At 44.9% G+C, this 72,089-nt stretch overlaps 1 protein-coding gene across 1 annotated transcript; it reads right to left on the reverse strand.

Annotated features, from left to right (window-relative positions):
• Positions 1 to 33,409: 33,409 nt before the first annotated feature.
• GNG4 (G protein subunit gamma 4) lies at positions 33,410 to 55,150 on the reverse strand. Its single transcript, XM_028104650.1, has 2 exons — positions 55,052 to 55,150; positions 33,410 to 33,538 (listed from the first exon to the last, which is right to left on the reverse strand). The coding sequence occupies exons 1-2, from the start codon at positions 55,148 to 55,150 to the stop codon at positions 33,410 to 33,412; spliced, it is 228 nt and encodes a 75-aa protein (XP_027960451.1).
• Between the last annotated feature and the right edge of the window lie 16,939 nt (positions 55,151 to 72,089).

The raw sequence follows: 72,089 nt of genomic DNA on the forward strand, positions 1-72,089 counted from the left end.
CCCGGGAGTGGGCTCTCACTAGAACCCAACCGTGCTGGCCCCCGATCTCTGATTTCCAGCCTCCAGAACTGTAAGAAATACATTTCTGCTGTTTCCCAGCCACCCTGTGTCTGGTACTGTGTTATAGCAGTGCAAGCTGATCAAGACAAAGACATAAAATTGTCTCCTGGTTTGGTGGTTGGAAGATAACTAGTAGTTCCAAGGAGTAGTTAGGGCAGGAGGGAGGGTACCGTGAGGTGAGGAAAGAATTGGGCACAATGAAGCGGAAATGATGTATGGATCACTTTTTCCAAGAAGCTTGGTTGTAAAGATAGGAAAGGGAAAAAATTAGAGCTGGAAGGAGGGTCAGACTGAAGAAGTGAGGTGGGAGAGATGAGACTAACCTGGGTATTGTAAAAGAGGCATGGAAAGAACCAGTAGTAACCGTATAATTAATCATCCAAATCAGAGTTTTGAGAGAAAAAGGGTACAGGACAAATGCTACACTGGATGGGTGATGCCAGGACAACAGGGACTGTCCACAGACCAGGACATACGGTCAACCTATCCAAAGCTCAGGTTCTCTATGCAAGTCATTCCTCTGTGCACTTAGCAAGCTATTACATTTTCTAACTGTAGGTGGCAGCAAAAAGCTCTTTTTGAATTTTTTTTTTTTTTTGGAGGGGTTGGGGGGGTGGAACTACATATTGGTAAAAGTTGGCCAGTTGTATGTTCGAAACAGCAGATTTCAGTTTAGATTGGACTTTGGGAAAATTCATTTTGTACCTTTTTATGAAAAGCAGCATCTCTATTGGCTCTCAAAGAGGAAACAATATTTGAGCCATTATAAAATAATGTTAGTTGTGGAGTCATTTTATCATTTTACCTTTCCTTTTTTTGCCATTTTATCCCTTTTTCCAGTATTATTGGGAAAAAACTGACATATATCACTGTATAAGCTTAGGGCACTCAGCATGATGACTTGTTTACATATATTTTGAAATGATTATTGCACTAAGTTAACATCCATCATCTCATATAGATACAATAAAAAGAAAAAAAATGTTTCTTGTTGTGATGAGAACTCTTAGAATTTACTCTCTTAAAAACCTTCCCATATATCACACAGTGGGGCTAGCTATAGTCACCATGTTGTAGAGTCCATCCCTGGTATTCATCTTATAACTTGGCCACCTATATCCAATACCCCCGGCCCCACCCTCTGGCTCTGGTAACCACGTCTGATCTCTTTTTCTATGAGTTCGGTTGGTATCTTTTAGATCCCACATATAAGTGAGATAATTTGTCTTTCTCTGTCTTACTTATTTCGCTTAGCATAATGTCTTCAAGGTCCATCCATGTCATCGCAAACAGATTTCCTCATTTTTTATGGCTGAATAACATTCCATTGTGTGTGTATTTATATACAACGGCATATATTATACACATATGTAATATGTATACAATATATTGTATATAGTGTGTATATACACACACACACATATTGTGTATGTATGTACCACAACTTCTTTATCCATCCATCCACTGATGGACACTTGGGTTATTTCCATGTCTTGGCTATGGTAAATAATGCTGCTGTGAATATGGGGGTGTAGATACCTTTTTGACTTAGCGTTTTTGGTTCCTTTGGATGCAGTCATGGAAGTGGAATTGTTGGATCATAGTAGTTCCTGGTAGTTCTATTTTGAATTTCTTGAGGATCCTCCACAGTTTTCCCTAGCTGCTGTACCAGTTCATAATCCTACCAACGGTGTGCAAGAGTTCCCTTTTCTCTCCATCCTCACCAGAATGTGTTACCTCTTGTCTTTTTTTTTTTTTTTTTTCCTGAGAGTGTGCACATGAGAGCAGGGGAGGGGTATAGAGTGAGAGGAAGAGAGAGATTCTTAAGCAGATTCCACGCTGAGCAGAGAGCCGGACACAGGGCTCAATCACACGACCCTGAGATCATGACCTGAGCTGAAATCAAGAGTCAGAGGCTTAACCGACTAAGCCACCCAGGTGCCCCTACCTCTTTTCTTTTTGATGACAGCCATTCTAACCAGTGGGAGGTGATACCTTACTGTGGTTTTGATTTGCATTTCCCTGATGATGAGGCATGTTGAGCCCCTTTTCATGTGCCTTTGGAAAAATGTCTATTCGGGTCCTTTGCCCGTTTTTTAAATTGAGTTATTATTAATTATTATTTGTTATTGAGTTGTAGGAGTTCTTTATACATTTTGGATATTAACCCCTTATCAGATATATGCTTTGCAAATATATTTTTTCCGATTCCATAGGTTGTTTTTTTTCACTTTGTTGATGGTTTCTTTTGTTGCACAGAAGCTTTTTAGTTTGATGTGGTCCCACTTATTTTTATTTTGTTGCTTGTGCTTTAGGTTCATATCCAAAAAATCATTACCAAGGCCCACGTGAAGGAGCATTATTCCTATGTTTCCTTCTAGGAGTTTTGTGGTTTCACATTTTACATTTAAGTCTTTAATCCATTTTGAGGTAATTTTTGTGAATGGTGTAAGATATGGGTTTGGTTTCATTGCTTTACATGGGAAGATGCAGTTATCCCAGCTCCATTTATCGAAGACCATCTTTCCTCCATTGAGTACTACTCCTGGCTCCCTTGTCAAATATTAGTTAACCATATATGCTTGTTTTTTTTTTCCCCCGGGCTTTTAGTTTTGTTCCATTGGGCTATTTATCTGTTTTTATGCTAGTATTATACTGTTTTGATTACTATAGCTTTATAGGATAGCTTGAAATCAGGGAGTGTGATGCCTCCTGCTTTGTTCTTCTTTCTCAGGATTTCTTTGGCTATTTAGGGTCTTCTGCAGTTCTATATAAATTTTAGGATTTTTTTTTCTGCTTCTGCAAAAATGCCACTGGGATCTTGATAGGACTGCATTGAATCTATGGCTTGAACTCAACATGGGGCTTGAACTCACGGCCCCAAGATTAAGACCTTAGCTGAGATCAAGAGTCAAATGTTTAACCACCTGACCTACCTAGGCACCCCTGGGTAGTACTGACATTTTATTTTATTTTGTTTTATTTTATTTTAGATTTTTATTTTTTTGAAGGACTGAGCAAGAGAGAGAGAGAGCACGAGCAGGGAGGAGGGGCAGAGGGAGAGGGAGAGGCAGACTCCCCGCTGAGCAGGGAGCCCAACATTGGACTTGATCCCAGGACCCTGGGATCGTGACCTGAGCCAAAGGCAGACACTTAACTGACTGAGCCACCCAGGCACCCCAATATTGACATTTTAACAATATTAATTCTTCCAATTAATGAACCAAGGATACCTTTCCATTTATTTGTGTCTTCTTTGATTTCTTTCATCAATGGTTTTTAGAGTAGAGATCTTTCACCTCCTTGGTTATATTTATCCCTATTTTATTTTTTTTTTTAAGATTTTTATTTATTTATTTGAGAGAGAGAGAATGAGAGATAGAGAGCACGAGAGGGAAGAGGGTCAGAGGGAGAAGCAGACTCCCTGCTGAGCAGGGAGCCCGATGTGGGACTCGATCCCGGGACTCCAGGATCATGACCTGAGCCGAAGGCAGTCGCTTAACCAACTGAGCCACCCAGGCGCCCCTATCCCTAAGTATTTTATTGTTTTTGATGCAACTATAAAAGGGATCGATTTCTTTCTTTTTCAAGAAAATTGTTAGAATTTTCTAACTAACGTTAGAAACGTTAATGACTTTTATATGTAAATGTTGTATCCTGCAACTTTACTGAATTTATTGATGAAATCTAAGAGTTTTTTGATTGAGTCTCTAGGATTTCCTATATATTAAATGATGTCTTCTGCAAATAGAGACAATTTTACTTCTTCATTCCAGTTCTGATACCTTTTATTTCTTCTTTTTGCCTGATCTAGCTAGGATTTCAGTACTCTGTTGAACAGGAGTAGTGAGAGTGGGCCTCCTTGTCTTGTTCCTGATCTTGGGAGGAAAAGCTTTCAACCTTTCTCCATTATGATGTTAGCTGTGGGCCTGTCATATGTGGTCTTTATTTTGTTATGTTCCTTCTATGACTAATTTGTTAAGAGGTTTTATCATGAATGGATGTTGAATTTTGTCAAATGCTTTTTCTGCTCTCTTGAGATGATCATATGATTCTTTTCTTTCATTCCATTAATGTGGTGTATCACATTGATTGATTTTCATATGTTGAACCATCCTTGCATCCCAGGGATAAATCCCACTTGATCATGGTGAATGATCCTTTAAGATGTTGCTGAATTCAGTTTGCTAGTATTTTATTGAGAATGTTTGCATCTGTATTCATGAGGAGGCGTGGCTCTAGTTTTCTAATAATGTAATTTTCTTGTTTTAGTTTCAGGATGTTGTTGGCCTCATAAAATGAATTGGGGAATGTTTCCTCCTCTTCATTTTTTTGGGGGGAGAGTTTGAGAAGGACTGGAGTAAATTTTTTAAATGTTTGGTAAAATTCACCAATTTTACCAATCTGGGCTTTTCTTTATTGGGAGATTTTTGATTAGTGATTAGTCTCCTTATTAATAATTGGTCTATTCAGACTATTTCTTCCTGAGTCAGTTTTGGTCAGTTGTATGTTTCTAAGAATGTTTCCATTTCTTCTGGGTTATTTAGTTTGTTGGTGTACAACTGTTCACAGTACCCTCTATGATCCTTTGTATTTCTGTGGTATCAGGCGTAATGTCTCCTTCTTCATTTGTAATTTTGACCTGGGTCTTCTCCCTTTTTTCCTGGTCTAGCTAATTGGTTAGTTTGTCAGCTTTGTTTATCTTTCCAGAGAACCAATCCATAGTTCGGTTAATCTTTTCTATTGTATTTCTGCTCTAATCTTTATTATTTTCTGTCTTCTTCTAACTTTGGGTCAGAAGGAACTTCTTCTTTTTCTAGTTCCCTAATGTATAGAGTCAGGTTGTTTATTTGGGCTCTTTCTTTCTCTCCTTCTTTTTCTTTCTTTCTTATTTATTTAAGTAATCTCTACACCCAACATGGGGCTCAAACTCACAACCTTGATATCAAGAGTCACATGCTCTTCTGACTGAAGCAGCCAGGCACCCTTAGGCTCCTTCTTGCTTCTTAATGTAGGTATTTATTGCTATCAACTTCCCTCAGAACTGCTTCCACGGCATCCCACAAGTTATGGTATGTGTGTTTTTATTTTCATTTGTCTCAATAAACTTTTTAATTTCCCCTTTGATCCACTGGTTGTTCAGAATATTGCTTAATTTCCATGTGTTTGTGACTTTTCCAGTTTTCCTCGTTATTGATTTCTAGTTTGATGCTGTGGTAGTCAGAGAAGATAGTTGGTATGATTTCAGTCTTCTTGAATTTGCTGAGACTTGTTTTATGACCCAACATATGGTCTATCTTAGAACATATTTTATGCATGCTTGAGAAGAATATGTATTCTGCTGCTGTTGGATAGAATGTTCTGTATATGGCTGTTAGGTCCATTTGGCCCACAGTATTGTTCAAACCTGCTATTTCTCTACCAAATCCCTGTTTGGATGATCTATCCATTGTTGAGAGTGGGGTATTAAAGTCCCCCCAACTTGTATTACTATTTATTTCTCCTTTTGGCTTGGTTAGTTCTTGCTTTATATATTTAGGTGCTCTGATGTTGGATGCATAAATATTTACAATTGTTCTATCTTCCTGATGGGTTGAGAACTTTATCATTATGTGATGACCTTCTTTGTCTCTTTTTTTACCATTTCTAGTTTAAAGTCTATTCTGTCTGATGTAAGTATAAGTACCCCTGCTTTTATGTTGTTGTTGTTGTTACATTTCCTTGAAATGACTTTTTACATCTCTTTACTCTCAGTCTATGTGTGTCTTTAAGGCTAAAGTGAGTCTCTCATGGGCAGCATGTCATTAGATCTCCATTCAGCCATTCTAGGTCTTTTGGTTAGAGAATTTGATCATTTTATGTTTAAAGTCATTACCAATAGGTAAGGGCTTATTTTTCCATTTTGTTCATCATTTTCTGGTTGCTTTGTAGGTCCACTGTCCCTTATTTCTTAACCTGCTATCTTTTTGTGTGTGTTTTGATGTCTTTTGGTGTCAGTATGCTTTGCCTTCTTCATCATGTTTTTTTGTATGATTGCTGCAGGCTTTCCCTTGTGGTTACCATGAGGCTCACATAAAAATATCTTAAAACTATAACCCCATAGTTTAAGTGGACAACAACTTAACTTCAGTAGACGTCCTAAACTTTATACTTGTACTTCTCCTCCTTCTCACATTTTAGATTACTGTTGTTACAATTTATACATTTTTTATATTGCATAACTAATAACAGATGTGGTGCTGTGCTGGCCTGGGGGAGGGGCAACGTGGTCAACGTGGAGCCACGTCTTTACCCTTATCATGCAGTCTATCTTGGTCTCTGAAGTGCAGGGGAGTGCTTCAGCCTCACCTCTATGTTCTAGGATTCTTTGCCGTGTCTTGTTGAATAGTTATGGGTTGTTCTTATGACGGGGAGCCAAGTCAAGAACAACCTATGTCGGGGCGCCTGGGTGGCTCAGTCGTTAAGCGTCTGCCTTCAGCTTGGGTCATGGTCCCAGGGTCCTGGGATCGAGCCCTGCATCGGGCTCCCTGCTCGGCGGGAAGCCTGCTTCTCCCTCTCCTTCTCCCACTCCCCCTGCTTGTGTTCCCTCTCTCACTGTGTCTCTGTCAAATAAATAAAAAAATTAAAAAAAAAAGAACAACCTATGTCACCATCTTGGTGATGTCACCTTTCGTTTTGCCACTAAAAGATGAAATTCTGGGGACACCTGGGTGGCTCAGTCGATTAAATGTCCGACTCTTGATCTCAGCTCAGGTCTTAATCTCAGGGTCATGAGTTCAAGCCCTGCGTTGGGCTCCACACTGGGCATGGAGGAGGCTACTTAAAAAAAAAATTTCTATTTTACCACTTCGGTCATCAGCACATGCACTGCCATATGCACACATGTCTTGTTTGTATATATAAACTTTTAGTCAAGTCCAATTTTGATAGATCTTGGGGAATCTTGCTATTGAATGTTACAAATATTTAAAAACTATTACAACTGATGCCAAATTTTTTGTTATCAAAGATAAGACCAGAGAAATCCAAAGATAAAAAAAATTTTAGAAGTTCAGGGGCGCATAGGTGGCTCAGTCGGTTTAAGCGTCTGCCCTCAGCTAAGGTCATGATCTCAGGGTCTTGGGATTGAGTTCTACATCAGGCTCCCTGCTCAGCGGGGTATCTGCTTCTCCCTCTGCCCCTCCCCTTGTGCGCGCTCTCTCTCTCTCTCTCTCTCTCAAATAAATAAATCTTGAAACAATTTTTAGAAGTTTAGAATGGAAAAGTGAAAGTGCACACATTATTCAGGCAATCTTGATGGAATCTAATGTCATAAAATTTAAAATTAGAAAACTTTGTAAGAGAAAAAATAGAATTAGAATATTCTCCCCAGGTCCATCAGACAAATCTGAATTCAAAAGCCAGATTTGCCTTGATTAGTTACATGATCTTGAGCAAGGAAAGTACTTAACATCTTTAGATCTCAGATTCCTAATCTATGAAATGAGACTCACAGGGCATACTTCAGTGAGTTGTTTTGCATATTAAATGAGAAAACAAATGGGCAAAGTCTACACATGTTCATTTCCTGTTCTCTAAAGATGAACATGAAGGCGTCTAAACTAAAATTGGCCAAATGCAAACTTAACCCTTAATACATCACAAGGATTAAGAAAATGGAATTAATTCTACCAATAGCTTTCAAACAAACACTCACCAACAAAAGGCTAGGACATACCTTCGTTTGGTAGCTTTCAACTTTACATCTCAGGTTCCAACTGTCCAGGCACATCTTAACGCACGGAGAAGTTTCACTACAAGAAAATTTGGGGATGAAAGTTTGCACTGTTTGGATTAGGGCCAGAATTCAAACTCCTTCTGCCGAGTCTTCTGCCTTTTTTCATTTAACGAACTTTATTACTGTGTTACTTCCTCCATTCCCTTTTAGCTTAATGGAAATGCTAAAAGCAATCCGCAATATCAACCATATCAAATCTCATGGATCATAGTCTCAGTCCTGGAGGAGTCTACCTACCCCATATGGGTGCCTTGCTACATAACAGAGGTCATGCCGGCTGAGACGCACCCTTTGGCCAGTCTGGAATTGGCAAAGCTAGAGTCACTAATGGCTTTGACAGCAAACAAGAAGTGTCCACTGCCTCTGTAAGACTCCCTAAAATGCCAGTAACACTAGGAAGTTATGGCTTTCTGCTGATATCATAGACTAAATGGGGGGGTTGGCTTTTTAAGTTTTTATTTTAATTGCAGCTAGTTAACATCCATTGAAATATTAGTTTCAGGTGTACAATATAGTGACTTAACACTTCCCTATAACACCTGGTGCTCATCACGACAGGTGCACTCCTTAATCCCCATCACCTATTTCACCCATCCGCCCACCCACTGCCCCTCCGATAACCATATGTTTGTTCTCTATAATTAAGAGTCTGTTTCTTGATTTGTCTCTTTTTTCCTCCTATTGTTCATTTGTTTTCTTAAATTCCACGACTGAAATCATATGGTACTTGTCCTTCTCTGACTTATTTCGCTTAGCATTATACTCTCTAGCTCCATCCATGTTGTTGCAAATGGCAAGATTTCATTCTTTTTTGTGGCTGAATAATATTTCAATGTGTATAGAGACCACAGCTTCTTTATCCATTCATCAATTGATGGACACTTAGGCTGCTTCCATATCTTGGCTATTATAAATAATGCTGCTATAGACATAGGGATGCATGTATCCCTTTGAGTTAGTGTTTTTGTATTATTTGGGTAAATACCCAATAGTGTGATTGATGGATTGTAGGGCAGTTCCATTTTTAGCTTTTTGCGGGAACTTCCATACTGTTTTCCACAGTGGCTGCATCGGTTTGCATTCCCACCAACAGTGTGGGAATGTTTTGTCTCTGCCTCCTCACCAACACCTGTTGTGTCTTGTGTTGTTGATTTTAGCCATTCTGACAGGTGTGAGGTGATCGCTCATCGTAGTTTTGATTTGTGTTTCCCCGATGATAAGTGATAATGAACATCTTCTCATGTGTCTGTTGGCCATCTGTATGTCTTCTTTGGAGAAATGTCTGTTCATGGCTTCTGTCCATTTTTAAATTGGATTATTTGGTTTCTGGGTGTTGGGTATGATAAGTTCTTTACGTATTTTAGATACTAACCCTTTAACAGATGTGTCACTTGCAGATATCTTCTCCCATTGCATAGGTTGCCTTTTAGTTTTGTTGACTGTTTCCTTCACTGTGCAGAAGCTTTTTTTGTAGACCCAATAGTTTATTTTTGCTTTTGTTTCCCTTGCCTCAGGAGACATATCTAGTAAGAAGTTGCTATGTCCAATGTCGAAGAGGTTACTGCCTGTGTTCTCCTCTAGAATTTTGATGGTTTCCTGTCTCACATTCAGGTCTTTAATCCATTTTGAGTTTATTTTTGTGTATGGCGTAAGAAAGTGGTACAGTTTCATTCTTTTGCACGTTGCTGTCCACTTTTCCCAACACCATTTGTTGAAGAGACTGTCTTTCCTGTTGGATAGTCTTCCTGCTTTGTCGAAGATTAATTGACCATATAGTTGTGGGTTCATCTTTGGATTTTCTGTTCTGTTCCATCAGTCTATGTGTCTGGTTTTGTGCCAGCCCCATACTGTTTTGATCACTACAGCTTTGTGATAAAACTCAAAGTCTGGAATTGTGATGCCTCTAGTTTGGTTTTTTCAAGGCTGCTTTGGCTATTCAGGGTCTTTTGTGGTTCCACACACATTTTAGAATTGTTCGTTCTAGTTCTGTGAAAAATGCTGTTGGCATTTTGGTAGGGAGTGTATTCAATGTGTCGATCGCTTTGGGTAGTATGGACATTTTAACAATATTTGTTCTTCCGATCCCTGAGTGTGGAATGTCATAGACTAATCTGTTGATCGGCTGGGGTGGACTCTTCAGTCCTTGCACATTCAGTGGTTAGCGTTTGTATTGAGTTTGACGAATATGATAAAGAAAGGAGTGTGGGGAAGAAGGCTGGTGGGAAGTGAGTGCTGGAAATGACTAAGACCACTGGACATGTAAGAACCACGGGCTGCCCCCGCACCGTGGCAGCAAAGCTCACCTGTCAGACACATCTGCCTTTCTTCCTCTCTCCCTCCCTCCTTTGTTTCTCTCCTTCAACAAATATTTATTATGGGTTATGTATGCCCAGCACAACTAAAGTTACAAATGAGAACAAAACAAACTGGTTCTTGTCTTCATGGACCTTCCACTCTAGGGAGGGAGACACACAAAGAAAAGCAAACACAATCCATTCAGGAAAAGGCTGTGAATTTTCTCTAGACTTGATCAAACTCAGGCTATGCTGTTGCAGCCGTGTCGACAGTTACCCTTTCACGGCTTCCTGGCTTTTTGGTGGTCTGCACACCTAGGTTTCCCACGGAAATGGATAACTGGCAGCACTGCCACCTCAATAAACCTCTATAATTATAGCAAACACAATATTAATAACGAGCTAGCTTCTCACTGTTGCTCAGCAGCCCTCATACCTGCTGCTAAATCAACAACTGCTATCACTTCCTTATCATCGACTTGTACTGCCTATGGTATCTTTTTTTCCTTTAAGATTTTTTATTCTTTTGAGAGAGAGAGAGAGAGCGCGCGCGCATGAGTGGGGGGAGGGGCAGAGGGAGAAGCAGGCTCCCCGCTGAGCAGGACCCTGGGATCATGACCTGAGCTGAAGGTAGACGCTTCACTGACTGAGCCACCCAGGTGCCCCTTGCAGAAAGCAAAAAAAAAAAAAAAAACAAAAAAAAAAACCTTTAACAAAATGAAATAGATTGTCCTAATGAGCAAGTTAAAAAAAAAAATCTAAGTAAAATTTGGTCTCTTTCTCATTAGTGTTCAATTGTCCTCAATCCACACAATCCGACTTTAAATACATACTCAATCCCTCTTAACAAAAAAAATCCAGGCCTTTCCACTTTTGCTGATCTGAAAGCTTATATTAAGGTCTGTTCTTAATATTCCTTTTAACTAACATATATGTATATATTCCTTTTAACTATGTTATATAAAACATGATGAATTTTTCTTAATCATTGCTCACAACTACACATTTCCCAAGTTGCAAAATTCCATAAATTAACACTCTTTGAGTGATCTGGGTTTATGCGCACAGGAGAGGATTCATTTGTACCCTTGTTGCCACTGATTTTTCAACTTGTTCCTCCTTGCTCATTCTGTGAGGAATCTTGCTTTTTGGAGATCAAAGAAAAAGAAAAAAAAAGTATCCCCTATACTTCTGTCCTTTGTTTAGGTTACACAATCAACATTGTGTTTTATATTTGCCCAAGATACACTATTAAAATTACTTCAAAGCCTTTTAACCAGAATGTGTACAGAGAAGCCCTGTGGCAAACTGCAGGACTATTTTATAAGAAATTAATTTGAAATGCTAGCAGAGCCCATGGCATTTGGTTTCCAAAGTGACATTACATTAATTCAGCAAGAATATCTTAGAGCCATTCTGAGTCAGAGAACAGGATGGTATTTTGATCTTAAAAGATAAGACGGTAATTCCAAATAGGTAATTATGCATAGGGTTCATTATCCTTAGCGGTAGAAGCATTAGGGTGAGTTTCCTCCGTGAGTCAGCGCCAGCTTCCTATCCCACTCTTACACACTATTAAACAGTTTTTCCTTCTGGTGTATACACGAGGTGAATATCTCTTTCCCCTGCTGAACCAGTGTTGGTTACGAAACCTGTAATTACCTTCCATGGAGATGGCAGTCAGATACTCCAGCACCCTCATCTGATCTCTATAAAGTATTCAGCAGTGGAAGTCATGTTCCTCATAAAGTCAGAGGACCGGGTTTGGAATCCTAACTCTGTCACTTACTAAAATTATAGCTTTGGATAAGCTACTTAATTTCTCTGCACCTCAGTTTCCCTGTCTTGTAGAATGTGAAAAATAAGGACCGCCTCATTGAATAGAATTCAGTAGGTGCAAGTACTTGGCACTAGCAGGTGCTCAGAGAATGTTAGTTTCCTTTCTTCTACAACCTAGAGGGACGAAGAGGTAGGGGCTGTAGCTGTCAGCTGCTGCTGCATAATAAACCACACCAAAACAGGGTTCATTGTGGCACAAGCCTCCGCAAGTTGGCCAGGGGCACCGCTGTAGACTGTGAGTTGCCAGGGCAGCTCTACCTCGGTTGTCTTGTTCTGGGGCCCATGATGATGGGGCAGTCACCACCTGTTCCCATCAGCAGAGGCAGAAATGCAGGAGGGCCGACCAGAAACACATGAGGCCTCTTCTAGTTGAGGGTCAGAACTGGTGGCCGAGCCCGATGTCCACGGTGCGGTGAAACATATACACGTCCAGGGGAAGGAACTGCAAAGCCACGTGCAGAGGGCATGGACACAGGATGGGTAAGAATTAGGAAAAACACGCAATCTCTCAGAGAAGCAAGAACAGCCCCGAGACCTCATGACACGCGGACTGGACAAAGTCAGGCTAATAAAATGTCCTCCGGCCTATGAGCGGAGGAAGCAGGAAGGAGGCTTGTGTGGTCCAAAGGGACAGGCTGGTGTTAAAATGTTAGCCCTTTCACATTTACAGAGTCGAGAACAGAATGAACTGGGACAGTGAGGTTGACACAGTATAGGATCCCCTGCAAAGTCAGATGAGCTCCTTGGGTCTAAAAATACACACACCAACGAGGATGATGAAAATAACATCTGTGCTACCACACCCATTTATCAAATGACATTTACAAAGAGACTGGCGGTGAGTATCTGTTTCCTGTGAACTCCAAATTAATGGACACACACAGATTCTGCCTCTGCTCATTCTGTCATCCACGAATGATGACCGGAACATCCGCTGTGTAGCAGGCACTGTGTGGAAGAATCGGCGAGCAAGGCGAAGACTAGTGGAGAGATGAGCTAATGAACCATCACGAAACAACGTGATCAGCACTACGGGAAAAGCATACCACGTGCGGCTGGAACTCACAGGAGGGGTGCCTCCTGAAGCCTTGGGAAGGGGATGGAAGGCTTCAGGGAGGAGGTGCCACCCCTAAAGTAGGTATGAAAGTTCAATAAGAGTTCTAGGTCGTAAGAGAAAAAGGTGAAATGTTTGATGATGGTTTCAGCATCACTCATGCACACAGGAAATGAGAAAGTGATCCGGACACAAGCTCTGACAGGCAAAAAAAAGAAGAGGGACACACTTGTAATATTCCCCGTTTAAATGCCTCTCGGGAAGGCGACTCCGCAGTGGTCGACAACGACGGGAAAGGGACTCTGTTTCCTGGCCACTTCTCACAAATTTAGCTCCTTTTAGTCACTGGACAAGTACTATGCGCCTGGATCCAGCACTGCATTAGGACAGACGTGGCTCCTGCCCTTGTGGAGCTCCGTCCTTATCAGAAAGGATGCTGTGCCACCAGAGAGGAGGGACAGGTGTTTGCGAGCCTCTTGCAAGGGGATGTGACCCCGTCAGGAGCATGAGGGAAGACTGGCGGAGGAAGCAGGCACTGGGCAGGGGGGGCGGGGGCAGAACATCCCACGCAGATGGGCACAGTGTCACGTAAGGAAATGCAATTCTCCCATACAGAAAACAAGAAAAACAAAGGGGATAGTAAGCGCTTAGCTTGTGAGGCAGAGGTGGAAATGGTAAGCTGTCTCAAGTAAATTACCCATGAGACATGTTAAACAGGATGAATGAAGCACGTGTGTGCTAAACATAGATAAGAAGCACAGAGCAAAGGAGAGTGTTAGTTACACACAGAAAGGGATGGAAGCACCAAGACTGACCTCCTTGATGGCAACGCCATGCCTACACTGGCCATAGCTGGTGTCACCTGCTCTGCCCCATGTAGGCTCCGTGCTCCAACTGCAGGTGAAAGGCCTGGTGGCTGGGCAGGTCATCGGTGAGCTACACCAGTTGGGCGTGCTGCCCCGTGAGTCTCTCTGAATAGGAAGTGTGTTGGATCCAGGCACTTTTCTTCTGCTGACCCCCCATCCAACCCCAACCCTGCTCCTTGTAACCACATCGTCAGAAAGAAGGCTGGTGGGAAAACAACAGAAAACCAGACAACCAGACACTGTCCAAGGCAGGGGCCGCCTGTGTCCCCTTCGTAGTACCCTTATGCCTTCCCCCTGCTTCTTCTAGTGTCTTTTCAATTGCTCAGATAACCCACGTAATCCAAGCGTCTTCAGGTGGTCTGTGAGACCTTCTGTTCTGTGACCTCCGGGATAGTCGGCCTGGTGCTGAGCTCGAGGCTACCCCTGCATCCGAGGTCGAGCTTCACGAGTGTCTTCTGCAGAGCTTAGAAGCCTCGGGGTGAAGGGTGCCCAAAAGAGGGACAGTTGGGTTTATCTGGGCTGGGGGTTCTGCCAGTGGGCTCAAAGAAAGTTGGGCAGGGGATCTAGGAAGTTGGCAAGAGGGAGGCTGACGTGATGGATATGGATGGCCCTTAACTCGATTAGGGAGTGAACTGGGGGAAAGAAAGGAAGTAAGGGATGTGGGCAGGGCATGGGGGGCACACAGGAGGACAAGGAAGAGGGGCGAGTCCGGCTGGTGTGAGCCACAAGCTAGAAGGACGGGAGGCTGTGGCGGGAGGGAGATATTTGAAGGTGTGACTTCAGAAGGGATCCAGGTCACCTCTGCCTCAAGTTTGTCATATGACCTTGAAGTGACTGTGCCTCTGGGTTCAGAATTGACTTAATTGCACCTGCCTTGTCTTGTCCTTCGGTACTCGGCACTCATTCCCCGTCTCTGTAACGGCTGCAAATCTGCGATGCTAAGACACCCTTCCATTTCCCCCACCCCGTGGTGACTAGCCCAACACACACAGCTAACCCGTAGCTTTTCCCACAAACTTGTGCCAGTTGGCAGATCGTTCTGCTCCATTACAAGACTATAAATGTCTTGACATTCAAACTGCTTAAACATTTTACTAAAACGATCCTGTTCTTAAAGTTAATTCAACAAGTGATCATTAAGGACCTGCTCAAGGCCACGCACAGGGGCAGGTCCTGGGCAGCAGTTTGGGGAGTGGGGACAACAGGTATGGGCGGAGCCACTCCTCCAAGGTAGCTGGGCAGGCACAAGCCTGAAAACCTCTCCTCCAGGGGATGCCAACTTTGTGCCAGATACAGGTGAAGTCTTCTTGCTCCCGTGCCCGTTCTCCTCTCCCATCCTCAGAGTTACCCAACACGGTGACTCGGGGAGTCTCCTCTGTCCCCTGCTTGTGTCCGTATGTCCATCGAAACATGGAGTATTGTCTTGCTTTTTCAATGTACGTAAGTAGTATATTTTATAGACTGTTCTACAACCCGTCCCTCCCACTCAACATCTTTTTAGTATGAGACTGCACCACTGGATGACTGTGCAATTCCCCACTGACATGACATGTAGATACTATTTCTTATCAGCCTGGCACAGTTCTATGTGTCCTCCAGATTCTCATTCACGTATCCTCAAAACAGGCAGTATTACGCCAGCCTGATTTTATACATGAGGAAACAGACACAGAGAGGCTAAGTAACCCATTCAAGGTCACACAGCTTCCACTAAGTGGTGGAACAAGGATTGAAACTCATACTATCTGTCACATCAGGTCTTCATCCATGACCCCTGTGCTACGGTGTCTCCGTCTTTCCCTATTACAGTCTTGCAACACTTATTCTCATGCCTACTACTGGATGCACATGAGTGGTTTCTTTCTGGTTTTTACTGGGAACTGGGATTGCTGGGTCCAGATGGTGTCTCTCATTCTGATGAGTTTTTATAGTGTTAACTAGACTGGAACAATTTTGAGGCTTTGAAGGAATTCAGAGCAATTAAATAGTTACTTCAATGTTTTATCCAGCTTTTAACTCCAGCCTTTTTTTCTGTGCCTGTGATCTTCCAAGAGGAGGTTAATAGAATATAAAAATACTTTGAGAGAAGAGAGAGGGCAGAACGGCCCATGTCAAATAAGCAACTCTTTTGAGTTGCTTATCTCATTCATCACAAAGATACTTGAACCCAGCTGTGTGATGCCGTGTGATCTACCCAGGAACTGGACATTTCCTCTGTATTATTTCAGCCCATAAATTTCCCTCATTAGTCTGCTAAACCACTTAGGGGATTCTGTATGTTGGCCTAAGCCAGTAATTTTGAACACATTTTTGCAATATGATTATAGTAAGCACAGAATAGCTTTGGGTTTCACCACATTCCAGCATAATCGGTGTAAGTCTGAGAATATCCGTGGAAGTACTCTCCTCCAACTTTCTCATTCTTATTCGGGGCCGAACTATAGCACCCTCATTTGAAAAGCACCAATGTATGTGTTTCTGTAACGACCAAGGGTGCTCATTAAATCCAACAAATACAGTTACAGAGGAGATGTCCCCAGTGACTTTAAACGGCAAAGTGGAAATAGGATCGGGGGCACGGGGGCTTTTTGTTCACCCTCTCTGAGGGCCTTTTTTGCCCTGGCTGAGTTTGAAATAGCAAAAACATAAACCATAACTCGGGCCTCAGAAACAGTGAGGTCCAGGCTTGCTCTTTCTCCCACTCTGGTCCATTTCTGGGCCACTTTAGGGGAAATGGATATGGGTAATGCTATGGAGGAAATCCTAATTTTTCAGTAGGTCGCAAGAGGCACAGTTTGGGTGAATAGGTTGATACTCCCTTTCTGAAGGGAGGACCTGTAAGTGAATTGGCACATTGACCAATAAAGTGACCCGGTGTGAAGCATGGAAAAGAATGCATCTGCTCCTGGGAGGGGGAGGGGAGGGCAGAAGGGACCCTGCCCTGCACAGGGGAGGAGTGAGGGAGAAGCATCCTCGGATGGCGGGACAGACGTATCCAAGGGAACTTGTAAGATCATGGGTCATGTAAAACCCTCCTCCGTCACCCCTACAAAGTCTCTAGCCAAACTGACACTGGCCACTGCTGCTTTCGGCGGGAATGGAATTCTTTCTGGAGCGTTCAAAGTCATCACAATTACACATGATACAGAAGTGGTTTCCAAACAGCAGGCCAGGGTCTGCTGGTGTGTGTGAAAGCAACTTAGTGTTTTGTGCCCAGCATTTAACAAAGGAAATAGGACAGAATTGAAAAGATCAGTTTGCACAGAGTAAGGATAAGGAGGCTTTTGGAAAATTTTGTATGTATTTTAGTCCATCCGGACTGCTATAACAAAATACCACAGGTTGGGTAGCTCATCATCTACAGAAATTTTCTCATAGTTCTGGGGGCTAAGCAGTCCCAGGTCAGGGTGCCAGCATGGCTGGGTGAGGGCCCCCTTCCTGGTTCATAGCTGGTGTCTTTTGTTGTGTCCTCATGTGGTGAAAGGGGCAAGGGTCCCTCTGGAGCCTCTTTAATAAGGGCACTAATCCCATGACGGCTCCACATGATTTAAGCATCTCCCAAAGGCCCCACCTCCTAATAATCATCTTTGGGGGTTGTGATGTCAGCATATGAGTTATGATTACGAATACAAACATTTCAGACCACAGCAGTACGTATGTCCTGAGTTCTGCTATAAAAGGTGTTTCTTTTTGTGGATCATGGTAAAAAAAAAGGGAGCAGCTCTGTCTCATGTGCCCATTACAACAGTCATCTTGACAGCCCGCTCAGCTCTGACAGATGCCTAGAGTCCTCATAAAAGCAGTCGTGACACCTGTTGATTGCAGCACTATTCACAACCCCCAAGAGATGGAAGCAACCTAATGTTGAGGAGGGATGAATGGATAAACAACCTGTGGTATAGACACACAATGGAACATTATTCAACCTTAAAAAAGAAGGATCCCGTCAAAGGCGGCAACATAGATGAACCTGGAGAACATTATGCTGAGTGAAATCAGCCAGTCACCAAAGGACACATACTGCATGATTCCACTGATGCGAGGGATCTCAAGTAAGCAAAGTCCTAGAAACAGAAAGCAAAATGGTGGTCGAGGGGCTGGGGGAGTGGGGGAGATGGGAGTACTTCAGTCACGTAGGATGAGAAAGTTCTAGAGATGCGTTGTACAACAATGTGCATGTAATTAACAATACTGTTGTATACTTAAACATTGTTTTTTTTTTTTTTAAGATTTTATTTATTTATTTGAGAGAGAGAGAATGAGAGATAGAGAGCACGAGAGGGAAGAGGGTCAGAGGGAGAAGCAGACTCCCCGCTGAGCAGGGAGCCCGATGCGGGACTCGATCCCGGGACTCCAGGATCATGACCTGAGCTGAAGGCAGTCGCTTAACCAACTGAGCCACCCAGGCGCCCCTTAAACATTGTTAAGTGGGTAAATTCGGGTCATGTTTTCTAACACACCCCCACACACACACGAGGAGTGCTGGCTCAAAGGTTCCCAGGGTTGGGTACTAGCTCCTACCTTCCGTTCTTCCTGCTTCCTTGCTTTTAATGCCTTGCGGATCTTGTTTTGGCATCTCTGCTGGGCCCCTTTGGGCAACTCTCTTTGGCGGGGCCCACCTTGCTCAGGTGGCTGCTTCTGACTCGGCCGAATTGCGCGGCTCCCAGGCAAGAGCAGGCTGCCCCTCCCCCAGGCAGGTGAGAGCAGGCGCGCAGAGCCCTGCGCATGCGCTCATGCCACCCACCTCACTGCGCCTGCCCGATGTCGGAAGCACAGGAAGGGGCCTCTGCGCACGTTCCTTCTTTCTCTCTCCACTTTCCACCCACCGGCTGCCTCCTGGGAAGAGGCTCCTCAGGCCACTTAAATGGCCGCGTGTGCCAGCCAGCGTCCTTCCTTACTCAGAGATTGCTCAGTGTTTGCACTTGCAAGATGCTCTCAATGTTCAAACTCTACTCCAGGTTCCCTGAACTGTTTTTCAACTATGCCCGACTTTTGGCCCTCCTCTTGTCTCGGCATGGTCCAATTTTAGCAAGAATCCTCCTAAATCCGTTTATCCAGCCCCCCCCCAATATCTGATCACCCTCCGAAACTGATCCTCCTCCCCATCCCCGGATGAGGTCTGATCACCCTGGCCGGCCCCCAACAGGTAGGGTGCTACCCCTGATGTTTCCTCTCAGGGATTTCCATCCACTGCCCCCGACCCTGCTCCTCGGCTATGAATCCCTACTTGCCCATGCTGTATTGGGAGTAGAGCCCAATCTGTCTACCCCACTGAAAGATTCCATCGCAGTGGTCCCTACGAGCCCCCCCCCCCTTGAATAAAATCTGCCTAACCTCTTCAACAAGTGCCATGACTATTTTCTTTCCTTAATAGTGCTCATGTGGGTTTCAAAGCTCAACAGATCACCGACTCTGCAATCAACCTCCTCAATGGTCGAGGGGGAGCTCTCTCTCTCTTTTTTTTTTTAAAGATTTTATTTATTTGAGAGAGAGAGAGAACAAGAGATAGAAAGCACGAGAGGGAAGAGGGTCAGAGGGAGAAGCAGACTCCCTGCTGAGCAGGAAGCCCGATGTGGGACTTGATCCCGGGACTCCAGGATCATGACCTGAGCCAAAGGCAGTCGCTTAACCAACTGAGCCACCCAGGCGCCCGGGGAGCTCTCTTTTGTACAGACAGGAGTGAGGAGACAGCCAGCAGGACTGCTGTGGACTGAATGCAAACCAGAATGTGTCACACCCTTTCCCCAAACCGTCTATGGCTCCCTATTGCCCTTGACAAAAAGTTCAAACTCTCTACTTCAGTTTACCAAGACCCGCGTGCCGTTTACCACTCCTCCACTTTCGACTCCTTGTCCAGGCTTCCAGAACAGCCTGCAGCTCCCAGACCCTCTCTCCTGAGTTTTTTTTCCTGCCTTTGTCAAGTCCTGCTCTCCATCCCTATAGTTCTTTGGGCTGGCTAATTCCTACTTACTTTTCAAGTCTTAGCAGAAATGGAGCATTTACCATGAAGCCAACAAAGCTTAAGCTTCTGGGTCTGTGCCAAGCCTTCATACCTAATTTTGTAACCTGGGATTCCTCTTCTTAAATAGGGCCCCAAGTTGTATAAGCCTTAGACCTCACAAAATCTGAATCTACTTCTGAGTCTCAGTGTAGACAATCCTGTCTCCCAAACTCCTTAAGATGGGGATCTTGATCTCTTATATGTGCTGCCCACCAATCCCAACACCTCTGCAATAGCCCTGACTATGCTCCCCTGTGGACCTATGGACTCAACAGTCTCTGCCCTGAAACTCAAAGAGAAAAGGTATTTTATCTTTGTCCCTCGGGTGCTGAGATTCAAAGTGCATAGTAGGTAGTAAATAAAAATGTGAATATATGATGCACTGCGTACACTGATTTGGGGAAACAATGTTTCTTATGTTTCTCAAGGTACTCCATAAAACCTCTGACATGAAAAGAAAAAAAAAAAAAAAAAAAAAACTCTGACATGAATGAAGGAGTGAGCACGATCCAAGAAGGATGTTCAAAACACTGCCCTGGCCCTGTGTCTTCCTGATTCTGTCCCACTTCTTGGAGCTTGATGGAATTTGTGGCAACTTCACCAAATAAACGTAGCTTTATTGTCTGCCCTACCATCTAAGGATCTCTCTGAAACAGGACATTTTTATTAAAAAACAAACAGAAACAAAAGATACAACATCTCTTCAAACTTAAGAGCTGTCCAATGTGTCCATTTTTCTTCCTCTGAGAGTTCATTATATTATGCAATTTCCTTTTCTTCCCTTTTCTTACTGAAATCTCAGGTTAGAGTCGTTGGACACTTGTCTACTCCTGACCATGACTCTTGCCCAGGTGCAGCCCTGGGAGGGCAGGTCCCCTTTCTGTGCCCTTTCTGCCCTCTTGGATTCTTGGGTGACATAGTGGTTGAGAACAGGCTCTAAAGTTGGTTTTCCTGAGTTCAAATCGCAGCTCTTCTATTCAAGGGTTGTGTTCTGTGAACTTGAGCCGGTGACTTAAAGGACTATTAACGACCAGTCGTTGAACTTTCAGGAACTCTGCACACCTGCTGACGAACTTAAAATTGGCCTTGAGAGGAGTATCTATGCCACGGAAACTGGCAAATGCTGCAGTTGGGTCCCTGCCCCCTTCCCTAACCTAGTTGTTGCCATGAACCAGCCCTGCGTCTTCCTTGTCTATAGGAGTAATAATAGTGCATAGCTCATGGAAAATTTGGGAGGGGGCTATGTTAAATATGCTTACTTGTGCACACTGAGTACTCAGCAATTGTGAGCTACTCTGGGTGTTTCTCCTATTTCACATGGTCCAAAGTCTTTCTGCTTCATGTGTCCCTTTCTGCCATAACATTGGATCAGCCAGATCCAGCACATACATTGGTAATAAAAATTTGAAAAATCACTTCGACTAACTAGGGCCTTGAAACAACTAGCTTGTAATTGATAGGAAATGTGTGGTCTGATGTTGTTTATGAGGCAGATGGTGATGGGATGACACATATATTATACAATTAGAATTCTTCTAAATTTAGCCCTGATTACTTTTGCTATACACATTTCATTTGGCTAGATGTTAGAAAGAATTTCTTTTCTGGAATGTCTATTCTTTGTCTCCCAGTTTTAGGCAAAGACCGTGAAGATAGTTTATTACGGCATTTGGTAATTCAGTAAACAAACATGTTCTAAAAAATTTAAATAGCTGTATTGAAGTAAAATGTGCTGAAAATTCACACGAATGATACGCAGGTTAATAAAGATTTTGGTGAGGGGGCACCTGGCTGGTTCAGTCAGTGGAGCATGTTACTTTTGATCTCGGGGTTGTGAGTTTGAGCCTCATGTTGGGTGTTGAGATTACTTAAAAATAAAATCTTAAAAAAATAAAATAAAATAAATAGACTTGGTGAGCAAATAAACTCTTGGCAATCTATTGCTGTTATCTGAGTGCTAAAAATATAATATAGAGAGGGTGCCTGGATGGCTCAGTTGGTTAAGCGACTGCCTTCGGCTCAGGTCATGATCCTGGAGTCCCGGGATCGAGTCCCACATCGGGCTCCCTGCTCAGCAGGGAGTCTGCTTCTCCCTCTGACCCTCTTCCCTCTCGTGCTCTCTATCTCTCAAATAAGTAAATAAAATCTTAAAAAATATATGATATAGAGAGACTTTGGAGGAAGATGGCAGAGTTAGGAAGACCCTTAGCCCACCTTGCCTCACAGATACAACTAGATAACACCCACATCAGTGTATGTAAACTATGACTCCATAGACCTAGAACATGGGGGGATAGGAGTAAGGAATGGGTTCAGACTTAAGTGACCATCAACTTAACATAGACAGCTATATGCAGAAGATGTTACATATAAACCTAATGGTAACCATAAATCAAACACCAATACGGGATATGTGAAAAATAAAGAGAAAGGAATCCAAGTATATCACTAAAGAAAGCCAGGAAACCATGAGAGGTGAAAGTTGGAGAAGAAAGGAACAGAAAAGAACTGCAAAAGAGGGGCGCCTGGGTGGCTCAGTCAGTTAAGCGTCTGCCTTCTGCTCAGGTCATGATCTCAGGGTCCTGGGATCGAGCCCCGCGTCGGGCTCTCTGCTCAGTGGGGAGTCTGCTTCTCCCTCTGCCTCCATCTGTGCTCTCTCTCTCTCAAATAAATAAATAAAAATCTTAAAAAAAAAAAAGAACTGCAAAAGAGCCATAAAACAACCAAAATGGCAATAAGTACATACCTACCAATAATTACTTCGAATGTAATGGACTAAACGCTCCAATCAAAAGACCCACATGAGACTCATTTCAGACCTAAAGATGCATGCAGATTGAAAGTGAAGGGATGGAAAAGCATTTCTCATGCAAACGGAAGTGAAAAGAAAGCCGGGGTAGCAATACTTACATTGGACAAAATCGACTTTAAAACAAAGACCATAACAAGAGACAAAGAAGGACACCATATAATCATAAAGGGAACAATCCAACAAGATCTAACAATTGTAAATATTTATGTACCCAACACGAGAGCACCCAGATACATAAAGCAGCCAATAACAAACATAAAGAAATTAATAGATACTAATCCAATAACAATGGGAGACTTTATCATCCCCGTTACATCAGTGGACAGATGATCTAAACAGAAAATCAACAAGGAAACAGTGGCTTTGAGTGACACATTGAACCAGATGGATCTAACAGATACATTCAGAACATTCCATCCTAAAACAGCAGAATACACATTCTTTTCAAGTGCACATGGAACATTCTCCAGAATAGATTACATATTAGGCCTCACTACTGGCTATTTACCCAAAGAACACAAAACACTAATTTGAAAAGATATATGCACCCCTATGTTTATTGCAGCATTATTTACAGTAGTCAAACTATGGAAGTAGCCCAAGTGTCCCCTGATAGATGAATGGACGAAGAAGATGTGGTCTATACACAATGGAATGTTAACCATACAAAGAATGAAATCTTGTCATTTGAAACAACATGGATGGATCTAGAGAGTATAATGCTAAGTGAAATGAGTCAGAGAAAGACAAATACCATATGATTTCATGGAATTTAAGAAATAAAACAAATGAACGACAACAACAAAAAGAGACAAACCAAAAAAAAAAAAAAAAAAAAACAGACTCTAAACTATAGAGAACAAACAGATGGTTACCAGAGAGAGGTGGGTGGAGGGATGGGGGAAATAGGTGATGGGGATTATCATGATGAACACTGAATAATGTATAGAATTTTATATGCCTGAAACTAATATAACACTCTATGTTAACTATACTGGGATTTTTTTAAAAATATTTTTTTATTAAAGATTTTATTTATTTGTCAGAGAGAGAGAGAGGAGGGAACACAAGCAGGGGGAGTGGGAGAGGGAGAAGCGGGCTTCCCGCCGAGCAGGGAGCCCGATGCGGGGCTCGATCCCAGGACCCTGGGATCACGACCTGAGACGAAGGCGGACGCTTGACTGACTGAGCCACCCAGGAGCCCCTATACTGGGATTAAAAAATATATTTAAGTAGAAAATCGTACTCAAATACCAGTTAAGATACAACTGTCATATTGAATAATCACTCATACTTGTATATTAATTTCTTTAAAAAAGCCTATATTGTATAAAATGGATTTTAGCTATGTAATATAATTAAGTAGAACAATGTGACAAATTAAATATATTCAGGCACAAATAATAATATTTAATGGGGAGGCTTTCTTTTTTATTTAAAAATACATTCTATCAATTGTCAAAAAACTTGCTGGATACTTAAAAATATATAAAAATAATATATATACATATCTGACTCACTTTGCTTACTAATGAATGAACCACTTATGTATATTTAAATATAAATATATGCCAGTAAACCTTAAACTCAGTGGTTTCCTAAATGAGTCCCTCATTTATCCCCAGTAGGTTTGTGGGGCCTTATTTTCCACTAGTCTGCATGGTTAATAGAATATGTGTATGTACATCTTAATCTAACTTTATCAGCATTTACAACTCTAGGAAGAAAAGTGTTATTAATGCATAGTTGATCATAACAAACTCATGACAGTTTCCATGCCCAGGATACTTTGTAGTGGAGAACTCCAACCAAGATGCTTAGAAGTTCATCCCAGGGCTCCTGGGTGGCACAGTCCATTAAATGCAGGACTCCTGATTTCGGCTCAGGTCATGATCTCGGGGTCATGAGATTGAGCCCCGAGTCAGGCTCCACACTCAGCACGGAGTCCACTTGAAATTCTATCTCCCTCTCCCTCTGCCCCTCCCGCTCATGCTCTCTTTCTCTAAAATAAATAAATATAAATAGCTCTTAAAAAAAACCCCAAAGTTCATTGCTTCAAACGACTGCCCTCTTCGTGGAAAAAAAAAAAAATTGCCTGCCTATATGATGTTTATAAAATGGCAGATGTCAACATGTGAGAAGACAAGGGCATTGTTGCTTGGATTGAGGTTGAACTCTGTGCCATCGACCTCCTTCAAGAGGCTCTGATGTCAACAAATTCTTGGCCTCTGGGAATTCTCCCCCTTGAAGCAATGAACCTTTTCCAAGCCTTTCTCCATTAGTGGGGTTGAGTCCAGTCTCAGCAACAAGTGTCAGGAAAATTAATGATCAACTGGTGCTGCCCCCTCATAAGGCAGGAAAGGACATTCCCAGAGGATGCTGGGGCTGCCCCATGGAGTTTCCTCCCAGCCTTCTCCGAGTGGGTTTCCTGAGTCCCATACCGTCAGTTGCAATCTATGCTCAAGTGGTACCCGTAACAGCGGTACCACTGTACCGCTGAAACTCTGGAATGTTCTGACCACTGCCCACCACCTGTTCTGCTCCTGAGGCTTCTGCCCTGGAGTCTCCAGGCCTGAGTTCTACAGCTTAACCTGGTTTGCAAGGTTAGGGTTCTACGTTGTCTCTGCCCCAAGTTCTTTGCTGGCAAATTCTAGTTCTCTAGACAGTCCATGAATTCGGATCTTGCTCTGGCCAAGCCCATCATGACTGGGGCTTGGCCCCGTGACCCTGTCCTGTGGCTTTGTTCCAACAATGAAGGTTGGCAGGTTGTCCATCCCCATGCCTCCTGTCCCCCATGATGACTGACCACCTGCTGGGATTCTTCAGCACCACCTGCCAAACGCCCCAACATGCCTCTGGTGCCCTGTTCAGCTGCCCACTAATGCTCGCTTGAACCCTAAGTTCGACCCCGACTATTTCCCACCTACTCCAAGCAAAGTGGTTGAGAACATGCCTTCTTGTATTAGACCCCGCAGGTGCCAACCTTGCCTGTTCCCACTCACGTGACTTTGGCAAGTCATTTGATATCTTTATGCCTCATTCTGCCATCTTTAAAATGGGTTTACTCCAATTCACAGGTTGTTCAGAGGATCTGTAAAAGTCATACTTGCAAAGTGCTTAGAAGGTGGATTGCCAGAACAAAGCACCACAGACTGCAGGGCCCAAACAACAGACATTTTCTCATACTTCTGTAGGATAGAAATCCGAGATCAAGGCGTCTGCAGGGTTGGTTCCTTCCAGGGCCATTTTCGTTGGCTTGCAGATGGCCACCTTCTCCCGGGGTCTTCCCAGAGTCTTGCCTCTGCACGTGTGTCTGTGTCCTAATCTCCTCTATAAGGACACCAGTCATATTGGAGTAGGTCCCTTTCTGCAGACCTAATTTAAATTAATTACCTCCATAAAGACCCTAAATCCAAATACAGTCACATTCTGAGGTCCTGGGGCTTAGGACTTCAGCATATGAATTTCCAGGGGGCACCGTTCAGCCTATACCAACAAGGAAGTAATTTGTGTGACAGCCTGACGGTGGGGACAGCAGGCAGACGCTCTGGACTAACCTAGCCTGAGCTGCAACAGTCATTCTGCAGCTCCCTGATGACCTGGCATCATATGGGTCCAGCCCTTGGCATCTTGGTCTAGCACGCATTCATTCCAAACTGTCCGAGGAAGAGAACAGATGGAGAAAAATCAGCCTACCACAAAAAGACAGCACCACTTAGGACTAGTTGGAAAGTCATGTTCCTGGCAGAGAGCCCTTAATAGTTCACTTCCTTGGGTGAATACTGTGATCCCTTCAGAGACTCTGTTTTACCAAATACTTTGACCTCCTCCAAATGAATGTTATCATCACCCCATCAGAGAACAATTGTAAGTTTTGGAAGTTTGCAAACTTACAACAGACTTGACCACCTGCCCCATTCCTGATTATCCTGAGGGGCTTCTTCCCTGCATATCATGAGATCCTCTGCTCCATAAGGTGGTTCCTGGAATGTGTGGGTCCTTGGTTGTCTTTGTGTACAATTTTGATGTGTTAAGGTTTGGGAACGTAACGGACGCCCCGTTACTGGCGGATAAGTTTTACCTTCTCTTTCTTTCAACACATTTTGGTAAATGACAGTCTTATTTTTAAATTCTGAGGGTCTGGTCTTGTTTCCCCACTAATTGTGAACAGGGTAAATATAGTTTAGTCCCTGTTTATCAAGCACGAGTGATATACCCCAGGCAATGTTAAATAACTACATTACTTCACCGAATCCTCTAGAGCCCCCTGTGAAACAGGTGCTGTTACCCTCATTTTACTAGAGGGAATGAGAGTTCAGCGCAGCGCAGAGCTAGTAAGTGACAGAGCCAGGATTTGAACCTGAGTCCCTCTGACTCCAAAGTCATGTTTCTTTTGTTTTGTTTTGCTTTGTTTTTGTTTGTTTGTTTTTTAATCTAACAGAACTCCAGGCTTGATCCTTATTTGTCCACCAAGTGGACTCCCACCTCTCCTCTTCCACTGTCTTGTTTCTACATAATTTCAGCTAAAACAAGATGTGCCGGTGTGGATCTGTACTTCCGGTGTCAGGGACCAGCAAGGGCTAAGCTGAATCAAGTTCCTTGATCAGGAAGCAGGTCTGATAAGAGCAGCATCAGCTACAAAGCACTGACTTTACCGGTGATAATGGTTTCCTTTATTCTGCCCTAGGGATCGGCTTATTCTTAGATTGAGTTGGACGAAGTTTAATCTAACTTAAAAGTGAAAGAGAAAAGAAAGTATAATAAAAAATGTAAAAGCTCCAAGTAAATGATACGAATTTTGCCAAATAATTTGGAGAGAAAAGTCAGGCAATTAATACTGTGCACATACCTGGCCATGGTAATAATAGGTTGCTTTTCTCACAGAAACACTTGAATACCCGCTACTCCCAACAATGGGCATTGGGAGTGGACCAGGCTGACTAATGTGACCTTCATGGTTCATGGGACAATGCTTCCTTCCTTTTCACGCTGTTCTTCCCTTGCTTACCCAGCCGCAGCCCTACCCTGACCTTAATAACCACAACTAAAACAGTGTTCAGATACGCAGGGTGAAGGCGATTTTATAGCACGCAGGTGCTGCATGGTTTTTAAACAGCCACAAAGTGTGACCCTGTCGTAAAGTCAAGAGTTCGCGTCATCTTTTCCTAGTGGCTTTTATTTTTTCAACGTGGGGTGGAGGAGAGGAGAGACTTGTCTCGGAGGCTCTTGGTTTGACTCCAGGCAGTAGTATGATGCAAAGTCAGGAGCACCAACTGGGATCATATTCAGGCACACAGATCTTGTCTGGCTTTGGGCAAGTTCCTTAATTTGATTTAGCTTCCTCCTATACATATGAGGAGTACATATCTACAGAATGAGGGTCTTAAATCTTACACCACCATTGTTATGAGGATTAAGAGGCGAGCTCCTTTGCTTGGTGCCTGGCGGAGGCAAACACTCCACAAATAATGGTTTCCCTCCCTCCTTCCCTTCACAGGGCCTTCTGAGGGTTTGTTCAGGGGTTAGTAACTTACAGAGAATCCCAACAGAGAAGCGCTTGATGTCGAGAAACGACCAGCAATGACTTTCACGCATTTATTTGGATAATACATACTGAGTATGAGTATGCCTCGCCTTCATGGAGTTTACAGCGTAGTTGGGGGAACAAATGGGGAACTGAGTGATCACATATACAAATGTAAAATTCCAACAATGACAAGCGTTGTAAGGAGAGCTTCACTGTGCAGGAAGAATCTATAAACACACTTGACTTGGTCAGAGAGGTCAGGGAAGGCGTGAACCCTCGGTGATGTTCGAGTTGAGATCTAAAAAGTAAGTAGACCTGGCAAAGAGAGGAATGAAGAGTGTGCTAGGCAGAGGAAGCAGCAGGTGCAAAGGTCCTGTGGCAGCAGGGAACAGGGGCAAGTAAGGTAGGCTAAAATAATGGCCAGGGCAGATGAGCACAGGGTTTTGAGGGGGAGTGAGGTGTGAAGGCAAGTCTAGGGAATATGTGGGGGCCAGAGCAGGCAGGGCCTGGGAGGCCACTCTGTCAATGGTGAATCTTTGAAAGTAAGTGGTTAGAATAACAGCGGTGTATGGTGGGCTTGAAAATTTTACAAGTTAGCAAATGACTTATAGCTAACACAGAATCAAGCGTAAGGGTTTTATCAGAAACCGGATGGGATGGCCAGTTCTGACCAGTGGCAGTCGACACTGGCTCATGCACACTTATCTCCAGAAACAGACTGGACTGATGCCCAGCTTATTGTCCCCCACTGCTGCTCTTGGCTGTGACTCCCAGCCTGAGGGCTGAGCTGCGTGCCGCTCAGGAGACGAAGCTCCTGGGGACAGGGTAGGGAGCATCATTCTGGTCCTCCAGAAAGGCCACCTGTGATCTGGGGTCTTCTCTCCACCCTGACGAGCTGAATGAAATGGAAGTGTAAATAGAGAGTCTAAACTATCTCCACAGTTCATATTCTTTCCAGGTCAAAATAGTAGTTGTTATTATTATTATTTTCATCTCAAATTTGAACAGTCATCAGAACAAAATTCCTTCAACCTGTGGCTTGCTCCCCTCCTGTGGTTCCCTCAGAGGGAGGCTGCTGACAATTCACAGACTCACTGTGGCGTTTCATGGGGGCTGGAGCTCAGAATCAAACGTAAGACCTTTGGACTCATGTGGCAGGAGTCCCAGCGTGAAGCTACTCTGTGATCAACCTGGGATTCCATATTCACTCTCTGCAAGGAGAGTGGCTACGTGGTAGCTGAGAGCAAAGGAGACAGCACCGCAGGACCCTCAGGAAGGATCAGAGGCTTGGCAGGGGGCCTCGAGTCCCTGGGAGTGGGAGTGTAGTTGAAGAAGTCATGTCTGCCTCCGGGTGTCCGTGGGCTGGGTGGCCAAGAGGCCAGGGCTGCATTCAGAAGATGCACCAGCATGGAGCCAGCTGGTGCTTTTGCTGCGGTTTCTTCCTTCACAGGTGGTCTGTGATAATAGGGTTTTGTGGCCGGCCACCCCCTCCGTTCACTCCTGGCCAGGAGGCAGGAGAGGCTAAGAGGTCACCTGCCTCATTTACAGAGAGGCTGATCCAAGTGGGAAATCCCAGCAGGACTGCTCACCGTTTTCCCAAAAGACACAGATCCCACAGCATGGCACTCCCAAATCCCGTTCCCAGGGATCTGCCTGCATTCTGCTGAAAGCTGATTCTCTGTTCAGATAGCTGTGGATTAGAAGTATTTCAAATTTCAAAATGTTGTCAAATACACTCTTAGTTGCCCCATTAATGATGTTCTCCCTAAAGAGGAGTAAAAAATTGAGCTAAGTGTCCCCCAAAAGAAAAAAAACCAGGATTCTTGATTGCTAGCCACACAAACCAACTTTTATTGAAGTATAACATATATACAGAAAAGTACACAATCCAAAGTGGACAGCTCCAAGAATTTTCACAAACTGGACACACCCAGGTAACCAGCAACCAGATCAACACACAGAACATTCTAGAAGCTCCCCTTGTGCCCCTTCTGGTTCCCATCCTCCAAAGAGTAACTGATACTCCCTACTTGCGACAGCATGGGTTAGCTTAGCTGAGTTTTGCCCTTGACATAAATGGAATCACGTAGTATGAACTTGCCCAATGTCGTGAGCCTCACACCATGCTGTGGGGTCGAGCTGCAGGATCATTATTCCCACTGCTGCCCAGGATTTCACTGTGTGAATACACCAGAATTCGTTTATCCATTCAACGTGGGCATTGGAGTGCTTTCCGGCTTTGGGTTATTCCAAAGAGCGCTTTTATGAACACTCAGGTACTTTTCTCTTGGTGAACACATATACACATTTCTGTAAAGTATGCACTTTAAGATCATATGATATGTACATCCAACCCAGGCTATTTCATGGAATAAGAAATTTACTGGATGGAGCTTGGAGGCTCAAAGAATTGACAAGACAGCTAGAAAGAAAGAGACCTAGGAGGATGTGGGGGGTGGGGCAAGACAGTTAGCGGGGCCGAGGAATGGACCGGGAATGGTCTACTCAGCACTCTGCCGTCCTGGGTCATTGTTAGCCATGGGCACAGAATCCCCGCAGCCTGCCAGGCTCAGATGCCTCTCCTTCTGGGCCAGTGCGGTCCCTGGACCACCGCACCTCCCATCAAACCAATCTCAGCATCTTCTCATGTCTGGGCCACTTGCTCCAAGCTCACAGGTCCAGGCCAAGGAGTCCAGGCAGTTCACATCAGGCCACTGGCCCCTCCCTGACCGGCCTGGTGCTGGAAAGGGGGTACGCCTGAGAGACAGGGAAGACCTCCCCCTTTCAGCATCCACAGTGAAAGGGAGTACTATTGCATCCCACTAAATGTACATGTAAGGGATGATTCCCTCCCCGTAGGAAGGGGGGGTCAGATGCCGGACAGTCAAACTGCGAACACAAAGTGACAACAGTCCACGGCGGGTGCACCCACTTTGGTTGACCTCCTAGTGAGTGGCTACCAGGGCGAGGGGCTCATCTACCTGTTTGGGTATCTTGGAGCCCAAGTGCATGACCTTGCCTTTAGGAAGAGGGCATTGAGTTCAGGGACACTTTAGAAGGGGCAAACCAGAAAGATGAAAAAGCGTCTCACAGAGGAAGGTAAGGGAGAGAAGGGGAAAGGAAAAAGCGAGGGGAGACAAGAAAAGGGAAAACAGGAGAGAAAGTCTGGAGGAAGGCGAGAAGCTCCGTTTCTTCCTGACCTGATTTAGCCAGCTTCCGTGCTGTCCCACTTCCTCGGCTTCTCTGATGTGCTTTTATGAATTGTGCTTTGCTTAATCAGGTTAATGATGTTGACATGGACCACAGAAGAAAGGGCTCCCGGTCATGAATTGAGACGGGGAAGGGTTTGAGTCTGACGATCACACACAGCCACACAGTTCTGCTCTCGTTACAGTATACAGCTTCCTAACCTCACTGGTGAGGCCTGTGAGCTTTAATGAGGTGAAGAATCGCTTCCAACGAAAGAGGCAGAGAATAAAAATGCACTAAAACCATTTGCAAGGTGGCAAGTTATTAACTGACCTGAAATTATATTTGGCTCCTTGTAGGCAATTTTACATGAGGCCTCCAACCACGGTGTCTTTGAAGTCATGCATTCCTGCCAGTGTTATATTGGAGCTTTTAGCAATTTATTTTAAATGATAATCAGAGCTTCCATCTATGTAGCACCTCTCTGGGGCCTCCCAGAGAGAAAGGCGGGAGGAGTAATTACCATTATCCCCAATTAGCAGGTTAGAACATTCCAGGCCCACAGTGGCTTGTCCCATATCACGTAGCTAGCTGCTGAGAGAGCCAGGGAGGATGCCAACGGAAGGGCACAAACTTGGACAGGGAGCCCTCTGCCCCCGTGGTTTACTCTCTTTCATCATTTTTGTTTTAGGCGCGGTGTGCACATTGGTCTCAGAAAACCCAAGGGCTGTCTAGTCTTCCACTGGGGCATCCACGTATCTGTCTTATTGTTTTCCACAAGCTATTTAGGCCCAACGTGCCTTCTCCTGGCAAAGATGAGGAGAGAAGTGTGCTGCACTTATTTATACTAGAGAGAGAGAGAGAACGAGCGAGCGGAAGAGGGAGAGGGAGACTCTCAAGCAGCCTCCCCGCCGAGCACGGAGTCCGACACGGACTCTGAGATCACGACCTGAGCCGAAATCAAGAGTCGGCGCTTCACCCACTGAGCCACCCGGGCGCCCCTCAGTTTTCCTCTCTTTAAAACAGAGACAGAGCTACTCTTGTGGCATTTACTAATTGCTGGGGCATTAAATAAGTGAACACGGTCAATGCTCAGATCATGGGTGGTGCAGAGGGAGCTGCTGCCCTGTGGCTCGCTCCTCTGGGGCAGGGACCACTCTGGTGACACCCCACGGGGTGCCGTGCTGTGCCCCAACAGGTCCCTACTAGTGCACCCAGGATAGAACTACGGAGGAGTCAGAGAAGGAGAAGCAGGAAGACGGGGCATATGGAGGGGGGACGGTGCCCTTGGCTGGCACGGCCGGAGCGCACAGACAGCTACCATGGTGTGCATGGACAGTGAAGCTTGCTACAGTATTCCCCCAACATCGACATCTGTAGAAGGACTCTCTCCAAAGTGGTCGAGGGTAATCAGTGGGAAACAGGGAGCTGTGTCCTCACTGGGGTCTGGGCCCCAAGGCCACAGAGAAGACACACATTGGGAAAGCCGTCTGATGCTGTGGGTTATTTCCTTTCTAACAGGATGATGGAAAAGCAGGAGATAGAGAACTTCCAGATGAAAACGTGATCCACATATCTCAGTGGGTCCAAATGCTCTAATTTGCTACTGAATTATTGGGAATGGGGGGAGGGAGGGATGTACAGTTTTCCTTTCCCATAAATTTGCCACTGAAATGTATGAGCTCGATGTCCTGAAGATGGGAATCGATGCTTTAAAAAGTTAAACCTTAAACCCCATACTTATTTTTACTTGGCACGTGTGTTATTTGGCTACGAGAATGTCTATTTGCTTTGCCAGTGATGGAAATACCATGAGAATGAAAAGAAGGCGTGAAATGGAACGCAACTAAGAAAACCAGCGGAGGAAGGCGGGCCCCGGTCATCCCGGTTGGGGTGGGCGGGGGTGGCTGGGACTCCCTACGGCTAAGAGCATGCGGTCTCTGCCAGGGAATTATGGACAGAAAAAAGAGCCACGTCATCACCAACGGAGTCAGAGGATGGTACAGAAGAACTTCTTCTCTCGGAAGGGGTTTTCGGATGCAGGCACTGGTATGATGAGAGGGTCTTCACGCACGTGGGCTTCACAGTAGGCCAGGAGATCCGCGGCTGCCTGGGAGACCTGCAGGAGACACAGCACAGGTGCTGGGTTAAAAGCCAGTTCCCTGTGGGTCCAGCGCAGAGGTGTCCGTGTGGACACGGCCAAGGGTAAGGCCATTCCCAGCCTGGAGAGAGGGTCTGTGCAAACCCAAGGAGACAGGGTTTGAAACATGCCTGGGTGGAAAGAGGTCTGGCCCGGGGGTGCCAGAGCAACCTCCAGAGAGGAATGAGAAGGTCCAGACATCCTTGTTCTCCTCTCAGCTGAGTGATGAGGGGAGGCTCCAGGCCAGTAGCTTCACAATTACTTTGCTAAACCATGTCTAGATGAATAAAGCGGAGCACTGGGCCCGGCCAAACCAGTGTGATTGTGTTTATTATTGTTATTAATTGTTTGATTGCAATCCACTCTCATGACCAGCACGGAGAGACACTTCATTCTCCCCAAGAGAACACACATTATTAGCATATTATATAGATTACATACATGAGCTACGTACTCTCAGCATGTGTCTTAACTCACAATGGCCACTCCCCTGTGCAGGGAGTTGCTCCTGACCAGAAATCTCCTTCCCCTCTGTTTTCCTTCCAGTCTTACCTGAAGCCTGCGTTTACATGGTGGTGGTACCCTGAACTATCCCCCTCATTTAAGCCCAGGGGTTCTAGAGGAGGAGCTGGGCGGGAGCCGGCAGAGGGCCGAGACGCCTTCCCTAATAGGAAGATGAATTTACCAGCTCCTTTCACCTGGGGTCTGGGTCATGTGCCCAGCCAATGAATGGCCTGTGCATTAATGCATCCTGCCAATTAGGTGGTTCCATCTGCAAGGGCTTATTAGAAGCTACAGGAGGGGATAAGTATACAGCAGTCAAATGAGATCCTTCCGGTACATCCAAAGTCTAAATCTTCCCTAGAATGTTAGAAACGTCCCACAAATGAATGAAAAAATGTCTTAGAGCCTCCAGTGTATACAAGCCACACACATTCCCTCCAGGTTTTAAAGACTGACCTATCTTCCAAAATTTTCAAGAAATTCTTCTTCTGATTTCCAGCCCAGACCTATCTGATTTAGCAGTGGCTGGAATCCTACAAATAATTCTGGTAGAGATGTATAAGAAATCCCCCTGCCGCCCCGCCAATAAAACTAGAGGTTAAGCAGATGAGTCAAGCTCGCAGCGCCTGGGTGACCCAGTCCGTTAAGCATCTGCCTTCAGCTCAGGTCAAGATCTCAGGGTCCTGGGATCAAGCCCCGAGTTGGGCTTTCTGCTCAATCGGGAGCCTGCTTCTCCTTCTCCCTCTCAAATAAATAAATAAATCTTAAAAAAAAGAAAAGAAAAACTTTAATACACCTCGGCTTACCTTTTGACACGATCCAGCTGGCCCAAAGTTAGCTTGCTAAATTGTAATTGCAGCGTGACCCTTCCCGTGGGCCACACGTTCAGAGGCTTAACATCCTTCGTGGGTGGATTTGAATAGCTCCATTTCCTGAGAGCGACCACAAGGGGGCGCCCCACTGGGGGCTCCTGCACGGTGACCAGTATGTCAGACTAAGGCATTGGAAGAAGGGGCCCCAAAAACGTAGCTCTGGAGGTGCCAACCTCCAGTTATAAGACAGTCACAGGGATGAAAAGTAAACCAAGTGTAGGGAATATAGTCAAATAGTATTTTAACAACACCGTATAGTGACAGATGGTAACTACACTTAATTGTATTTTGTAATGTACAGAATTGTGGAAACCCTGTTTCACACCTGAAACTAATATAACACTGTATGTCAGCTATAGTTCAATTTCAAAAAACAATGAGGCTTTGTAGCACGGCTGGGTGAAGGAGAGATGGGGTTGGGCTGTTCCCGCCTCCCATCCGTGTCTCTGCTGCCCACACAGCTCTGAATCTGTTAACACCCGAACAACTAAGCTGTTCGAGTCTGGCCTTGCTAGTTTTCAGCAGATCTAATCTAGGGAATTTTCTATCACCTCTAAAGGTGATACTGCACTTGGTTCCACAATTTTTCTTTCAGGAAAACAGGCTGTTCTTCGATTGCCTCCTTTTGCTGCTGGTTTTAGGATCACAGATGCGCTTGCTGAGTTAGAACGACAGTCCTCTGGATTGGCGGAGTCCTGTCTGGGCACCTGTACAACAGGAATGAATACCTAATGGTGCCAAGTAATAAGAGCCCAATTTAAGACCAAATGGGCAGATCTGGGTTGGTTCCATGCAACATTTATATCCTAGATGCCCTCGTTTTGTTGAAACAACACTCGAAGAGTGCGTAAGTCATCCTACGATCAAAGAATCAAGGGAGGTTTCCAGCTCAGCCGTCAGCCCCCTTATTTCACAGAGTGTGCGATGTTCCTTTATTTCCTACATAAACAGAGTATTTGGATAACCCCTGAAGTTTGTTGTTATGTGATCTGTAAAGATAAATATAAGTAATGAACATCTTAATGAGTCTTACACATGAAAGGTGATGTCCCGACACACAACTTAAGATCCAGGCATTACTTAACCCAAACCTGCTTGTTAGGTTGCGTGGGAGGTTTTTCTTAATCAGTCCTAGATTGATTTTTATAGTTGCAAGTTTCCTTCCACACATATAAAATATGGGCTGCAGGCTTTGCCAAATTGCAGAAAACATCTGCCATCTTGAAAACAAAAAACATATGATTTGCTTTCAAAGAGAAAATTTTATTTGGGTTGGAAATTTAAAACTCCCTTGCTGTTTACGCTTTCTCATCAAGCCTAAAGTCTGCTTTATCTAAAGACCTCTGTTATGAAATGCCCAGAGCCTCTCTGCCTCTGCTCCTTAGTATTGAACTGTTAGAAGACAACAGATGTTGAAAAGAATTGGCAGCCTGGGAGCAACTGTGGAATTTTACCATTGCATTTCAGAGTAAAAGAGGTGATTAGAACAGCCCAAGTTAGCACATAATCCTGTTAGTTGCACTATAATTACAAGCCTCAATGATGGGAGAAAATGTTGCAATTACTATAGTCAAACTCTGCCACAAGACAGATGACATAATTACTATTCTAGCTGTTGAGACCCACTGCATTTATCCTTTGCATCTAAAGTAGAGGAACTCACACCTATTTCCCAGCAATCCTGGTGTATTTAACAATACTACTTAGAATCAATTTCAAGCATGTTTGACGGTTCTGCCTGTTCCTCCCTCCACCCCAAGAAAACAAGGCAGGATTATTGTGGAGAGCACAGCCAGGTTGCAGCCCCCATGGTGCAACAACAGAATGTTTTACAAGGTCAAACTCCGTGCGTGCTCCCAACAGAAATCATATGCTGGTTTTCCCCAGTGGAACCCTCAGGACATTACAGGAATTATACCTCACCTCTAAAGTCTGAGCAGATGCCACAGGGTGAACCCTTGTGCATTTTTTCTTTCTTCTAATGTCGGGAAGTATTTGAGATCAACACACTAGTTCCTGAGCACACGCTCAAGTTACTTGCATATTATGATGCCATGAACTGAATGTTTGTGTCCTCCCCCACCTCAATCCAAACGGGGAAGCCTAAATCTCAATGTATTTGGAGGTGGGGCCTTTGGGAGGTAATTAGGTCATGAGGGTTGAACCCTTATGAATGGGATTAGTGCCCTTCTAAGAAGAGACACTCGAGAGATCTCTCTCCACCTGCCATGTAAGGTCACAGCAAGGAGGTGGCCATCTGTAAACCAAGAAGAAAACTCCCACCAGAACCTGACCACACCGGCACCGTGATCTCGGACTTCCCAGCTTGCAGAGCTGTGAGAAATGAATTTCTGTTGTTTAAGCCACAGGTCTGTTATAGCAGTATGAGCCAGCTAAGTCAAACATTTGGCTTCTAGTGGATCCCAGCAACTACTCTGTACTGATACAGATCAATATAGGCAATTTTCAATCGTTGGGTCCTAGGCCACAGATACAGCAGCTAGCTGGGAGTGGGGAAGGTTATCCCTGGAGGATACGAGGTGGGAGGGGGCTGGAAGATACATGGGGATACACGAATAATATACCAGAGAGTCCCCCTCTGAATTCGAAAGTCAAATGTTCATAATGGTGGATTAGCTATCATTGGATTAGGTTTTTTTTTTCCACATGAGAAGTTGATTGCACAATGAGAGGTAAATCCAAGATACTTGCAAGAGAGTTTAGTATCTCCAAGTTAACCTAACTAAGAGCTGATATTATATGGCCTTCACTGCTGGAAGAGCTAAGCCCTCACTGAGTTTGATTAGAATGACTGACCAGATCCACCGTGGACCTCAACTTCACCAAACCCTTTCAACAGGTTGGTACATGTCCTATATGACTCTGACCACCTCTTAGTTTTGACATATCCCAATTTTCCACAAAGGAACCCCTAATTCAACCATTCTGCAAGTTTACTGAAAAGAGTAATTTATTTGGTAACAAGAAGTAGTGAGTCACTCAAGAGGTTTCTGGGGCCTACTTAAAGGTGAAAGATGGATGTAACAAGAAGGTTCTAGGCTCCAGGGATTCTAGAAAGCCAGCGGCATCTCTTAGAGAGGAAGCATTGGATTGTGAGTCAGGAAACAATGTCTTTGACCGAGCTGTGCGCAGCACTAATGAGCTGTGTCATTCTGGGCAAGACAAACACTCGGGGCGCTCAGTATCAGTCCTGTCAACGGGAAGAGCAGTAGCTGCTGGTCTGTGATGAAGCAACATAATGGACGCTATTATACATACAGCATATCACTATTTCCTTATTCATTTGGCGCCTTTCTGGGAGGGCGTTGAGAAACAGACATGGAGAGGTTTCTCAGAAATTATTAGGGCAACTGGATGCCCACAGTGCCGCCAACCCAAATCCTCATGAGTTGGAAGTGTCCCTCACCCTTTTCAAACGCACCCTTTGTCTTCTTGTTCTACTGCTTATGTTCTCCTCTTTGATTTAATTCAAAGATTTTTCTCCTTTGATCTGACAGCTAGTCTAGAATCGCTCGTTCCTAGCCCCCTGTCTTTGAATTTATTTCTAAATCTGACTGTAGACAGTTACCATCTGAATCGGTCTGGGTGAGAGCTATGAACGTTTCTGGGAGAGGATGAGAAACCGAAGAGCAGGTTAGAGCTAAATTGCTAAAGTAGCGGAAGGAGCAACGAAGGGGTGGGACCCAGAGTTCAGACTGGACACGTCAGAAAGGCAAAATCTGTTCGCACTGCCTTGACCTTGGGCTGGGTCCCAGGACGTCATCTATATTTATTTTCTTTTAGCCATGTCATTCTTTCAACCTTCACATCATTTATCATCTTGATTATATCCCTTCCCTGGACTTCTCCGGACGCTTTCAATTGGCTGTCAGTGACCTATCAGAACATGACGGGCTCCCTGATTTTGTTCTTTTTCAATTTTCCACAGGAAACACCATGGTATTTGAGCCTCACTCATCTTCTGTTTTAACAACAAGTGGCTGTTGCTTTAGGATCTTCCCGTTTGGCTTCAGAAAACACAGCGTGTTTTATCTTGTGGAGAAATGAAACCATAAAGAACACACGTTGTTCTTTTAAAAGAACTCACAAACTGACAGCACTGTCATGACTCTTAGAAGGGCTAGAAAAAAAATAAGGGTAAGACCCGTGAAAGACTTATCTGTGAGAAGAATTATGAGGAAAACTGGTTCAAATATAAATGTGAAGCAAGAGCCAAGAGGCTGACGCACCAAAGGTCTGTCCCAGCAAACTTCCGCACACTTACTATTCGGTTCCATTCAACAGCTCTGTGTTATCCATGCTGATGGGCAGAACCAGTAGAGAAGATAAACCTGACCTCATTTACACTTAAATTTGGAATTTAATTTATGATTTTTATGCAGTGTGTTTCCATGAAAATATGGTCATATTTTGCGTTTGGCTACTGGTCCCTAAGGGAATGAGGAGGAAGATATAGATTGTATATAAAATGGACAGTGTACATGCAGATAATGTGGGGGTGAGATCCTATGTGGGAAGAAAAGAAAAGGTCTCTTTTTCTGCTTACTATACCACACGGTCACCTCACACGGCACCCTCTCCCCCCTTTCACGCATCATCATACTATATAAATGATAAGAAAATCAGAAGAGGGAGTGAATAACTGGGTCCTCAGGGGTTGGTGGTATCTCTGTGGAAGAGGTGATTCCAATGAAGAATTTTAATTTTGAAACAGCTTTATTGTCTTTACAATAATAATCCTTGTTTGTAAAATTGCCCAAAAAAGTTCAAAGCTGCAAGCAAAAATCAACTGCCACTTGGAGACAGTGCTTTGGTGAACATCTTTTCAGATATCTTACTATTCATCTTTCTACATACAATTTCATATATTGTTCTATAACATGCTTTTTTGTTAACTCAGTACACACAGATGTATGTCATTGTTTAGGGTGAGAATGTAAGTGTAACACTGTCTCTATCTAACTTACTTAACCAATACCTATTGATGGACAGTCGAAAATTACAAGTTGTCGACATTATAATAGGGCTCTGATGAAATTCTTACTTCCCTTCATTATTTGTGAGATAGTCTCTGGATAAGTTTCTAGAAGTGAGAATACTGCAGTCAAGAGTATGCACAATAAACGTTTTGATACATATCCCAAACTGTCCTTCTGGAAGACTATATCGTGTCCACTTCAGCCATCAAAAACCTCTCACTTCATGGCCGATGAATGACAGTGGATTTCATCAAAGATTCAAAACATCAACAGTCTTACAGTAGCCAAGATATGGAAGCCATCTGAGTGTCCACCAAGAGATGAATGGAGAAGGAAGATTTGGTAGGTATATATACCTACACAGTAGCATATTCCTCAGCCAAATAAAAGGATGGGATCATGCCATTTGTGACAAGGTGTTTGGACCTAGAGGGTATTATGCTAAATGAAGTAAGTCAGACTGAAAAAGACAAACACCACATGATTTCACTCATGTGTGGAATCTAAATAAACAAAAGAATAAACAAAAAGCAGCAGAGTCAACGAGAACAAACTGATGATTACCAGAGGGGATTGGGCAACACGGATGAAGGGGAGTGGGAGATTCAGGCTTCCAGTTATGGATTGAGTAAGTCAAGGGAATAAAAACAGCACAGGAAACATAGTCAATGGTACTGTAATAGTCTTGTATGGTGACAGATGGGAGCTACACTTGTGGGGAGCATAACATTATATAGACAGAAGTTGAATCGCTATGTTGGACAGCTGAAACTAATGTCACATGGTGTGTCAATTATACTAAAACAACAACTGTATGGGTCTTGGTGTGTGTGTGTGTGTGTGTGTGTGTGTGTGTGTGTGTGTGTGTGTTTTAAGCAGATCTTAATGTTGTTCTGAGCATAATTCTTTTATTATTCATGGAGGTAAATGGCTCTTCATATATTTGACCATTTATATTTCTCCATTTTAAACTGCCTAGTCATTTGTACAGTTAAAAAAAAAGAGGATCTTTTCTTATGGACTTTTCAGAGAAATTTCAGAGAGGGTTAGAGAAATTAACCCTTTGTTACACAAGTGCAAATGTATTTATTTTGTTGATTGGAAATTTTTACCATATTGAATTTTTTAAAATACAGTCAAAACTTATATGTTATGAACTGTGGATTTTGTGGTAATATTTGGCCTTCCCGAATATTTATAAAAACAGTTGTTCCTATTTTCCTAGTACTTTTATGGTTTTATTTATTATATTTAAATCTTTGATCAGGGGCGCCTGGGTGGCTCAGTCTGTTAAATGTCTGCCTTTAGCTCAGGTCATGATCTTGGGGTCCTGGGATGGAGTCCTGCATTGGGCTCTGTGCTCAGCTGGGAGCCTGATTCTCCCTCTCCCTCCACCCCTCCCCCGCTCAAATAAATAAATAAAATCTTTTAAAAAAATAAATCTTTGATCAAAGTTAGGGACTGAACCGTGTCCCCCAAACTCATATGTTGAAGCCATAAACCTTAATGTGACTATTTGGAGATATGGCCTTCAGGGAGGTAATAATTAAGGTTAAATGAGGTAAAAAAAAAAAGGGGGGGTGGGATTCCCTAATCTGATAGAATTGGGTTCTAGAGGGGAGGAGGGTAGGGGGATGGGTTAGCCTGGTGATGGGTATTTAAGAGGGCACATTCTGCGTGGAGCACTGGGTGTTATGAACAAACAATGAATCATGGAACACTACATCAAAAACTAATGATGTAATATATGGTGATTAACATAACAATAAAAAAATTAAAAAGAAGAACAAACACCAGAAAGCTCTCTCTTCCCCTGAGCACAGAGGGAAGGCCATGTGAAGACATGGTGAGAAAGACAGAGGCCTCATCAGACATCAACCCGACTGACACCTTGATCTTGGACTTCCAGGCTCGAGAACTGTGAGAAATTAAATTTCTGTTGTTTAAGCCACAGAGTCTGTGTTGTTATGGTAGCCCAAGCAGACACATACAATCCATCTGAAGTTCTCTGTACAAATTAGTGATGTATGCAGCTTTACTTATTTTCCAAAGGGCTAGCAATTTCCAGCAACATTTATACATAATGTGTTCTCCACTGATGTGAGATACCATCTGGATCATATTCCAAATTCCTAGTACATTTGGATCTATTTAGGACTTCCTATTCTGTTCTATTGATCTAATTATAAAGCTTTAAATACTCTGATTTTATAATAAACTTTAATACCTCTCAGGAAATTTCTACACATCTTCTTCCTTGAACACAGACACTTAAAAAAATTCCTGGATACTCTCACACATTCATTCATCTAACTGAACTTTAGAATAGTTTGAAGTTTGCTTTCTCCAAAAACAGAAATAGAATTTTGATTAGATCTGTGTTGAACTTATGTATTAATTTATAGAGAATACACATTTTTACAATATTGACTCTGCCTATTCAAGAAGAAGGTGTCCACTTTCCTTTATCCAAATTGTCTCCACCTTCCTTCTTTCAAGTCTTTTATGCCCTTTTATGTTTTGAGTGTTTGTTAAAAAATACACGTCTTACACATTTACATATGGCATTCTCAGAGTCAATTTCATTGTTTAAGAGATGGTTTAAAAAGGATACTGAGGCTGACATTTACTCATACTATTACCATCATTTTACTGCACTATGGTCAAGGAATGTGGTATGAACCATTTCTACTTTTTAGAATATATTACAATGTTCCCTGATTGGTACTTGCAGAAAAGTGTTCTTATTATTTTCTGGAAAAAGATATATGTCCCATCATCTATCTACCTATCAATCAGATCAACCTAATTAATTTTATTTTTAGTATATGCTTACCTCTCTTTTATCTAGTTGATCCACCAAAGACTAGGAAAGACATGCTATACTCTTACAAAACTTGTCCATCTTGACATTTTGTGAGATTTTGCTTTGTATGTTTTTGATACAATTAGATCGAATGGTAAGACTATGTTTAGCTTTATAAGAATCTGCCTTCCAAAATGGCTGTACTATTTTGTATTTCCACCAGCAACAAATGAGAGTTCCTATCCCTCCACGTCTTTGTCAGCATTTACTATTGTCAGTTTTTTGGATTTTAGTCATTCCAATAGTTGTGTAGTGATATCTCATAGTTCTTTTAATTTGTAATGCTCTAGGGGAATATGATGTGGAGCATCTTTTCATATGCTTTTTGCCATCTGTATATCTTCTTTGGTGAGATGTCTGTTCAGACCTTTGGTTTACTTATTTTTTTAAGATTTTATTTATTTATTTATCAGAGAGAGAGAGCACACAAGCAGGGGAAGCAAAGGCAGAGGGAGAAGCAGGCTTCCTGCTGAGCAAGGAGCCCCACACGGTACTCAGTCCCAGAATCCTGGGATCATGACCTGAGCCGAAGGCAGACGCTCAACCAACTGAGCCACCCAGGCATCCCCTTTGGTCTATTTTTTAATGGGGTGGTTTGTTTTCTCATTGTTGAGTTTTTTTTTTTTTTTTTTTAGATTTTATTTATTTATTTGAGAGAGAGAATGAGAGAGAGAGAGAGAGAGAGAGCACATGAGAAGGGGGAGGGTCAGAGGGAGAAGCAGACTCCCTGCCGAGCAGGGAGCCCGATGCGGGACTCGATCCCAGGACTCCAGGATCATGACCTGAGCCGAAGGCAGTCGCTTAACCAACTGAGCCACCCAGGTGCCCCTCATTGTTGAGTTTTAAGAGTTCTTTGCATATTTTGGATACCAATCCTTTATCAGATATGTGTTTTGCAAAGGCTTTCTCCCAGTCTGTGGCTTGTCTTCTCATCCTCTTAACAGTGTCTTTCACAGAAAAGTTCTTAATTTGAATGAAGTCCAGCTCATCAGTTTTTCTTTTGTGGATTGTGCTTTTGGTGTTATAGCTAAAAACTAATTGCCAAACCCCAAGGTCACCTAGATTTTCTCCTGTGCTTTCCTCTAGAAGTTTTATAGTTCTGCCTTTTATTTTGAGCTCTTTTTTGTGAAAAGTATAAGGTCTGTGTCTAGGTTTATTGTTTTGCTTATGGCCATCGAGTTGTTCTCACAACATCTGTTGAAGAGACTATCTTTTCTCCATTGTGTTGCCTTGCTTTTTTGTCAAAGGTCAGTTGACTATATTTATGTGGGTCTATGTCTGAGCTCTCTATTCTGTTTTATTGATCTCTTTGTCTATTCTTTTGTCAATATCACATTGTCTTCATCAGTGTAGCTTTACAGTAAGTCTTGAAGTTGGGTAGTGTCAGTCTTCCAACTTCCTCTTCTTCAATATTGTGTTGGCTATTCCATTTTTTTTTCTTTTATTCCCTTCTCCATATAAACTTCAGAATCAGTTCATCAGTATCAACAAGCTTTTTTATTGGTAGTGTCCTGAATCTGTAGATCAAGTTGGGAAGAAATGACATCTTAAGAATATTGAGTCCTCCTATCCATGAACATGGAATGTCTTTATTTATTTAGATTTTCTTTGATCTCTTTCTTGAGTTTTGTAGTTTTTCTCATATAGATCTTGTACATATTGTAACCAGTGGTTAAAAAACGATTGATCTGAGATGGTGAAGGTGAGTGGATTAAATCTGAAGCAATAGTTGTAGACCCTGACATCAATTGTGTTGAATTTGATGGGGAGAAAAGTTGTGATCAATGTGGCTTATGATACAGGAAAGAGGGTGGGTCCTATTTATTTCTGTTAGAGTTGGACCCGTGATAGTTGCAAGTTAATGCACAGCATAGTAGCTCTGGAGAAATTTGGGCCAGGAAAGTGGACTATTCAGTTGAAGCAGCTTAGTCTCAAATAACACTTGTCCCAAGTGATATTAATATAATTCAATCTTGCAAACCAAAGCCCATTGGTAACCTGGGCTTGAGAAGATGGTTTTCTTTCTAGGTAGAATTGTAGGATCAAACTAAGATTAAGTGTTTCTTAAACACTAGAATGCCCAAAGCACCAATCTAATGAAAAATACACAGCAATGACTAGAATAACCCCAAACTCTGGGAGTAGAGGAAAGAACACCACAATGGGCTGGTATAAATTCTTTGTCAGATTATGCTTGCTTATATTCAACCCATGTTAGGGTCTAACTTTTGGAATAAAAGGTCATGTTGAAGGACGTAGACTCTCAGGTCATTCCTATGGAAGAGTTCACCCTCTGCCTCACTGGTGACATTCACTCTACAAGACACCTAATATTCTTTTTGCTGCTGCTGTTGATGTTTATACAGTCCATGAATGGACACAGATGGGCAGAGATCTCTTTAACCATTTGGTACCTAATGGAGTAAAAATGTCTGATGCCCAAATCTGGAGTCTATAAAGAGTAAAAACTGAAAAGACTGATGACCCTATTGCACTAACAGATAAAGAATCCAGCAGAATTCCAAGACTGGATTGATCTAGAAACCATAACCTGGTAAAGACTTTGGATACCAGTGATAGCTTCCTGAGGCAGATGACCTTTGGAGTGATGGCAGAGAGACTTTCTGTGGTGAGTGAAGTGCTTGGCTCTCACTAGTATCTAAAAGATGGGAAAGAGAGACTGGGCAAAATGGCACTAACCTAGTAATGTTGAAGATCTGGGGGTGAGTGGTGCTTTGACAGTGCCTATGAAGAATGCATCAAGTCCAATCTTGTGCAGATATTAGAGGGCATGCCAATATTTATTCCTGATGGATATGAACTCCTCTAGCATAGCAGACTCAACTGTACTAAAGCTTGTTGGCTCTGAAGGTTCTATGGTGATTGAAGCTGGATTGGAAGCAAACTTTGTATTGAAAACAGATTTGTTAAAAAATTTTTAAATTTTTGTAAAATGCACATAAAATTTACCATCCTAACCACTTTTAAGTGTACAGTTCGGTATTAAGTATATTCACATTGTTGTGCAACCAACACAACAGAACTCTTTCATCTTGCAAAACAGAAACTCTGTACCCATTAAACAACAACTCCCCATTCCCTCTCCTCCAGCCCCTGGCAACCACCATTCCACTTTCTGTCCCTATGAATTTGACTATTCTGGGTATTCCATGTAAGTGGAATCACACAGTTTTTGTTCTTTTGTGACTGGCTTAATTCACTTAACATAATGCCCTCATGGTTCATCCATGTTGTAGCCTGTGTCAGAATGTCCTTCCTTTTTAAGGCTGAATAATATTCTATTGTATGGATATACCACCATTTGTTTATCCATTCATCTGCTGATGGACACATAAGTTGCTTCTACCTGTTGGCTATTCTAAATAATGCTATGAACTGAACGTACAAATCTCTTAGAGACCCCGATTTCAGTTCTTTGGGATATATACCCAGAAGTAGAATTGCTGGATCATATGGTAATTGTATTTTTAATTTTTTGAGGAACTACCATACTCTAGCTTTCTATCACGGCTGCACCATTTTACATTCCCACAACAGTGCACAATAGTTCCAATTTCTTCACATCTTCATCAACACTTGTTATTTTCTGTTTTGTTTAGATAGTAGCTATCCTGATGGATGGGAGGTAATAAAAAAGGTTTTTAACACAAAATGCTGATATTCTAGTCCCCTCTCTCCTGTGGTAGAGCTCACTGTTACTGCTGGGACCCTTAGAATGCAAGAGAGAGCCCAAAGAGACAGCTGGATGAAGTCCACTGAAGTGGCCCTAGCAGCTCAGTACAAAGTTAGAGACCTCACAAGGCAAGAGTTTGGACATCTGTCAAAAAGCAGGACCTTTGTTTCATAGCCCTGATCAAAAACGTGCTCCTGCAGGTGTTGCTTATTTATGATGTATGTGCCAGTGTTTATAGTTGTAGGTTTCCTATGCCCTTTTAGGGGGAACAAGGCCTGTGATGCATGGACTGCCTCACATGACCCTATTTCTATGATATTGATTTGTATTCTCCTTTACTGAAATCTAATTATAGGAAATGAAATAATATTGCTAAAGAAGCACACATTTTACATTATATTTGACTTTCTACATAATTGGGAACAGTATTTCTGTTGCCTAGCACATAAATGACCCCTTGGCTAGGTAGAGAATTCTTTGCAGAACTTTAGAATTTTCACATAACCTTAGGCTGGCCACTTCTGAACTGTGTGATGCATTGTTGTCCAGACTGATATTTCTGCCCTTTGTAGGTAGGGCACTGTGGTTTAATGATTAGACTCGAGGTTCGGGGTTGGTATCCCCACTTCATCACATAACTGTGGGCCTAAGTTTTCTTGTCTGTGAATTGGGGTATAAGTAGCACCAATATCTTAGGGCTGGGGTGAGGATTCAAGCACTTAACACATATTGTTAGGGGCATGTGTCCCAAATGATTACTTTCCCTGCCTGCATATTTAATGGGCTTTTCCTTTACTTTTGAGAGTAAGGAACCTCAGCAGGTGTATGTGTCTCAGGGCTTATTATTTTCTATTATAGTCCTGCCTGGAACATGATGAGCTGTTTGGATCTGCAGATTTAAGTCTTCCTTTATTAAATGAAACCTTTTTATATTCTCCCCTTAAAGAGTATTTTTTATTCCATTTGTTCTCTCTGCCAGGAACATCAGCATCCAAATGTTGGAATGTTGCTGCCAGTCTTTATTTCTATCGCCCTCTCTCTAACTGCATTGATCTGACTGTTCATCTTTTCTTTTGCATTATGTATGAGTTTCTGAAGCCTGTGCCCCATGTCATTAATTTGGTTTTCTAGAGCATATGTTACACTCTTTGCTCCTTCTAATGATATTCCCCATCCCCCCTCAACTTCTTTCCTTAGTTTTCCACCTCCCTTTCTAACTCATTATTTTATCTCCTCTTTGAGCTAGTGTTTCATAGATTCTATGTTTGCTTTACATTTTTTGAGACTCTAAAGCAGTTACCTAAAGTTTTCTTTGGTTTTCTGGAAGACGACTTTTTCCTAAATGAATGCTTTATTGGTCTTTTATATGCTATAGTCTGATTCTTGATTTTTCTTGGCAGTATGTTTACATAGGTCCATAAAGTTTGTATGGAACCACAAAAGACCCCGAATAGCCAAAGCAATCTTGAGAAAGAATAACAAAGCTGGAGGTATCACAATCCTAGATTTCAAGACATACTACAAAGCTTTGGTAATCAAAACAGTATGGTATGGGCACAAAAATAGACACAGAGAACAATGGAACGGAATAGAGAGCCCAGAAATTAACCCACACTTAAATTATTAATTAATCTATGACAAAGGAGACAAGAGTATACAAAGGGGAAAAAGTCTCTTCATCAAACAGCGCTGGGAAAACTGGACAGTTACATGCAAAAGCCACTTTCTTATACCATACACAAAAATAAACTCAAAATGGATTCAAGACCTAACTGTGAGACTCCAAACCATTAAACTCTTAAAAGAAAACACAGGCAGTAATTTCTTTGGCATCGGCCATAGAAACATTGTTCTAGATATGTCTCCTGAAGCAAGGGAAGCAAAAAGCAAAAATAAACTGTTGGAACTACACCAAAATAAAAACCTTTTGCACAGTGAAGGAAACAATCAATAAAACTAAAAGCCAACCTACTGAGTGGAAGAAGATATCTGCAAATGATATATCTGATAAGGGGTTAGTATCCAAAATATATAAAGAACTTATACAACTCAACACAAAAAAAACCCCAATAATCCAATTAAAAAATGAGCAGAGGACCTAAATAGACATTTTCCCAAAGAAGACATACCAATGGCCAACAGACACATGAAAAGATGCTCAACATCACTCATCATCAGGGAAATGCAAATTAAAACCACAATGAGGTGTCACCTCACACCTGTCAGAATGGCTAGAATCAAAAAGACAAGAAAAAACAGGTGCTGGCGAGGATGTGGAGAAAAACGAACCCTTATGCACTGTTGGTGGGAATGCAAACTGGTGCAGCCACTGTGGAAAACAGTATGAAGTTTCCTCAAAAAATTAAAAATAGAATTACTATATGACCCAGTAATTTCACTACTGTTTACCCAAAGGAAACAAAAACACTAATTTGAAAATATGTATGCACTCTTTGGTTTTGTTTTGTTTAAAGGATTTACTTTATTTGAGAGAGAGAGAGCAAGAGAGAGAAAGCAGGGGAAGGGGCAGAGAGAGAGGGGGAGAGAGAATCCCAAGCAGACTCATGCTAAGTACAGAGCTTGATGTGGGGCTTGATCTCACAACCCTGAGATCATGACCTGAACCAAAATCCAAGAGTCGGATGCCTAACTGACTGAGCCACCCAGGTGCCCCTGCTGTAGTGCTTTTAAAAAGTAATACTGCAAAATTGGAAATAAGGGAAATGTCCCAAGGATAGGAGATAGTTAAATAAATTATTGTACCTCAGGTGATGGAGCAAAGAGATAGTGAAAATGACATTTCAGGAGAGTATTTACTGACCTGGATATGTCATCACAATATACTATTTGGTGATAAGTCAGGTTGCAAAACATAATCACCACAATTTTATAAAAAGAAAAATAGGCAAATAGCTAGATGGAAAAACATGGAAATGTAGCAGTCATAAATTATTTAAATCTTCTTCCTTATACTTTTGTATTCCAACGTTCTCTAAAGTAAATGAGTACCATTTTTATGAACAGAGAAACTGTGTTATTTTTAAAACAGGAATTAAAGCCCTTGGAATAAGGTACCTATTTCTTAGTCTCACTCGAAGCTTCTGGATGTTCTCCCTCTCTCTTTACAAGCCTAGTTTACTTCTGCTGCTGTCTCTTGGGCTTTAGCGTTTAAAGCATTCATCAACTGACATTGTTCTTTCTGCCCTCATTTTTTAGTAGTCTATCAAATGCAAGTTGATATAAAACTGGGGTGATCTATCTGTCAGCAATCAGCATATCAAGCCCATGTTGACAAAATTAGTCTCAGCCGAATGACAGCCCTATTAGGGATTGTTAGCACATCCCACAGCTGTTTGAGTCATCTGCCACAGGCCTTAGAGCAAATGAGAGAGAGAGAGAGAGAGAGAGAGAGAGAGAGAGACTGGGCATAGTCGCTTGGCAAGTCTGTCAGCGGTTTCCCGGTCCCAGCTGAGTTAGGTTTGCTAAAAGGTGTTGTCCCCCTGCAGAGCCCACCAAGTCACAGCCCCTGGGACTGGCCCACCTGTCAACAATTCCTCTTTCCCTGGGGCAGGAGAATCAAAGCACACTCAGCAGTGCCCAACAGAGAGGTAGGTTCCACAAGCCTTCCTGGGAGCCGGCGACCTGGCCCGCTTGGGACGTCTGTACCTTCCGCATGGGACAACACCTTCTCCACACCTGTTCTCCTCTTGGGGGGGGGGGTGCGGGGACAAGCCGGCTCTGCAGACCATTTTCTCCACTTAAACCTCTTAGGCTTTGCTCAGCTCATATCCGCCATAACTGTTTGACAAATTTTCCCTGTTCGGTAATCAATGTCATTTATGTACTTTCCCGATAGAATTTTATATAGTTTAAGCCTCTCATGGGTGAGAAAAAGAGTAAGGCTCTGGGTATTCTTTTCCTGTGGACCAAAATAGTTTCCATGATAGTCATCTCTACGTGTTCCTTGTTTCTTTTTTAGGCTCCTGAGTATTATTTTCCCAGCTTTTTGCTTTTTGGGAGGCCATACGGGTTCTATGTGGAATCTTCTTTGTTCTTATGATACGTGGCAAATATTTACATATATGTATGTATATATATATATATATATATATATTTTTTTTTTTTTTAGCAGCTGATCTAGGTTCTCAAAGAGAGCCCCCATCTTGGCTGGGAAATACCCTGAGAAGCTTCTAGGTCGGACAGAGAAGAATCCCGTGGATGCTGGGAAGCAGGTGTGAGCTGGGGGAGGTACCCAACAAACATTAAATGCACGTAGGGAGGATGCTGAGGTGGTGGGCGGAGGGTCTCGGAAACCCAACTGTGTGTGGGCCTGAGGCCTGGCTGCGGGCTGTGTACAAAGCCTCCCTCCTACGTCCCCTGCAAAATCTGGGACAAAGCCGAGGTCGGCGCTGGTGGTTTTGTGCAGATGACGTTTTGGGGGGACAAACAGGGCTTCAGGACCACAGTGGACACTGTGGCTCCGGCTTCCCTCCATGAACTGCCCAGACCTCTCTGAGTTGACCCATTCCGTTTTCCTACCTTGGCAATCCGAACAACTGCTTCATGTAGTTTTTTTCCCTCTTCTCTCCCCCTAAAGGGTCATCCCCTTTATTCTCATGAACTGCAACTGCCATCCTTCCCTTCCGTCTTTCCACATTGGACACTCTTGCAGTCGTGGTAAACTGTGACGCCCAGAGGCGGGCTCTGCAGCTGGCCACGTACCTCGCCACCCACAGTCCTCCCTGGCTTCGCGCCCGACACCTGGCCTGCCAGCGCGGTCCTCCGGCCCCCAGCCGCCGTGCTCCCACCTGGGAGCCAGCCCCGTGGGCCTCACACTTGCACTCATTCCTCCCACAGAGCTTCCAGATGGCTGCCGCACAGCACGCTCCCCCATCTCGCCAGGGCCCAGGGCAAAGCAGGGCGTAGTCATCTCCCCACGCAACAGCTTGCCCTTTTCCCCCTCATTCCCATCACTTTTCGTCTGAGTTCAGGGGATTCTAGGAACTGCTCCTCACCTCCTCCCAGGTGCCTGCCCTCCGTCACTGACCCTCCGGGCTCCGCTTTTCCCCCCTCCTCTCCTGCAGTGACCTCTCGCCCATTCCAGAAAGGCCACTTCTCCCTGGTGACTCCCCTCCTCTTTCCTCCCTCCTCAAGGTCCTTGTTAAGGTCAGTTTGGAGCGTTCTTGACGGTTTCTCTCTCTCTCCAGCTTCTGTTTTTATTGTCTGGCTAAAATGATAACAATACACACCTCATTTTGCCAAAAGCTGCATCAAATAGATTTTTTTCCCCAAAGCCCTGCTGTGCCCCGAAGCAAGAGGCGTCTAGCACTTAAAAGCACACGTGAGCTTCACACCCAGGAGGATGGCTATTATTTAAAAAAATAAGTATTGGTGAGGATGCGGAGAGAATGGAACCTTTGTGTCTTGTTGGGGGATATGTGAAATGGTGTGGCTGCTATGGAAACGTGGTGGTTCCCCAAAAAGTTGAGCATAGAATTGCCATATGATCCAGCAATCCTACGTCTGGGTATATACCCAAGAGAACTGAAACTGGGGACTCCAAACGCTCGCACACCCATGTTCAAAGCAGGACTGTTCGCAAGAGCCCAAAGGCGGAAGCAGCCCAAGATGATGAACACCATCACCAGGTGAATGGGTAGGTAAGAGGTGGTACATGCAATGTAATATTCTTCAACCATAAAAAGGAAGGGAGTGCGGACACACGCTACGGTGTGGACAAATCTTGGGGAAGACGTGCACCAAGTGAAATAAGTCACATGCGAAAGGACAAACACTGCACGATTCCTCTTGTAGGAATCAGGTTCCCAGAATCGTCCCATTCATAGCAACAGAAAGTAGACTAGAGGTTGCCAGGGGCTGGGGGGGCTGGGAATCGGCGGGGAGGGTGTCTGTTGGCGATCAGGACAAGTTCCAGAGACGGGTGTTGGGGACGATGACTGCACAACACTGTGAATGAACTTCATGCTACTGTACGCTTAAAAATGGTTACAATGGCAAACTGCACGTTATGTGTATCTTAGCACATTTTTTAAAAAAATTAAGAAATGTTCAACGTTTGGGGAGCAAGGGGGAAAACCCCCACATGCGATTACGCAGCTCCAGCGGGGATGTGGTCCCTTGGGGCCACCTCTCTCCTCAGGAAGCCCTGGGTCATCTCTTCAAGGACCAAACTCTGCCCGCTCTGAACCACACCTGATGTGGCCATCAGCGGCCCCCTCCCCGGAATCACCACAGAGTCTGAAGATGCCTGTAGGAAGCCCGCTCCTGGGATCCAGGAGCCGCACTTCCATCACCCGGTTGCCACAGGAACAGGACGACCTACCCTTCTGAATACCATCTAATGAACTTGACTTTGAGTTGGTTTATGATTTCTCCTTGTTCTTCTAGAGACATTGCATGGGACTTTAGTGACTCTTGAAGAGTCCTTCATTGTGGGGACATCTGGTGACTGTCACGGGTGAGGGGTGGTGGTGACCGTCGCAGGTGAGGGTGGTGGTGACCGTCGCGGGTGAGGGTGGTGGTGACTGTTGCGGGTGAGGGTGGTGGTGCCTGTCGCGGGTATAATTCAAATAAATTACAGAACTTATCTTCCTTGTTAGACTGCCGGCACAGCGTCTGTCCCACCACCAAGGCCAGTGCCCACTGTCTTTCCAGTCTCTGGCCGCGGAGCTGGACAGCTGGGCTCTAAATCTTTCTCCCTAGTGTCTCCCACGGACTCTCTGAGTCTGCACCCATGTCTTGGTGTGTCTACCTCTCTGATCCCAGCTCTGGGCTCTGCTCCACTCTACGCCTGTCTCTGCAGCTTTGGCAGCTTCCTGGCCTCTGACAACTTCACTCTTGCTGGCAGGTCAGTGCATCTCACAGCCCCAGCTTCACACTTCGTCATCTGGATGCTCTGCCCCAGGCTGCCCCAGGCTGCCCAAAGTGGCCTTCCTGGCAAACCCGCAGCTCTTCTGTCAGGCCCAGCTGCTCCAAATGAGCCATGCTCAGCTCACGGTAGCCTTCCCTACCCTCCAATACCACCTCAGAACCAACTACCAGCTCCCAGCTCCACTAAGCCTTCCTTCTCTGAGCAAGACGATGGGGCAGCCCACGCGTGTTTGCATCCCAGCACCACGCCTAGCGCAGAGCAGGTCCACAGGCGTGTTTATCAAAAGAGCGAGTCTCCCCACCACCCTCATCCTCTCAGCAAATGTCTGTCCTCTGGATCTCATTCTGAGATCCATGTCTGTACTACTGGGGCTCTCCCTCCTTTATCTTTTTTTTTTTTTAAGATTTCATTTATTCATTTGAGAGAGAGCGAGCGCACACACAGGCGCGCACGAGTGCGGGGAGGGGCCAAGCGAGGGGGAGGAGCAGACTCCCTGCTCATCAGGGGCTCAATCCGGGGACTCCGGGATCCTGACCTGAGCTGAAGGCAGACAGATGCTTAACTGACTGGCCACCCAGGCGCCCCTCTCCCTCCTTTAGAATTGTTTAGTTCCTTGCCCTTTGCTCTAGCCTAATTTGTAGCTGTTATCAGTACTTGCAAGATGGAGACCCCTGAGTAATACTGGTGCACTATGGCAATTTGTATCACGTTGTATTCCCTCCTTGCTTCAGATATCATTATGTCACTTTCTGTGCTTGTTTACTGCCTCCTTGGATAGCTCAAACCCCAAAGCCCCAGTGTTCCCACAACTGTCCCGACAGAGGCAGGAGCTGGTGCTCTCTGGCCGTAACTCCAGCAGGAGGGGAGGTCTCAGTGCTGGGAACCTCGGGGAGGGACTGTCCGCTCTGCCAGCAGAAGGCTTTAGGGTTCACCCATTACCCCCTGCAATCCGTCCTTTTTGAATCCCAGATGCCTGGGTGAGACCCCTTGTTCTGTGTGCCCAAAGACCACTGGACTTGAGTTTCCTGGTGTCAGAGTCCTGACAGGGTTCCAACTCTATGATAGTTGATGAACCCAAACGGTATTGGAGAGCCACATGCTTTGCCTGGCCCCCTGCTGGCTTCTGAGAGCATCTGGAGACTAGGTGGCTTCACCTTGCCTCAGCCCTCCCAGCGTGAAGAGATCTACACTCATCAGGGGAATGAACATGGTGGGAGGTGACTGGTGCCTCTCTTCACATTCCCCACAGGAACATTTGAAAACACGGTGCACGGTTCATTGCTTCCCTCCCAACAGCACCCCTGTCAAAATACCCAACGTGGTCTAACCTCGAAGTCACTGCATCGGGCAGGAAAACGATGATGGATCTCACTGTTAAACCCTCTCCCTTATCGGCATGACAACAGAGCTAAATAGAGCTGAGATGAATACGAGTCTATTTTTGGCAGCTCCTTACGGAATTCATGCACACTGTGTATTTTGCATCATTTGAATCCTTGAGCACACTTGGAACTTGGAGGCAAACACTCATTTGTAAATGTTACAGCTGCCAGGGTTGGCTGGCGGCTCCGCTGGGTGACGTGTTAACTCTCACAAGGAAATGGGGGGAATGCTTGGAGCTGGGTTTTGGTCAGAGGGTAAGGTTGGCTGGTGTGTGTGCTTACCTTGACCCTGTCCATACAGGCTTCCATCTTCAGCTGCTCTACAGCCTTCCTGGCTTGCGAGATGCTAGTGGTGCTGTTGTTGGACATGACTTCTTTCATTCTGCTGTCCCTGAAACAAGCGAAGTTGAAGGGTTGGAAAAGGCTTACCCTCCTCACCGTTCTCCCATCTCCTGCCACCTACAGCTTCTCTGTCCGAGCCGGGGAGCGTTTGTTAACCTCCTGGGACAAGAGAAGGAAATGCTTCACTAGAGTGATGGGAACGAGACCTTCTGCTTTCATTTGGCAAGACCTTCTCAGCCATGGGTATACCAGATGGTCCCAGCCACCATTACTTTACTACCCCTATGACCACAGTAACGCCTTGACTTTTGTGTAGTACTTTGTTAGTAATAAATCATTTTCCTACACATTTGTTCATTCACTCTTCTAGCAGCCCTGAAGGTTGGCAAAACATATTAAGTTCTTTTTACTAAGTGAAGAAAGTGCAAAACTCAGAAATTAAGCCAACAGCTAAAGGTCTCACAGCCAAACTCTGTGGATCCAGAACCCAAACTCAAAGCTCTGAAGCCTAGTGAAGGGTTCTTCCCATGTTTTCACGTGGCCCTCTGGCAATCCACTGCTCTAAGTACACGTCTCCCCTGGAAACAACTGTTTTATTATTAATTTTAATTTGCTCTCATTCCAAAAATCTTACAGACTCTTTGTTGGCAGTTTGTTTTTATTTTTATTTATTTTTATTTATTTTTAAAAGATTTTATTTATTTGACAGAGAGAGACACAGCGAGAGAGGGAACACAAGCAGGGGGAGTGAGGGAGGGAGAAGCAGGCCCCCTACAGAGCAGGGAGCCCAATGCGGGGCTCGATCCCAGGACCCTGGGACCATGACCTGAGCTGAAGGCAGACACCTAACGACTGAGCCACCCAGGTGCCCCGGCAGTTTGTTTTTAAACAATAACACACACACACACACACACACACACACACACACACACACACACACCCCTATCCCGAGCACTGATTTTTTTTTTCTAGAAGAAGGAAGAAATTCTCCCTGATCTGACATGGAATGATGCCACAGGACTAGGAAGAAACCACTATAATGCTAACTCTTCCACAAGCAAGCATAGATTTCCACATAGATGCTGTAGGTTTCAGTTGCCCCAGCTAATGACAAACTACTTGGAAGGGGCCTAATCATTCAGCCTGAGCGCTGAAGGTGGGCCACACAGGGAGCGATGGCTTCCAAGGGCACAAAGGGAGGAATGAGGAGGCTCGGCCAGATGTTGGCACACAGGCCACGCTCTGTGAGTTTTTCACACCTGCGCTAACTCTGTGGTCCAGGTGAGGCGTGGTGGCAGCTTCATTTGTCCACAGGCAACTTTTCAAAAAATAAAAGTCTCTTGTTGTAAGATACAGATCAGCCGCCTAAAACACAGTTTGACAGGTGTGTGTTCCTGACTTGGTTGGGAACTTCTACTCAACCAGAAGAGAAGGAGAATCAGGAAGAGCTGGGGTTTAGAAACCCCAGGGGAACAGACACCTACACCCGGCCACGTAGAGACGTGCTTGCATTTCTGCACGTGTGTTCAGGTCCATGTGTGGCCCCATGTGTGTCCCCACGCCTGAGGTGCCTGCCCCGTGCCCGTCCGTGCGTGGCTGTTCCCCTATGGATGTGTGTGTTTATGTGTATCCACGTGCCTGTGTATCCACACAAAAGGAAGGAGGAGACACACACAGACACACCCAGGGTTTCCAACCCTCCCCAGCCTGACGCAAGTCAAAAAGGACCCGAAAATCATTGCCCTCAGATCCTGATCCTCCCTTCCCATTCCAGAGCTTATCCTCTTTCCTCATCACTGACTTTAGGCTTTTAGGAGTTGGGGAGGTCCCTGAAGGAGGGGCACAGGGATGGCTGAGGAGAAGGTAGCTGAGGCCAGCGTCAGCAGGAGCGAAGAAGGAAGACACAGGGGAAGGGCCCGGGGGCGGGGCTCTGCGCTGTGAGTGTGTGGGCGTGGGGCGTGGGCGGGGGCGGGGGCGGGGGGCGGGGGCGGGGGGCGGGGGCGTGGGCGTGGGCGTGGGCGCATCTGCACCAGAAGTGTCACCAGCAGAAGGGTCTTGGCAGACCGGGAGTGGCCTTCTCCCTCCCTCCAGCCCCTAACGGGCTGCACTGACGGCACCCCGATACCACTCAACTAGTTTCTCATTCTTCCCCTGTTTCTAAAGAGGCGCACATTTTCAACATACTCCACTCTGCAGCACGGAAGAACTCTGGCTGATGGCTTAATATCTGGAAAAGATCCTGCGGAGCCGTGTTTGGCTTCTTGTGTCCCAGAGATAGAATAAGCTGGCAGGTTGGGGGCTCCAGTACCTGAGATGCATGGACTCTTAGCCCTGCCTCGTCCTGTGTCCCCTCCAGACAGGGACCACTGTCCACATCTCCAGTGTCACCTCTGAGCCTTCCCTGCTCACCCCCTTACTCCTCCTCAGCCGCAAAGCACCACATCCCTAGTGTAACCTAGTGTCACAGTCGCCGAGTGGACAACCCCATGGTCACTCCCTCCCCAGACCTGTGTCTTTCCTGCCACTGGTGCCATGACGCACAGGCAGCCTTTGTGGGTCCTCAAGGCCGCCCGCCATCCCACCCCCAGCCTGAGTCACCCCTCATTTTCCTTCCTCGTCAGGGCACAAGAGGAGAAACCCCATCTTTGGCTTCACTGATTGGGTCCTGCCATACTGGCCACTGGGGACTGACCCAGGGCAAAGTCAGGAGACGCATGGGGCAACCCTCCCAGAGTCCCAAGCCGGTTGTACCCTGGACGGTCCACCTCTGATCCTTGACACTGAGAGAACCTATTCTTCACGGTTTGGGCCACGTCTGTTGGGGGCCTCTGGCACTTATAGCTGCAAGCACCTCTTCATCCAAGGCTGATACCTCACGTGTGGTGGGCCTGTCCCCCCTCAGGCTCTGCCCTATCACTCAGCTCTCTTTCTCCTGTAATGTTGGTGTCCCTGGGTGCCCTCTCCTCAGCATATACAAATATATTTATGTCTTTTTCATCACCTTCAAACACATAGACAACAATACAACAGAAAAGCCACACTCCCCCTGGTTTCCACTCTTACTCAAGAAAGAAGGGATAAGGGCACCTGGGTGGCTCAGTTGTTAAGCATCTGCCTTCGGCTCGGGTCATGATCCCGGGGTCCTGGGATCGAGCCCCGCATCGGGCTCCCTGCTCGGTGGGAGGCCTGCTTCTCCCTCTCCCTCTCCCCCTGCTCGTGTTCCCTCTCCCGCTGTGTCTCTCTCTGTCAAATAAATAAATAAAATCTTTAAAAAGAAAAAAAAGAAGGGATAACTACAGATGCCCACAGAAGGACCCCCTATGTAACTCGTGGTGGAGATGCAAAAAATAAGGACAGAGGGCACTCTTCCTGGGACACAGGATGACAAGCCTTCTCCACTCCACCTCTTCTGTCTGCTCTGCTGCCCCTCGGTCCTGTCACACCCTCTTACAGGATGTTACTCGTCTTATCATCTGCGACCCATATGGTTTCATGTCTATATGTTCATGCTGTCCCTCCAAGTGGCTGGTAAGGTTACTCATAGCACACATACCCAGGACCTAGACTGTGACCCCCAGACCTGGACGTCTGAAGTTCACAACCTCCTGGGGTGATTCTGGCATGGACCACAGGTGGAGAACCGTGGCTGGCTATAAATCACTTACACTCCATTGCTCCTTTGTGTTCGCCAGATGACCTTGAGAGGAATTCTAAGCATCTTCAGGACCTAAATCAGTCCTTTAAAACATTTAATGGGGGTATGAATCCCTGGGGATCTTGATAAAACAGAGATTTTGATGGAGTAGTTTGGGGTTTGGTCTAAGAGTGTGCATTTCTACCCAGCTCCCAGTTGCTGCTGGTCCGCGGACAACACATTGAGTAGTGAGACTGAATGAATCACTGAATGTTAATATTGAAAGGGAACTTAGAGGTGCTGGTCCAATCCCTCTACTTTTCACATGAGGAAACATGTTCAGGAAGGTTAAATAACTTGATTTTGTTGAGCTCCTTCATGGAAGTGGAAGGAAGCATTTCCCTAGTGTGGCTCCCAGCCTGTCACCCCTCCTGGATCTTGTAAGGCATTTGGGGCAGAATTAGGGTTCCCCCCCCTGCCACCTGGTCTATCCTGCTCTCCCAGGACAGACTCACCCCTCAAGTGAACTTGAACTTTGCCTAACTTGGGACTGAGATGGCAGGGGGCTTCCCCTGTGGGAGGCAACACAACCCAAGGAGAGCGGCTGGTGCTTTTGCCAACCGGAGCTAAAAGCACCTGAGTCTCTTAAAGACGACCCACAGGAAGGTTCGTGAGGCCCTCCCTCCCCCACCTGGCCAGGTAGCTCTTAGTTTCCATCTGAATAACATCTCTGCCCTTTCAAGGCTATCCAGACACTGTTCTTGCACATGAACCAATGGATGTCTCTCCACAAGCCTACGTGTGTACGTGCACCCCACCTCGACCCAAAAAGAAAAATGAGAGTAGAGACAAAGTGGATATGGAACAAAGCTAATGGTGCACCCTGGCTATTGGAGGACCACTAACTCGACTCTCGGCTTTTGAGAGCTTGTTTGGAGGTTCTAGCAGGGGAGCGCAGCCACTCGTATACCCTTGACCGAAGAACAGTCCTCTCCTCTATCGGGGAAGGTCGTCCCCTTTGACCGAGCGCGCAGCTTTGGGCGGGACGCACATGGAGCGGTGAGGGAGGAAGGGGACACCCGCCTAGCCAGCCAGATCAGCCGAATCAACCCTGGCGATCAATGGGGTGACAGATGTTGCAGCCAGATCGCCCTCACATCTGACTCTCGGCTTTTGAAAAGACGAGGCAGATGGGAAAATGAGCCAACTGTTCGGGGCACGGGCTCTGTCGCTGCCCTGGTCAGGTAGTCCTTTCTTCCTGGGCGCACAGGAACCCCCTCATCCACAGACAGGTTTCACAGGGGGGGTCTTTCAGGCTGCGTCCTGTAGTACGTAACTCAAGAGTCGGGTGGGAGGGGGTGGGCAGTGCAAGGCTCCCACAGCTTGGATTCCCAGTCAGGGTCCAGCAGCCCATGGAGATGGCTCGGTTCTCCTCCCGCATGTCCCCCCAACGGAGGGTGGGTAACAACCACTCACACGGGGGATGATGTGAGGTGGCGGGCAATTTGTAAGACAGGCTTCATAAGGGCCCTGCATCCACTGTGGAAGGAGGAGACTGGGACGGGATGGGGACAAGTGCTAGAAGAAAGTGATAGTGTGAGCACCCAGCCCCACGTCAAGGACCCTGACAGCCCAGCCTCCCCGCGGGCCCACGCGCGCACCGCTGGCGAAGAGCTGCTCTCCATGGAGAACCCGCCTTCGGACAGGACACATCACTTCCTCACCTGCTGAGAGGCGGCGCAGTGACAGGCTGGTGGCCAAGCGGTAGCAGCTGACAGTTGTCAGATGAGAGGCTGATTCGGGGCTCCTGCTTTGAGGCTCACCTGAAAACACAACCAGAGTTGGGTCAGCAGGTGCAGCAGAAGCCGGGTGGCTCCCGAACCGCCCGCCTCCCAGAGGCCTCTCGTCGTGCTCCGCGGCCGCCTCGGTGAGCCCGCGGAGTCTCGTGGCAGACCACATGGGAGATGGGGAGCTCCAGGCAGAAAGAGGAGCCCCAGTCTGACACCGCAGAGCGGGAGCATCTCAAGGCCACAGGCCGCCCTGCCTCTCTCTCCCTTCCTGGCCTGGACGCCGCCCCCAGCCCCCCCCACCCCCCGTGTCATCTCACTTCCAGCCAACCTCTGCCAAACAGAAACAGTGTAGAGGTCTTTTCTTATTATACAAAGCTAGGCCAATTGTAGAAAAATGGGAATTGAGAGAAAATGACAGCAAAGAAAATGAAAACCGATGATAATGCCTTCTCCCAGAGATGACCACCGTTATTCCTACGCCTGTTGGAAATAAGCTGATTCCAAGTGAAGGACATTTAGCACAGAAGAGATGACTCCACTGGGTGGCTTTAAAGACTTCTTTAAAGTCAGGGGCTCTCCGCAGACAAATAGCTGGTTGCCTCCCTCCTCTGGAGAGGCCAACTCTGGGACAATGGGCGTGTCCCCCAGGGGTGTCGCGAACACCCCGCCCTATAGCATTCATGCCCTGGGGATCCCAGGGACCCTGCAGCAAAAATAAAGGCAGGCCAGGAATGGGCTGGACTTCAGGGAAGGCTGCGAGCAGTCGTGCTCAGTGTATTTTCCTGAGTCCACTGCGGAGAATATAGCACTTCCCCGCTGTGAGTTTCCCTCAACCTCACCATCTTCCAAAGGGAGATAGACAGACAGACAGACAAGTCCTCAAGAGGAGGCCTGCTGTCCTGCAGGGGCAGAGCCTAGACCCTGCCTCCTAGGCAGATGACTTTACAGCCGGGCTCCAGCAGTCTTCCCTGCTCATCCTCTGGACAGACATGACCCCTGGCGGAGGGGGCAGGGGTGGGGGGCTGGGGAACAAGCCGCCAGACCAACCCAAGTCCCCCTCTGCACCCTGACTTCTGCTTCCTTCGGTTATCTAATCTTTATTCTTTTCTTCCTTTTTTAAAAATTTCACTTATTTATCTTTTTGAGAGAGAGAGAGCGAGCGAGAGAGAGCACAAGCAGAGGGAGAGGGAGAAGTGGACTCCCCGCTGAGCAGGGAGCCTGACGCGGGACTCGATCCCAGAACCCTGAGGTCATGACCTGAGCTGAAGGCAGACGCTTCCCTGACTGAGCCACCCAGGCGCCCCTCTAATCTTTGTTCTAAAGTCAGATGTGCCCAGGGGAATGCTCTCTACTCTGTCTTCAACCTTAAAAGGGAGGCAGGCAGACGACGTTCCTCTGGGCGAGTGTCACATCACTGTTCCCCACAAATGGCCTACAAGAAAGGCTACAAACGGGACGAGAAAAGCCAGGCGAGAACCAGGACAATACACAGAGAGGATGTCAATATTTGCTTTATGAAGCAGATTAGGTATTTTGTCCCTGGACACATCCTGTCTTAGAGGTCTGAGGCTTCGCGCAGCAAATGCTCTTGCCTGGCTCCGTGAAAAGGTTGCCTGGTCCTAGAATTTGGTCATTCTTTTGCTCCTTCCTTTGGAGGACCACACCGCGAATGTGTCCTGCGGTGAAGAAACCTGTTTACTCAACCCGCCACTCCTCAGAGGATTGATTCGGGAACACCCCAGGTTTTGTTCTTTTCATGGAACGATGCATCTCATACGTTTTCGTCACACACTGGGGTGAACAGACCCACGGAGACAAGGGGCTACAGCAGCTCTGGCTGCCCAGAGGGCTGACGGGATGGAGGACAGCAGGGCACCTGCGCACCATTCTCCCGGCCCCTGCCCAGACCCATCGTGGGCAGGTCTCCCTCTACCAGCAGTCCCTAAACTGGCTGCTATCAGACTCACCTGGGAGCTCAGTACCACCGAGGCCTGGCTCTATCCCACTTCAATGACCCTGGGCCTCTGTGCTCTTTCTGGACTCTCCGGGGACTCTGACACCTCAAATTCTCAAACAACTGCCCAAGTCCGTTGGTTCTGAGACTTTGCTGTGCGTCTGAATCACCTGGGGCATTTAAAGGTGAGATGCGCGGGTCATACCCTAGACCACGGAAGTCAGTGTGCAAGCCACGTCTGAAAAGACACAGCTCTAGTCTGTGTCTACGCTGGTGCTTGTCAAACTCAGATGTGCATGTGATTCACACAGATCTCAGACTCTCATTTAACAGATCCAGGTGGGCCTGGGGTGGACCCGCTTCTACAGCCTGGGAGGTTGTTACAGATACATAATCAGGTCCCACCCAGACCTTTGGAACTTAATCTGCATTTTAACCTGAGTGATTCATCTGTAAATTAGAGTTGGAGAGGTTCCATGATGGAGCAGGGGGGCCCAATGCCGCTTTATTGGAGACTCTGAGCCCAAGGTGAAGAGGCTTTATTGAAGACACAGGAGTCAGTAGGTGGGGGATGGTAGAGTCGCTGTTCTCCCGACCCTCGTGTTATTCACACTCCCACCGAGCTTTTGCACTGTGATTTAGTTGCTTCTGGTAGTTCTTGGAGAGGCCATACAATAGGAAAAGACTCAATTTCTCCTCGTCCACTTGGCATCTGCATAGCATTTTCCAACCAATGCTTGGGGCGTATTTCAGGAATCAACCCACCAACTGCCTTGGGCCCCCGGAGGAGCTTTAGACACCTTCCCAGGGCCACTACTGTTTCTCAAAGTGAGACAAATTGGCGCTGACAGGAACTTAGCTCCTGATTGGCCTCCTTGATCTGTTGCTGAAAAACACTGCTTTTTAATAGCACCCAGTATGCTGCCATGATATTTCAAAAGCCACCAAACAGAAAAAAACATACTCATCTGTACACAAAATGCTGTGGTCTTGTTGTGAAGGCCTAGAAAGATCCGCCATGGGACCACCAGCTGGCTGGGAGGCCCTCAAGGGTAGAAGCTGGCTTTACTAATGTCTGTGTCCCCAGGACCAACCCAGCACAGGCCCACTGTCCATGTTCATATAGATGTGACTCACATAGGCATGAAAGAACTAACTGGGGCTTCATAGCAATGACTGCTGTTATTTCGGTTCTTAAATGGAGCTAATTCAGCTACCAGTTGTTTAGTGTAATGCCCTCAAGTCCTTTCATATTTGCTGATGGTGTGGTGCTGGGCCTTGAGGAACCAAAATCATGGTCTCTATTCTCACAGAGCTTACAGTTTGGTGGGGGGTGCCGCACATTGTTCAAGCAATCGTGCTGATGAATGATGGAGGCCCGCAATTCTTAGTGGGTCTCTAACCAAAGAACTTGACCTGGCCTGAAGGCCTATGTTGGTTTCTATGAGAGATTCTGAAGCGGTGAGGAGGAATGAGACTTGCCTGCCCTCACAGAGCTCAGTGTCTGAGGGGGAGAAGGTGAATAAGTAATGGTCATGGTGTGGTAGGTGTATGTGGAGCTGGCTGAACCCATTCTCTCCTTTTCTCATAATAATGTAACTATGGCCCATCGTGAGGGGAAGATGGCGGAGCAGGAAGATCATGAGGTTACCTCCTCCCGTGGACACACCAAGGCTGCAACCACATATAGAGCAACTCTCTCTGAAGATGACCTGAAGACTGATAGAACAGATCTTCCACAGCTAAAGACATAAAGAAAAAGTTGTATCGAGAAGGGCAGGAGGGGCAGGGATGGGGTCTGATCAAGAACCACACCCCAGGCCTGGTAACCCACAAGCAGGAGGGATATCACAGGCGCAGAGGTCCTCCCTGAGGAGTGAGGAGTTCAAGCCCCACATCGGGCATTCCCTGCCCTGGGAATCTGCACCTCCAAGAAGACAAGCCCCCAATACATCTGGCCTTAAAATTCAGCAGAGCTTAACTCTGGGGGAGCTGGAGTGCTACAGGAAACCAAGACTCTGCCATTAAATCTCTCTTACTCTGAGAACCAGGACTTTGAAAAGTGCCTAGGTTATACGTGACGGAGACTCGTTTATTAATTTTAGGGCATGTACCAGCGGGACAGGGATCTGTAGGAACTTTCTCTGGGAATGGACGTGCTGGAAGGTGGCATTTTTCTTGCCCTCCTTCAGCCTAAATGGCAGCATGAGAAACGAAAACAGTATGTACGAGGAAACCTCATAAGGCTATCAGATGATTTTCTAGCAGAAACTTTGCAGGCCAGAGAGAATGGCATGATATCTTCAAAGTGCTGAAGGGAAAAAACCTGCAACCAAAAATACTCTACCTGATTATTCTGATTATTATTCAGAACTGAAGGAGAGAGAGTTTCCCAGACAAACAAAAGTTAAAGAGTTCATCATCACTGAACTGGCCTTATAAGAAATGTTAAAAAGGATTTCCTTAAGGAGAAAAGAAAAGGCTATAACTGAAGTAAAAAAATTATGAAGGAAAAAATGAAAAATAAAAAGATGTAAAATATGATATCAAATATATAAAATATGGAGTGGGGAGTAAAAACGTAGTGCTTTTAGAATGTGTTTGAACTTAAGCAATCATCAACTTAAAACAGACTGCTATATCTCCATAGGGTGAACATATGAACCTCATGGTAACTACAAACCAAAAACCTATAATAGATACACAAAACATAAAGAGAAAGGAATCTGAGCATAAGACTAAAGAAAGTCATCAAATCACTAGGGAAGAGAGCAAGAGAAGAAGAGAGGAACAGAGAAGAACTACAAAAACAACCAGAAAACAAGGAACAAAATGGCAATAAGAACAAGAATCAACAGTTATTTAAAATGTAAATAGACTAAATGCTCCAATTAAAAGACAGAGAGTGAATGAATGGATTAAAAAAAAAACCCAAGTCTCCTCTATATGCTACCTACAAGAGACTTACTTCATAGCTAAAGACACATGCAGCCTGAAAGTGAGGAAATATAAAAAGATATTTCATACACTGGAAATGAAAAAAAAAAAAAAAGGCTGGAGTAGCAATACTTATATCACACAAAATGGACTTCAAAACAAAGACTGTAACAAGAGACAAAGAAGTGCATTAGGTAATGATAAAGGTATCAATCCAACAAGAGGATATAACAATTGTAAATGTCTACACACCCAACATGGAAGCACCTAAATACATAAAGCAAATATTAACAGACATAAAGGGAGGAAATTGACAGTAATACAATGATGATAGGGGATTTTAACACCCACTTACATCAATGGATAGATCGTCCACACAGAAAATCAATACTGAAACCAGTATTGATTTGAATGACACATTACACCATATGAACTTAACAGATACATACAGAACATTCCAACCCCCAAAAGCAGAATATACATTCTTTTCAAGTGCACATGGAACATTCTCCAGGTTAGATCACGTTAGGCAACAAAACAAGTCTCAAAAAGAATTTAAGAAGATTGAAATCATTTCAAGCATCTTTTCTGGTCACCATGCTAAGAAACTGAAATGACAAGTTTTATTACAAGAAAAAAAAAAAAAACCTGGAAAAACATGGACACATGGAGGCTAAACAACATGCTAGGAAACAAGCAATGGGTCAATGAAGAAACCAAGGAGGAAGTAAAAAAAAAATACCTTGAGATAAGTGAAAATGAGAACACAATATTCCAAAACCTTTGGGATGAAGAAAAGCAGTCCTAAGAGGAAGTTTATAGAAAAACAAGAAAAATCTGAAATAAACAATCTAACTTATACCTTAAGGAACTACAGAAAACTAGAAAAAAAAAACCCAAAGCTCACATTAGCAGAAGGAAGGAAATGGAGATCAGAGCAGAAATAAATGAAATAGAGACTAAAACAAACAAACAAAAACCAATAGAAAAGATCAACAAAACTAGGAGTTGGTTCTTGGAAAAGATAACCACAACTGATAAACCTTTAGCCAGATTCATCAAGAAGAGGACTCAAATAAATAAAATCAGAAGGAGAAGTTACCACTGGCATCACAGAAATACAGAGGATTATAATTTTTGTGTGTCTAATTTTTACACAAAATTAGACACCAAAAACTTAGAAGAAATGGATAAATTCCTAGACACACATACAATCTTCCAGGACTGAATCAGGAAGAAACAGATAATCTGAACAGACTGATTACTAGTAATTGTAATTGTAATTACTAGTAATGAAATTGAATTGGTAATCGAAACTCCCAAAAAACAAAAGTCCAGGACCCGATGGCCTCACAGGTGAATTCTACCAAACATTCAAAGAAGAGTTAAGACCTATTCTTCTCAAAGTATTCGAAAAAACAGAAGAGGAAGGAAAACTTCCAAATTCATTCTATGAGGGCAGCATTAACCTGATACCAAAACCAAAGACTGCAAAAAAAAAAAAAGAGAGAGAGAATTACAAGCCAATATCTCTGATGAACACAGATGCAAAAATCCTCAACAAAATATTAGCAAACCGAATTGAAAAATACATTAAAAAGATCATTCATCAAGGGGCGCCTGGGTGGCTCAGTCATTAAGCATCTGCCTTCGGCTCAGATCATGATCTCAGGGTCCTGGGATCGAGCCCCGCGTCGGGCTCCCTGCTCCGCAGGAAGCCTGCTTCACCCTCTCCTACTCCCCCTGCTTGTGTTGCCTCTCTCGCTGTGTCTCTCTCTGTCAGATAAATAAATAAAATCTTAAAAAAAAAAAAAAGATCATTCACCAAGATCCAGTGGGATTTATTTCAGGCATGCAAGGATGGTTCAATATTTGTAAATCAGTGTGATACACCACATTACCAACATGAAGGATAAAAATCATATGATCATCTTAACATGCAGAAAAAGCATTTGACAAAATTCAATATCCATTCATGATTAAAGCTTGAAAATACTTTCAAATCGTGACACAAAGGCAGTAATTCAAGAAATTCTATTTGGAAAACCAAATATGAGGCATTAATTATAGCGAGGATTCCACCTTATGAAGCCATGTTCCCTTCTAGGGGTTTAATAGTTCTGGGCACAGACTGGTGGGGTGCACCTGCCAGATCCCACATGTCCCCAAGAAAGAGCTCACTGCAGAGAGCGCCCGACACACAGCCCTGAGTCACTAACCATACCTTGGTCTTGAGTCACTATTTCCAATACTGCAGGGTACCTATCATGCAGCTTTGCTCTTTGGTCCAATCCCCACAGGTTAAGGGGGCTATGAGTAGAAATGTAAGGATGTTGCTATTTTCCCCCTAAAATCCTGTTAGGTGCTAGGGCCTCAAGGTGGCACTGCTTTGGGCATAAAAACTGTGGAGAGGTTCTCCTAGCGTTCACAGCAATCATTTATTAAGGTACATTGGTTTTGAATTTCCACAAAGATTTTATGCATCGAGTCAACATGTTGGAGTGTCCCCCAATAGTGGAGCTTCAAAACAAGAGGGAGGGATATTTCACCGGAAAAGTCATAACCACCCTAGTGGCAAAGGCACAGACTTTCTGTACATGTAGAAGCAAAAAGTGGTACTTTAGCCTCCCAAGAGGAATTTTGCTTTTTTTCTCACAGTCATGCCAGGGTAGAGCTGAATATCCTGACCCCTGAGCAGAGAATCAGATGCTGTCACACCAGGCTGCGGTGGGAACATGGTCCCCTCCGTTAGGACAAGGCCATGGACATCCCCGCTCTGGCTTGAACCACTTTGCAAGTAAACACAGTGATAGTTGAGCTTGACGCCTTTTACAATCTGGGCCTCCGTTACTCAATTTACATCTTTATTGCCTGATGGCATCTGCCCGATCTGATAACAGCTCAAAACCAGCACAGGGATAAGGAGCTTTCCATGTGGCAAGGACTGTAATGGACCTGAGGGACAAGCAGATCCTGAGGAGAGCGCTCTGGGTCTGATCGAAGCTGGAGCCTGCTGGTCACCAGTCACCAGGTGACTACCCTCCTCTTCCGGCCCCAATTAAGGTCAAGAAAATTAGAGAGGGTTGGCAGACCAGCTGTTATATTTAAGGGGACTGGACAAGTTAGTGCAGAATAAACAAGAGAAAGAGAAACCCAGGTCCATCTTCTGTGGGACCCTTAACACTTGCCACTCTCTCACCTCTATGGCCACCCCCAGACATCCTCTAATTGTTTCTTTGGCTTTGCAGATAAGAGTCCAAGAATTTTATTCGGCAGGACCAAGCATTAAAAAAATCTAAGAGTGCTCTGTTGTTTTTATATCAGCATTCACAGAGTATGAAGTTAATTCTTTTTCTGCCTGCTGGATTAAACGTTCATTATGCAAACTGGACCATGCCGTTGACCAGGGTGAATACAGTGAAGAAGAAAGACTCATGTCCTGTGCGTGGTACCTTAGAGTGTATAAAGAGATACTTCTCATTTTTTCTCAGGGCAGGTCACTCAGTGGATAGGTCACTGCATCAAGGAAGAAAAGACAGTTGAGAGGTGATGTGGCTGGGCCAGTGTATTGGCTTCCTAGGACTACCATAACAAATTACCACAAGCTTGGTGACTTGAAACCTGGTATTAATTATTCTCATAGTTCTGGAGGCTAGAAGTTTGAAGTTAAGACCATTAAGACCATGCAGGGCCATGTTCTTTTTGAAGGTATTAGGGAGAGGATCTTTCCTCTCCTTTTCCTAGTCTGGGGGCTCTCAGCAATCCTTGGCATTCCTTGCCTGTAGACACATCACTCCTATCTACACAGCCCCCTCTTATCCACGTTTCTGTGTCCCCTTCTTTTCTTACAAGGGCACCAACCATGTACTGGATATGAGGCCTTCCCTAATCCAGTATGACCTCATCTTAACTAATTACATTTGCGAAGGCCCTATTTCCAGATAAAATCACATTGTGAAGTTCCAGGTGGGTAGAAATGCGGGGGGGGGCACTATTCAACCCAATATCACCATGAACCCAAGATTGTGGCTATAGGTCTGTGATCGTTTCTACAAAGCCCCACATAGGTTTTGCTCTTTGTAAGACCTGTAAGGTGTTTACCTCTCTGAGAATGTCATGGTATTTCACAGCTGAGTGAAAGAAATTCATCTCAGGGTGACGGGAACATGGGATGAATAACAGTCTACACAAGGGAATTCATAACCTACACCCATCTTAATTTCCCCACTTTACAAATGAAAGAACTGAAGTCTAGCAGGTTATTTCCCCCCAAAGTCATTAAATAGCTAATTAGTGGAGAAAATATGACAAGAACCCCACACCAATCACCCATCATTCATTTATTTGACCCTTACCACATCCGGCACAGCACTGAAGAAATGAGGGAGTGACTCAAACACAATTGTCAGTCACCCTCGATTTCATGTGGGAGACAAAACCTCACAGCAGTATACGCAATCAGAGATCCCAGGTACCATCACGGAAGGCTGTGAAGGGCAGAGCAGCCACAGAGGAGAGGACGGATTCTTCTTGGGGTGGGCAGGGTGGTAAGGAGAAGAGTGGGAGAGCTTCATACTCAAGCTGAGCCTGGAAGGAGATTAGGAGCCCACCAGGCAGAGGAAACAGCAAGTGCGAAGGTAGACAAACTGCACACAAGCCTGGCATGCTCTAAAAACTGCATACTTCTTTGTTCCTGGAGCCTGGGAATGCAGGGGTCAGATCACAGAGGGTCTTGAATGCCACTCTGAGGGGGTGAGACTTGTACGAAGCAGGCAGTTATAATCAATTGAAGGGTATCTAAACAGAGAGGTAATAAGATTGCTTCTACGTTTTAGAAAGATCACTTCAACCTAGCGTGCGGAATGTACCAGAGATGAAGGAGATAAGCAAGCCGACCAGTTCGGGAGCTCCACGAGTCTAGATGAGAGACTCCCTGTGTGTAATGGGAGCTCCGACAGGGAGATGAGGTGGAGGGTGATGGGAAGCTGGTACCAGGATGGAAGCACAGAGAGGATGACATTAGGATTTGAATGTTGGGGAAGGTGGGGAAGGAAGGCTCCTGGCCCATTGTCAGGGAGACAGTGCGGTGCCACTCACCAGGCTCAAGAAGAGAAAGTGGGGTTTGCAGGAGTGTACAATGAGTCCACGTGGGGCAGGCTACACTTAGAGTGACCTTAGGACACTGAAGAGAACATGCCCAGCAGACAGGCGGACTGACAGGGAGGCAGCTTAGAAGTGAGTTAGAGCTGAAGATGGCAGAATTGTAACTCATGACTTAGGGGCACCAGAAGTCCACTCAAGGAAGGGCTCAGAGGAGGAGGGAGTGTGAACCACAGGGCAGGGCCAGGGGAAGGGGAAGGAGACCCTATGCTCATCCCTGCCCCATTTCCTTGCTCTGCTCCATTTCCTTGCTCTTCAGTCTGCATTTTCAGAACTGTAGAAGTAAAAGATTCAATACCGATAAAGTGAATAAATTTTTGGCCGCGGCTGAGACCAAGATGGCCGGGAGACATGCTGCCTTCCTCGAGAATGCCTGGGCCAAGGAGGCGGTGCTGGTGATGTCCTTCACCACTGGTGAAGGACATAGATAATTCTGCCCCCCCCAGCCCCTTTACCAAATAAGCCACCACGATCAACCAGGCCAGCCCCTACACATATCCAGTGCCCCCAAGATGATGGGAACATGCCTTGTGTGCCCAGGCAGCCTGAAGACGCCCCCCCTGAGTCCAAGCTTGCAGGGGCTGAAGAAACTGTGAGTGAACACCTCTGGTGACATGGAGGAGGCCCCCTCCCCTGAGGCCGATAAAATGTGAAAAGTGAAAAAAATCCCCTCCAAAACATAAATTATTCTTTATGGACCAAATGGCACAAACTTGCTAGGACTACGTCTGAGCTGTTGGCCATTGCCATTGCCAATGGTGTGGAGCTTGCTCTCGGGGAGACACCTGCCTGCAGAGGTAACCATGCAGACTCTGAACTATATACAGTTGACCCTTGAACAACGTGGGAGTTAGAGGTGCCAACCCTCCATGCAACCAAAAATCTGCATATGACTTCCGACTCCCCCAAAACTTAACTACTCATAACCTACTACCGACCAGCAGTCTTATCTGTAACATAAATAGTCGATTAACCCTTATGTTGTATCTTATACATATTTATATACAGTATCCTTACAATAAACTAAGCTGGAGAAAAGAAACTGTGATTGAGGAAATCATAAGGAAGAGAAAATACATTCACAGTACTGTGCTGTACTTATGGGAAAAAATCCCCACGTCAGTGGACCCTCACAGTTCAAACCTGCGTAGTTCAAGGGTCAACTGGACACTGTAGGTCAGAGAACCATGTAGTCAAAGCATGCCAGCACACATTCAGTGGGTCATGTCCTTTGATCGGGGAGAAGCGGTTCGTGCCAGTTTGTCTGCCCCTCCCAGCCGGATCCCTTTCACCCACTGGCAGTTTTCAGCCATCTCGCTCGGGTTCAGGTGCAGCTTCCAGCATGAGAGCAGAGTAAAACCAGTGGCTGTCACGAGTCTGGATGCAATGTCTCTCTCCGGGAGGGTTCCTCCTGTCCCCCAGGGCAGCCCTCTCCCCTCACTCTGGTGACTCACTTGAACGTGGGCTTCAAATGCCATGGCCTGAGCCCTGCTGGGGAACCGT

The sequence above is a fragment of the Eumetopias jubatus genome, unplaced genomic scaffold, assembly GCF_037043125.1.
Source record: "Eumetopias jubatus isolate StellerSeaLion01/CBP00866 unplaced genomic scaffold, mEumJub1_p1.0 scaffold_17, whole genome shotgun sequence".
In the NCBI taxonomy this organism is placed as follows: domain Eukaryota; kingdom Metazoa; phylum Chordata; class Mammalia; order Carnivora; family Otariidae; genus Eumetopias; species Eumetopias jubatus.

Bases quoted from the DNA above. Each gene is read 5' to 3' on its own strand.
- GNG4 (XM_028104650.1), bottom strand. From the start codon at position 55,150: ATGAAAGAAGTCATGTCCAACAACAGCACCACTAGCATCTCGCAAGCC. The intron at 33,539-55,051 runs GTAAGCACACAC...TGTCTCCTGCAG, and splicing joins CCTGTATGGACAGGGTCAAG to GTCTCCCAGGCAGCCGCGGA.